The sequence below is a fragment of the Mauremys mutica genome, chromosome 10 (assembly GCF_020497125.1).
Source record: "Mauremys mutica isolate MM-2020 ecotype Southern chromosome 10, ASM2049712v1, whole genome shotgun sequence".
NCBI lineage: Eukaryota > Metazoa > Chordata > Testudines > Geoemydidae > Mauremys > Mauremys mutica.
Window position 1 is genome coordinate 74,586,531 of NC_059081.1, and position 61,005 is coordinate 74,647,535.

The 61,005-nt window shown below is 51.0% G+C and overlaps 1 protein-coding gene and 1 non-coding gene across 2 annotated transcripts; both read right to left on the minus strand.

Moving 5' to 3' along the window:
* Positions 1 to 28,059: 28,059 nt before the first annotated feature.
* TRNAL-CAA lies at positions 28,060 to 28,141 on the minus strand. The gene has a single exon. It is a non-coding gene; the product is annotated as a tRNA-Leu (tRNA).
* A 679-nt stretch (positions 28,142 to 28,820) lies between these two features.
* On the minus strand, positions 28,821 to 60,590 carry LOC123378760 (butyrophilin subfamily 2 member A2-like). The gene is made up of 9 exons (XM_045032890.1): positions 60,487 to 60,590; positions 58,381 to 58,401; positions 58,119 to 58,139; positions 56,359 to 56,379; positions 55,130 to 55,150; positions 54,391 to 54,411; positions 54,244 to 54,270; positions 51,243 to 51,435; positions 28,821 to 28,923 (listed from the first exon to the last, which is right to left on the minus strand). Exons 1-9 carry the CDS (start codon positions 60,488 to 60,490, stop codon positions 28,821 to 28,823), a joined length of 432 nt encoding a protein of 143 aa, XP_044888825.1. The 5' UTR covers positions 60,491 to 60,590.
* Positions 60,591 to 61,005: the final 415 nt, after the last annotated feature.

Sequence of the window (61,005 nt, forward strand, 5' to 3'; positions counted from 1 at the left end):
TTGCCAGCCAATCTGCTATCGGCTCCTGTGTCAGCCACCCTGTTATCCGCTCCTCTCCGCAAGCTAATCTGCTATCCGCTCCCCTGCGTCAGCCACCCTGCTATCCTCTCCTATCAGCCAGCCACCCTGCTATCCACTCCTCTCCGCCAGCCAATCTGCGATCCGCTCCTATCCGCCAGCCACCCAGCTATCCGCTCCTCTCCGCCAACCACCCTGCTATCCGCTCCTCTCCGCCTGCCAATCTGCTATAAGCTCCTATCAGCCTGCATATCTACTATCCGCTCCTCTCCGCCAGCCACCCTGCTATCCGCTCCTCTCCACTAGCCAATCTTCCATCCGCTCCTCTACGCAAGCCAATCTGCTATCCGCTCCTCTCCGCCACCCACCCTGCTATCCGCTCCTCTCCGCCACCCACCCTGCTATCCGCTCCTGTGTCAGCCAACCTGCTATCCGCTCCTCTCCGCCAGCCAATCTGCTATCCGCTCCTCTCCGCCAGCCACCCTGCTATCCGCTCCTCTCCGCAAGCCAATCTGCTATCGGCTCCTGTGTCAGCCACCCTGTTATCCGCTCCTCCCCGCCAGCCAATCTGCTATCCGCTCCTGTGTCAGCAACCCTGCTATCCGCTCCTCTCCGCCAGCCACCCTGCTATCAGCTCCTCTCCGCCAGCCACCCTGCTATACACTAATGTGTCAGCCACCCTGCTATCCGCTCCTCTCTGCCAGCCACCCTGCTATCCGCTCCTCTCCGCCAGCCACCCTGCAATCCGCTCGTCTCCGCAAGCCAATCTGCTATCCGCTCCTCTCCACCAGCCAATCTGATATCCGCTCCTCTCCGCCAGCCACCCTGCTATCCGCTCCTCTCCGTCAGCCACCCTACTATCCGCTCCTCTCCAACAGCCAATCTGCTATCCGCTCCTCTCCGTCAGCCACCCTGCTATCCGCTCCTGCGACAGCCGCCCTGCTATCCGCACCTGCGTCAGCCACCCTGCTATCCGCTCCTCTCCGCCAGCCAATCTGCTATCCGCTCATCTCCGCCAGCCAATCTGCTATCCGCTCTTCTCCGCCAGCCAATCTGCTATCCGCTCCTCTCCGTCAGCCAAACTGCTATCTGCTCCTCTCCGCCAGCCAATCTGCTATCCACTCTTCTCTGCCAGCCAATCTGCTATCCGCTCCTCTCTGCCAGCCAATCTGCTATCCGCTCCTCTCCGCCAACCACCCTGCTATCCGCTCCACTCCGCGAGCCACAATGCTATCCGCTCCTGTGTCAGCGACCCTGCTATCCGCCTCTCTCCGCCAGCCAATCTGCTATCCGCTCCTCTCCGCCAGCCACAATGCTATCCGCTCCTGTGTCAGCGACCCTGCTATCCTCTCCTCTCTGCCAGCTAATCTGCTATCCGCTCCCCTGCGTCAGCCACCCTGCTATCCTCTCCTCTCCGCCAGCCACCCTGCTATCCACTCCTCTCCGCCAGGCAATCTGCGATCCGCTCCTATCCGCCAGCCACCCTGCTATCCGCTCCTCTCCGCCAACCACCCTGCTATCCGCTCCTCTCCGCCTGGCAATCTGCTATAAGCTCCTATCAGCCTGCATATCTGCTATCCGCTCCTCTCCGCCAGCCACCCTGCTATCCGCTCCTCTCCACTAGCCAATCTTCCATCCGCTCCTCTACGCAAGACAATCTGCTATCCGCTCCTCTCCGCCACCCACCCTGCTATCCGCTCCTGTGTCAGCCACTCTGCTATCCGCTCCTCTCCGCCAGCCAATCTGCTATCCGCTCCTCTCCGCCAGCCAACGTGCTATCTGCTTCACTCCGCCAGCCACCCTGCTATCCGCTCCTCTCCGCCAGCCAATCTGCTATCGGCTCCTGTGTCAGCCACCCTGTTATCCGCTCCTCCCCGCCAGCCAATCTGCTATCCGCTCCTGTGTCAGCCACCCTGCTATCCGCTCCTCTCCGCCAGCCACCCTGCTATCAGCTCCTCTCCGCCAGCCACCGTGCTATACACTAATGTGTCAGCCACCCTGCTATCCGCTCCTCTCTGCCAGCCACCCTGCTATCCGCTCCTCTCCGCCAGCCACCCTGCTATCCGCCCCTCTTTTCCAGCCAATCTGCTATCCGCTCCTCTCCGCCAGCCACCCTGCAATCCGCTCGTCTCCGCAAGCCAATCTGCTATCCGCTCCTCTCCACCAGCCAATCTGATATCCGCTCCTCTCCGCCAGCCACCCTGCTATCCGCTCCTCTCCAACAGCCAATCTGCTATCCGCTCCTCTCCGCCAGCCAATCTGCTATCCGCTCCTCTCCGTCAGCCACCCTGCTATCCGCTCCTGCGACAGCCGCCCTGCTATCCGAACCTGCGTCAGCCACCCTGCTATCCGCTCCTCTCCGCCAGCCAATCTGCTATCCGCTCATCTCCTCCAGCCAATCTGCTATCCGCTCCTCTCCACCAGCCAATCTGCTATCCGCTCCTCTCCGTCAGCCAAACTGCTATCTGCTCCTCTCCGCCAGCCAATCTGCTATCCGCTCCTCTCCGCCAACCACCCTGCTATCCGCTCCACTCCGCGAGCCACAATGCTATCTGCTCCTGTGTCAGCGACCCTGCTATCCGCCCCTCTCCGCCAGCCAATCTGCTATCCGCTCCTCTCCGCCAGCCACAATGCTATCCGCTCCTGTGTCAGCGACCCTGCTATCCTCTCCTCTCCGCCAGCCAATCTTCTATCCGCTCCTCTCCGCCAGCCACCCTTCTATCCGCCTCTCTCCGCCAGCCACCCTGCTATCCGCTCCTCTCCGCTAGCCAATCTGCTATCCGCTCCTGTATCAGCCACCCTGCTATCCGCCCCGCTCCGCCAGCCAATCTGCTATCCTCTCCTGTGTCAGCCACCCTGCTATCCCCTCCTCTACGCCAGCCAATCAGCTATCCCCTCCTCTCCGCCAGCCAATCTGCTATCCCCTCCTCACCGCCAGCCAATCTGCTATCCCCTCCTCTCCGCCAGCCAATCTCCTATCCGCTCCTCTCCGCCAGCCAATCTGCTATCCGCTCCTCTCCGCCAACCACCCTGCTATCCGCTCCTCTCCATCAGCCACCCTGCTATCCGCTCCACACCGACAGCCGCCCTGCTATCCGCTCCTATGTGTCAGACACACTGCTATCCGCTCCTCTCTGTCAGCCACCCTGCTATCCGCTCCCCTGCGTCAGCCTCCCTGCTATCCTCTCCTCTCCGTGTGCCACCCTGAGATCCGCTCCTGCGACAGCCGCCCTGCTATCCTCACCTGCGTCAGCCACCCTGCTATCCGCTCCTCTCCGCCAGCCAAACTACTATCCGCTCATCTCCGCCAGCCAATCTGCAATCCGCTCCTCTCCGCCAGCCAATCTGCAATCCGCTCCTCTCTGTCAGCCAAACTGCTATCTGCTTATCTCCGCCAGCCAATCTGCTATCCGCTCTTCTCCGCCAGCCAATCTGCTATCCGCTCTTCTCCGCCAGCCAATCTGCTATCCGCTACTCTCCGACAGCTAATCTGCTACCCGCTCCTTGTCAGCCAACCTGCTATCAGCCTCTCTCCGCCTGCTAATCTGCTATCCTCCCATTTCCACGAGCCACCCTGCTATCCGCTCCTCTCTGCCATCCAATCTGCTATCCGCTCCTCTCCGCCAACCACCCTGCTATCCGCTCCACTCCGCGAGCCACAATGCTATCCGCTCCTGTGTCAGCGACCCTGCTATCCGCCCCTCTCCGCCAGCCAATCTGCTATCCGCTCCTCTCCGCCAGCCACAATGCTATCCGCTCCTGTGTCAGCGACCCTGCTATCCGCTCCTCTCTGCAAGCCAATCTTCTATCCGCTCCTCTCCGCCAGCCACCCTTCTATCCGCCTCTCTCCGCCAGCCACCCTGCTATCCGCTCCTCTCCGCCAGCCAATCTGCTATTCGCTCCTCTCCGCCAGCCAATCTGCTATCCGCTCCTTTATCAGCCACCCTGCTATCCGCCCCGCTCCGTCAGCCAATCTGCTATCCGCTCCTCCCCGCCAGCCTAGCTGCTATCCGCTCCTCTCCGCCAGCCAATCTGCTATCCGCTCCTGTGTCAGCCACCCTGCTATCCCCTCCTCTTCCCCAGCCAATCAGCTATCCCCTCCTCTCCGCCAGCCAATCTGCTATCCCCTCCTCACCGCCAGCCAATCTGCTATCCCCTCCTCTCCGCCAGCCAATCTCCTATCCGCTCCTCTCCGCCAGCCAATCTGCTATCCGCTCCTCTCCGCGTGCCACCCTGCTATCCGCTCCTCTCCGCCAGCCACCCTCCTATCTGCTCCTCTCCACTAGCCAATCTGCCATCCGCTCCTCTTTGCCAGCCAATCTGCTATCGTCTCCTGTGTCAGACACCCTGTTATCCGCTCCTCTCCGCCAGCCAATCTGCTATCCGCTCCTCTGCGTCAGCCACCCTGCTATCCTCTCCTCTCCGCCAGCCACCCTGCTATCCACTCCTCTCCGCCAGCCAATCTGCGATCCGCTCCTATCCGCCAGCCACCCTGCTATCCGCTCCTCTCCGCCAACCTCCCTGCTATCCGCTCCTCTCCGCCTGCCAATCTGCTATAAGCTCCTCTCAGCCTGCATATCTGCTATCCGCTCCTCTCCGCCAGCCACCCTGCTATCCGCTCCTCTCCACTAGCCAATCTTCCATCCGCTCCTCTACGCAAGCCAATCTGCTATCCGCTCCTCTCCGCCAGCCACCCTGCTATCCGCTCCTGTGTCAGCCACCCTGCTATCCGCTCCTCTCCGCCAGCCAATCTGCTATCCGCTCCTCTCCACCAGCCAACGTGCTATCCGTTTCACTCCGCCAGCCACCCTGCTATCTGCTCCTATGTGTCAGCCACACTGCTATCCGCTCCTCTCTGTCAGCCGCCCTGCTATACGCTCCCCTGCGTCAGCCTCCCTGCTATCCTCTCCTCTCCGCGTGCCACCCTGCTATCCTCTCCTCTCCGCCAGCCACCCTGCTATCTGCTCCTCTCCACTAGCCAATCTGCCATCCGCTCCTCTCCGCCAGCCAATCTTCTATCCGCTCCTCTCCACCAGCCAATTTGCTATCCGCTAATCTCCGCCAGCCACCCTGCTATCCACTCCTGTGTCAGCCACCCTGCTATCCGCTCTTCTCCGCCAGCACCCTGCTATCCGCTCCTCTCCGCCAGCCAACGTGCTATCCGCTTCACTCCGCCAGCCACCCTGCTATCCGCTCCTCTCCGCCAGCCAATGTGCTATCTGCTCCTCTTTGTCAGCCAATCTGCTATCGGCTCCTGTGTCAGCCAATCTGCTATCCGCTCCTGTATCAGCCACCCTGCTATCCGCTACTCTCCGCCAGCCACCCTGCTATCTGCTTCTCTCCGCCAGCCACCCTGCTATCCGCTCCTCTTTGCCAGCCACCCTGCGATCCGCTCCTCTCCGCCAGCCACCCTGCTATCCGCTCCTCTCCGCCAGACACCCTGCTATCCGCTCCTTTACGCCAGCCAATCTGCTATCCGCTCCTCTCCGCCAGCCAATCTGCTATCCGCTCCTCTCCGCAAGCCAATCTGCTATCCGCTCCTCTCCGCCAGCCAATCTGCTATCGGCCCCTCTCTACCATTCAATCTGCTACCCGCTCCTGTGTCAGCCACCCTGCTATCCGCTCCTCTCCGCCAGCCACCCTGCTATACGCTCCTCTCCGCCAGCCACCATGCTATCCGCTCCACTCCGTCAGCCACCCTGCTATCTGCTCCTCTCCGTCATCCACCCTGCTATCCGCTCCTCTACGTCAGCCACCCTGCTATCCGTTCCTCTACGTCAGCCACCCTGCTATCCTCTCCTGCATCAGCCAGTCTGCTATCCGCTCCCCTCCGCCAACCAATCTGCTATCCGCTCCTCTTCGCCAGCCACCCTGGTATCCTCAACTCTCCGCCAGCCAATCTGCTATCCGCTCCTGTGTCAGACACCCTGCTATCCGCTCCTCTCCGCCAGCCACCCTGCTATCCGCTCCTCGCCGCCAGCCAATCTGCTATCCGCTCCTGTGTCAGCCACTCTGCTATCCGCTCCTCTCCGCCGGCCACTCTGCTTTCCGCTCCTCTCCGCCAGCCACCCTGCTATCCGCTCCTCTACGCCAGCCACCCTGCTATCCGCTCCTCTCCACCAGCCACCCTCCTATCCGCTCCTCTCTGCCAGCCACCCTCCTATATGCTCCTCTCCGCCAGCCACCCTTCTATCCGCCTCTCTCCGCCAGCCACCCTGCATTCCGCTCCTCTCCGCCAGCTAATCTTCTATCCGCTCCTCTCCGCCAGTCAATCTGCTATCCGCTCCTCTCCGCCAGCCACCCTGCTATCCTCTCCTCTCCGCCAGCCAATCTGCTATCCGCTCCTGTGTCAGACAACCTGCTATCAGCTCCTCTCCACCTGCCACCCTGCTATCCGCTCCTCGCCGCCAGCCACTCTGCTATCCGCTCCTCTACGCCGGCCACTCTGCTATCCGCTCCTCTCCGCCAGCCACCCTGCTATCCGCTCCTCTCCGCCAGCCACCCTCCTACTGCTCCTCTCCGCCAGCCACCCTCCTATCTGCTCCTCTCCGCCAGCCACCCTTCTATCCGCCTCTCTCCGCCAGCCACCCTGCTATCCGCCCCTCTCCGTCAGCCACAGTGCTATCCACCCCTCTCCATCAGCCAATCTGCTATCTGCTCATCTCCACCAGCCAATCTGCTATCCGCTCCTCTCCGCCAGCCACCCTGCTATCCGCTCCTCTCCGCCAGCCAATCTGCTATCCGCTCCTCTCCACCAGCCAGTCTGCTATCCGCTCCTCTCCGCCAGCCAATCAGCTATCCGCTCCTCTTCGCCAGCCAATCTGCTATCCGCCCCTCTCCGCCAGCCAATCTGCTATCCGCCCCTCTCATCCAGCCAATGTGCTATCCGCTCCTCTTTGCCAGCCAATCTGCTATCCGCTCCTCTTTGCCAGCCAATCTGCTCTCCCCTCCTCTCCTCCAGCCAATCTCCTATCCGCTCCTCTCCGCCAGCCAATCTGCTATCCGCTCCTCTCCGCCAACCACTATTCTATCCGCTCCTCTCAGCCAGCCACCCTGCTATCCGCTCCTCTCCGCCAGCCACCCTGCTATCCGCTCCTCTCCGCCAGCCACCCTGCTATCCGCTCCTCTTCGTCAGCCACCCTGCTATACGCTCCTCTACGTCAGCCACCCTGCTATCCGTTCCTCTACGTCAGCCACCCTGCTATCCGCTCCTGCGTCAGCCAGTCTGCTATCCGCTCCCCTCCGCCAACCAATCTGCTATCCGCTCCTCTCCGCCAGCCACCCTGCTATCCTCTCCTCTCCGCCAGCCAATCTGCTATCCGCTCCTGTGTCAGACACCCTGCTATCCGCTCCTCTCCGCCAGCCACCCTGCTATCCGCACTTCGCCGCCAGCCAATCTGCTATCCGCTCCTGCGTCAGCCACTCTGCTATCCGCTCCTCTCCGCCGGCCACTCTGCTATCCGCTCCTCTCCGCCAGCCACCCTGCTATCCGCTCCTCTACGCCAGTCACCCTGCTATCCGCTCCTCTCCGCCAGCCACCCTCCTATCCGCTCCTCTCCGCCAGCCACCCTCCTATCCGCTCCTCTCTGCCAGCCACCCTTCTATCCGCCTCTCTCCGCCAGCCACCCTGCATTCCGCTCCTCTCCGCCAGCCACCCTGCTATCCGCTCCTCTGCGCCAGCCACCCTGCTATCCGCTCCTCTCCGCCAGCCAATCTGCTATCCGCTCCTCTCCGCCAGCCACCCTGCTATCCTCTCCTCTCCGCCAGCCAATCTGCTATCCGCTCCTGTGTCAGACACCCTGCTATCAGCTCCTCTCCGCCAGCCACCCTGCTATCCGCTCCTCGCCGCCAGCCAATCTGCTATCCGCTCCTGTGTCCGCCACTCTGCTATCCGCTCCTCTCCGCCGGCCACTCTGCTATCCGCTCCTCTCCGCCAGCCACCCTGCTATCCGCTCCTCTCCGTCAGCCAATCTGCTATCCGCTCCTCTCCGCCAGCCACCCTTCTATCCGTTCCTCTCCGCCAGCCACCCTGCTATCCGCTCCTCTCCGCCAGCCAATCTGGTATCCGCTCCTCTCCACCAGCCAGTCTGCTATCCGCTCCTCTCAGCCAGCCAATCAGCTATCCGCTCCTCTTCGCCAGCCAATCTGCTATCCGCCCCTCTCCGTCAGCCAATCTGCTATCTGCCCCTCTCCGCCAGCCAATCTGCTATCCGCCCCTCTCCTCCAGCCAATGTGCTATCCGCTCCTCTTTGCCAGCCAATCTGCTATCCGCTCCTCTTTGCCAGCCAATCTGCTCTCCCCTCCTCTCCTCCAGCCAATCTCCTATCCGCTCCTCTCCGCCAGCCAATCTGCTATCCGCTCCTCTCCGCCAACCACTATTCTATCCGCTCCTCTCCGCCAGCCACCCTGCTATCCGCTCCTCTCCGCCAGCCACCCTGCTATCCGCTCCTCTCCGCCAGCCACCCTGCTATCCGCTCCTCTTCGTCAGCCACCCTGCTATCCGCTCCTCTACGTCAGCCACCCTGCTATCCGTTCCTCTACGTCAGCCACCCTGCTATCCGCTCCTGCGTCAGCCAATCTGCTATCCGCTCCCCTCAGCCAACCAATCTGCTATCCGCTCCTCTCCGCCAGCCACCCTGCTATCCTCTCCTCTCCGCCAGCCAATCTGCTATCCGCTCCTGTGTCAGACACCCTGCTATCCGCTCCTCTCCGCCAGCCACCCTGCTATCCGCTCCTCGCCGCCAGCCAATCTGCTATCCGCTCCTGTGTCAGCCACTCTGCTATCCGCTCCTCTCCGCCGGCCACTCTGCTATCCGCTCCTCTCCGCCAGCCACCCTGCTATCCGCTCCTCTACGCCAGCCACCCTGCTATCCGCTCCTCTCCACCAGCCACCCTCCTATCCGCTCCTCTCCGCCAGCCACCCTCCTATCCGCTCCTCTCCGCCAGCCACCCTTCTATCCGCCTCTCTCCGCCAGCCACCCTGCATTCCGCTCCTCTCCGCCAGCCACCCTGCTATCCGCTCCTCTGCGCCAGCCACCCTGCTATCCGCTCCTCTCCGCCAGCCAATCTGCTATCCGCTCCTCTCCGCCAGCCACCCTGCTATCCTCTCCTCTCCGCCAGCCAATCTGCTATCCGCTCCTGTGTCAGACACCCTGCTATCAGTTCCTCTCCGCCAGCTACCCTGCTATCCGCTCCTCGCCGCCAGCCAATCTGCTATCCGCTCCTGTGTCCGCCACTCTGCTATCCGCTCCTCTCCGCCGGCCACTCTGCTATCCGCTCCTCTCCGCCAGCCACCCTGCTATCCGCTCCTCTCCGCCAGCCACCCTCCTATTGCTCCCTTCCGCCAGCCACCCTTCTATCTGCCTCTCTCCGCCAGCCACCCTGCTATCCGCCCCTCTCCGTCAGCCACAGTGCTATCCGCCCCTCTCCGTCAGCCACAGTGCTATCCACCCCTCTCCGTCAGCCAATCTGCTATCCGCTCATCTCCACCAGCCAATCAGCTATCCGCTCCTCTCCGATAGCTACCCTGCTATCCGCTCCTCTCCGCCAGCCACCCTGCTATCCGCTCCTCTCCGTCAGCCAATCTGCTATCCGCTCCTCTCCGTCAGCCAATCTGCTATCCGCTCCTCTCCGCCAGCCACCCTTCTATCCGTTCCTCTCCGCCAGCCACCCTTCTATCCGTTCCTCTCCGCCAGCCACCCTGCTATCCGCTCCTCTCCGCCAGCCAATCTGCTATCCGCTCCTCTCCACCAGCCAGTCTGCTATCCGCTCATCTCCGCCAGCCAATCAGCTATCCGCTCCTCTTCGCCAGCCAATCTGCTATCCGCCCCTCTCCGCCAGCCAATCTGCTATCCGCCCCTCTCCTCCAGCCAATGTGCTATCCGCTCCTCTTTGCCAGCCAATCTGCTCTCCCCTCCTCTCCTCCAGCCAATCTCCTATCCGCTCCTCTCCGCCAGCCAATCTGCTATCCGCTCCTCTCTGCCAACCACTCTTCTATCCGCTCGTCTCCATCAGCCACCCTGCTATCCGCTCCTCTCCGCCAGCCGCCCTCCTATCCGCTCCCCTGCGTCAGCCACCCTGCTATCCGCTCCCCTGCATCAGCCACCCTGCTATCCTCTCCTCTCCGCCTGCCACCCTGCTATCCTCTCTTCTCCGCCTGCCACTCTGCTATCCACTCCCCTGTGTCAGCCACTCTGCTATCCGCTCTCCTGTGTCAGCCACCCTGCTATCCGCTCCTGACCGCCAGCCACTCTGCTATCCGCTCCTCTCCGCCAGCCACCCTGCTATCTGCTCGTCTCCGCAAGCCAATCTGCTATCCGCTCCTCTCCACCAGTCATTCTGTTATCCGCTCCTCTCCGCCAGCCACCCTGCTATCCACTCCTTTCCGTCAGCCACCCTGCTATCCGCTCCTCTCCGCCAGCCGCCCTCCTATCCGCTCCCCTGCGTCAGCCACCCTGCTATCCGCTCCCCTGCATCAGCCACCCTGCTATCCTCTCCTCTCCGCCTGCCACCCTGCTATCCTCTCTTCTCCGCCTGCCACTCTGCTATCCACTCCCCTGTGTCAGCCACTCTGCTATCCGCTCTCCTGTGTCAGCCACCCTGCTATCCGCTCCTCTCCGCCAGCCGCCATCCTATCCTCTCCCCTGCGTCAGCCACCCTGCTATCCGCTCCCCTGCATCAGCCACCCTGCTATCCTCTCCTCTCCGCCTGCCACCCTGCTATCCTCTCTTCTCCGCCTGCCACTCTGCTATCCACTCCCCTGTGTCAGCCACTCTGCTATCCGCTCTCCTGTGTCAGCCACCCTGCTATCCGCTCCTGACCGCCAGCCACTCTGCTATCCGCTCCTCTCCGCCAGCCACCCTGCTATCTGCTCGTCTCCGCAAGCCAATCTGCTATCCGCTCCTCTCCACCAGTCATTCTGTTATCCGCTCCTCTCCGCCAGCCACCCTGCTATCCACTCCTTTCCGTCAGCCACCCTGCTATCCGCTCCTCTCCGCCAGCCGCCCTCCTATCCGCTCCCCTGCGTCAGCCACCCTGCTATCCGCTCCCCTGCATCAGCCACCCTGCTATCCTCTCCTCTCCGCCTGCCACCCTGCTATCCTCTCTTCTCCGCCTGCCACTCTGCTATCCACTCCCCTGTGTCAGCCACTCTGCTATCCGCTCTCCTGTGTCAGCCACCCTGCTATCCGCTCCTGACCGCCAGCCACTCTGCTATCCGCTCCTCTCCGCCAGCCACCCTGCTATCTGCTCGTCTCCGCAAGCCAATCTGCTATCCGCTCCTCTCCACCAGTCATTCTGTTATCCGCTCCTCTCCGCCAGCCACCCTGCTATCCACTCCTTTCCGTCAGCCACCCTTCTATCCGCTCCTCTCCGCCAACCAATCTGCTATCCGCTCCTCTCCGTCAGCCACCCTGCTATCCGCTCCTGCGACAGCCGCCCTGCTATCCGCTCCTGCGTCAGCCACCCTGCTATCCGCTCCTCTCCGCCAGCCAATCTGCTATCCGCTCCTCTCCGCCAGCCCATCTGCTAGCCGCTCCTCTCTATAGCCAACGTGGTCTCCGCCTCTCTCCGCCTGCTAATATGCTATCCGCCCCTATCCACCAGGCACACTGCTATCCGCCTCTCTCCGCCAGCCAATCTGATATCCGCTCCTCTCAGCCAACCACCCTGCTATCCGCCCCTCTCCGTCAGCCACCCTTCTATCCGCCTCTCTCCGCCAGCCAATCTGCTATCCGCCCCGCTCCGTCAGCCAATCTGCTATCCGCTCCTCCCCGCCAGCTTAGCTGCTATCCGCTCCTCTCCGCCAGCCAATCTGCTATCCGCTCCTCACCGCCAGCCAATCTGCTATCCCCTCCTCTCCGCCAGCCAATCTCCTATCCGCTCCTCTCCGCCAGCCAATCTGCTATCCGCTCCTCTCCATCAGCCACCCTGCTATCCGCTCCTCTCCGACAGCCACCCTGCTATCCGCTCCTCTCCGCCAGCCAATCTGCTATCCGCTCCTCTCCGCCAGCCAATCTGCTATCCGCTCCTGTGTCAGCCACCCTGCTATCCGCTCCTCTCCGCCAGCCACCCTGCTATCCGCTCCTCTCCGCCAGCCAATCTGCTATACGCTCCTCTCCGCCAGCCAATCTGCTATCCGCTCCTGTGTCAGCCACCCTGCTATCCGCTCCTCTCCACCAGCCACCCTGCTATCCGCTCCTCTTAGCCAGCCTGAAGTATTTCCTATTATCCTGTATACTGAGTATTAGAAAGGCATATTAGTCTTATAATTAATTTCTGCATTTGCAATTGTGTGTTTGCTGAAGAAATATCTTTATTTCTGTTTGCTGTTACTTTGATTATTCTGAGGAAGGAGGGGGGAAGTCTCTCCAGGTTTATAAGCTAGACCCTGTATATTTTTCATCCTGGTGCTACAGAGATAGTGTACTTTCTTTCTTTTAATAAAATCTTTTCTTTTTAGAACTTGATTGATTTCTTCCCTTGGTTGGATTTTCAGGGGAAGGGGAGCGGGGAAAAGTGAATTCCTCTTTGTTTGATTCAAGGAGTTTGAATCAAGGTATCTCTCTCAAGGACTAGGGGAAGAAGGTGGGGGGAATGGATTATTTCCCTTTGTGTTAAGATTCAAGGAGTTTGGATCTGTGTTCCCCAGTGAAAGTTTGGGGGAACAGGGAGTGTGCCAGACACTAAAAACCTGGCTGGTGGCAGCTTTACCAGATCTAAACTAGGATTTAAGTTTAGAGGAGTCCATGCAGGTCCCCATCTTGTGAACGCTAAAGTTCAAAGTGGGCAATAAACCTATGACAGAGTGCTACTTAGTTGAGGGCGAGCCCCTCCATCATACAATGCCAAGTTGTGACGTTATTGATATAAATTGGGACCATATAGAACATGGGTTGCAACCGAGGTCCTGTAGTGGCACCAAATCTTAGGTAAAGGGGGTCATATAAGGTGTCTAAGACCAGGTTATGGGTTGCTGGTATGATTATGCTGTCTGTGTGCATGTATCATTTTTAGTTGAAGTTATATATATTGGCTCTATACTGTCTGTATTTCAAGTTGGTGATGTGATTCTGGGTGATATCCCAGACAAGCTGGTGTTAGCTCTGCCTAGCCTGCTTGATGGCCCATTAAGGACCATCAGCTACACAATTGACCCATGGAGAGAAGGCAGACAGGCCTTGTGACTCAGCAAGGTATGCAGAGACTTGTCCATGTGACTGCAGACTCCATTTTGCTGTGATTTTCCACAGTTAGAACAAAGAGGTTCTTACACTTGGAAAAGCCTATATAAGGCTGATGCATCATTTCCATCTGGTCTTCAATCCTGCTTCTTACCTCTGGAGGGACTTTGCTACAACCTGAAGCTCTGCACAAGGGACTGAGGACCCATCCCAGCGGGGGATGTTCCAGAGATTTGATTTGAACCTGCAGTTTACTCCATCACTGCTGCAAGCCTGAACTAAGAACTTTGCCATTACTGCATGTCATTGATTCCATTTAACCAATTCTACCTCTCATCTCTACCTTTTTCCCTTTATGAATAAACCTTTAGATTTTAGATTCTAAAGGATTGACAACAGCGTGATTTGTGGGTAAGATCTGATGTGTATATTGACCTGGGTCTGGGGCTTGGTCTTTTGGGATCGAGAGAACCTTTTCCTTTTATTGGGGTGTTGGTTTACATAACCATTCATCCCCAGGACGAGTGCACTGGTGGTGATACTGGGAGACTGGAGTGCCTAAGGAAATTGGTTGTGTGACTTGTGGTTAGCCAGTGGGGTGAGACCGCAGTCCCTTTTGTCTGGCTGGTTTGGTTTGCCTTAGAGGTGGAAAAACCCCAGCCTAGGGCTGTGACTGCCCTGTTTGAGCAATTGGTCCTGATTTGGCACTCTCAGTTGGGTCCCGCCAGAACCGCTCCGTCACAGTGGCGTAGTCGTGCTTGGATCCACAGAACCAGGTCAGTTAAGCTTTGGGTCAGAACCCCACGCTATCCAAAATTTAAATTTGGGTTTGAGAGTTTGGTTGGTTAAAGATCAGTGACCATGAGACAGAAAGCATCGGGAAAAGCAAGGAAACTGCAAGCCTTGAGAGACAGCCTGCAGTTTGAATATGAGCAAAAACTGGCAGAAATTCGAATGGAAGAGAAGCAAGTCTTGGTCCAGCTGGAGAAAGAGGCGGCCGAGAGAAAGAAAGAGGCTGCTAAGAGAAAAGAAAAAGCCCGTGAGAGGCGTCTGGAGCTGCTGGCTGCTGAGGAGGAGACTCACAAGATGCAACAGGAGACTCACAAGATGCAACAAGAAACTGCTAGACTCCAGCTCCAAGTCAAAAAAGCAATGGAAGAACGGCAGAGACTGTATCCTCTGGAAAATTCAGTTTATAACTGTGTTAATATGTGGTATTACTCTGGGCAGTTTTCTGTGTTTAACCCGTTTTGCTATGGCTATGGAGAGGGGGATTCTAATCTGGTGGGAAATAGCTTTTTGTCTGTGCAAGAAAGCAGTGTGTCTGTAAATGAAGTTTCTAAATGTCTGTCTGATGTCTCAGAAGGAAGTCTGAAGTTAGATCGAGAGCAGAAAGATCTCATTGGTGAGGAAAATGTTTCTCAGGAGCAGATTAAAGTAAATGGTCAGGTGGAAGCCCTAACTGAGGAAGGAGAAGGTAGATTTGTGATGGGTGATGGATTGTTGGCTAGTGCAGCTTGTAAAAGTGAACCTGAAATGGGTAACTGTGATTTGCTGGAAGTAGCTCAGTGTAATGAAAAAAGCAGCAGATTATCTGTTGGGAGAGGCAATGTGCCTGGTAGGGAAAGTTTGGAGGAGCCTAGGCAGCCTTGTGAGCTGATGGCTTTGTTTAGTCAGCAGTTTGGGAAGACAGGGATAGTGGAAAATGAGTGTCCATATCCCTTACCCGTTTCCTGTGTGGAGAAATGTGACAGTAAAGGAAATGTGCCTGTGTCCAGGGGTATTGACTTGCCTGTGGAGGAAGCTACCCCAGTCTCCAAGCAGTTGTCTGTGAACAGCCCTGTGTGCTGGGACAAGGGAAATGAGATCCCACGCTGTGTGCCTGGTGAAGGAGAATGTGTCTCTGGCTCTTCTGTGTCTGTGGAGCAGACAGAAGGTGCCTTTCAGCCTGTGATGGTTGAGGGTGATTCAGTTGTCTCGGAGTTGGTTGTAAATACAGCTAAAGCCCAGGAGGGGAATGGTCCTAAGTTTGTGTCTGCTGGGGAGAATGGCACTGTAACTAGGTTGCATCCAGTTAGTGTCTTAGCAAGATCCCAAAGACCAGACTATTCTGGTGCTTGTAGTTTGCCAGTTGCTAATGTGTGGTTGGAAAAGGGTGTAGCAACTCTGTCTGATCAGGGTGATACCCTAGCCAGGGCACAAGGGGAGCAAAAAGGTGATTTAATTGTGTTACCTACTGACGGTTTGACAATTTGTAGCAAGAAGGAAAAGATTCCTGAACTTGTTCCAGGCCAGGGAAAGGAAATTGTTTCTAACCTGTTATCGAGAGAGTCTATAAGTTTGCCTGAAAGGGGATTGTGTAGAGATCTGCCTGATGGGCCTGAGGTGATTCTGAATGCAAGTAAGACCCAGAAAGAATCTGTGGTGGCTCAGGGAAGTGTTCCTTTAGAGCAAGCCCTGGGTGAAGCAGGAAAGGGCAGAATTTCTGTGAGGGGTGAAATGCTGCCCAGAAAAGCTCCTGGGGAAAGGAATCCTCATGGTAGCCTGTGCAAGCAGTTTACTGCAACTGAAGGGTGTAAAAGTGATTTAATCAAGGAAGTTTCAGTTCCTAACAGCCAGAAATTTTCTGTGAATGGATCCACTGACTTTCCTTTTGAGAGCTCCAGTGTGGGCAGCTTTGAAAAGGTCTCAGGTGGAGTAGAAGTTGTTAATAAAGTTGAACAGCCCTATAACCACGAGGCTGTGTGTGGCCAGCTTGTTGGAAAGACCATGGTGTTGGGACAGGAATGTCTCCATGCTGATTCTGTGAGGGAGCAGTCTGTGCTTCAGGATCTGAGGACAGATTCAGTTACTGCTGTTTCAGAGCAGAACAGTTTTATGGCTGAACGCTTAAGGATGCAGGGTAGAGCAAGCCAGCTCTCACCCTCAGACTATTTGGATTTGTGTGATATCTCTGTAAAACAAAGTCCAGCCTTGGAATGGGTAGCAGCTGAAAATCTAAAAGCTAGTGTCTGTGTTGATGCGAATTAGGCTTTGGCTACACTTGCACTTCAAAGCGCTGCCGCGGCAGCGCTTTGAAGCGCTAAGTGTAGTCAAAGCGCCAGCGCTGGGAGAAAGCTCTCCCAGCGCTGTCCGTACTCCACCTCCCTGTGGGGAATAACGTACAGCGCTGGGAGCCGCGCTCCCAGAGCTGGGGCTTTGACTACACTGGCGCTTTGCAGCGCCGCAATTTGCAGCGCTGGAGAGGGTGTGTTTTCACACCCTGCTGCAGCGCTGCAAATTTGTAAGTGTAGCCAAGGCCTTACTTGGCTGGCAGGGAGAAGAAAGACTTGCTAATAGCTGTTAGCAAAGAGAGCCCACCCCATCAGCCCGTAAATCCTGTTAAGCAAGAGAAATCAGGGTTTAATCCTGAAGAACAAGAAGGAAAGAGAAGACTGGATTTTGCAAAGGGAAGCCACAGGTTAACCCTAAAGTGCCCAAACCCCAATGGTATTGAGCCAAGGGTGTGGCATGACAAACATGATTGTAAATGGACACTTGCAATGCATATGTTGTTATTGCTAATGCTAATTTTTGTAACTAATGTGTTGCTATTGCCAAGAACTGTAAAAATGTACAATGTGCCTAATCTTTTGGAAAATCCCTTGAACATGTTGAAAGGAATACATGAAAACACACTTTATGTTAAAGGGCCTTGCAATACTGATGTTTCACAGTTAATGCCTGTAAACAGTGTTGGAACTTTTCACATGGGAAAATACATTCCAGACCTGATGTGCTGTATGAAAGGGAAAACTGAGGCACACGACCATATTGCTTTCATGGCTAAATGCCAAGATTCCTGTACTATGAACAACATCAATATCTACATTGGTGTAATGTTAATTGGGTTCCAAACATTGGCCAGAGCTGGTATGGATAAAGTAGCTGTTTTCTTTAGCTCGTGGCAAGGTCCCATGAAACATACAGGAACCATGCTGCAAAAGCTAACCAAGTTATACCTTGAGTTTGTAAAGAGATTCATTCATGTTATTGAACTATGACTTTGATAAACCATTTCTGTTATACACTGGTACGGCCTCTAGCCCAACACTAGCTGTAGTGAGACAGACCCAAGGAAAGGGGGCTCTTGGGATGCAGTCAGCGATGTTTTGTCATCCCTTCCTGCATCAATTTTGCGTTGGGGGTGTGACGTTTTTTATATAAATTGGGACCATATAGAACATGGGTTGCAACCAAGGTCCTGCAGTGGCACCAAATCTTAGATAAAGGGGGTCATCTAAGGTGTCTAAGACCAGATTATGGGTTGCTGGTTATAATTATGCTGTCTATATGTCTGTATCATTTTTAGTTGAAGTTATGTATATTGGCTCTATACTGTCTGTATTTCAAGTTGGTGATGTGATTCTGGGTGATATCCCAGACAAGCTGGTGTTAGCTCTGCTTAGCCTGCTTGATGGCCCATTAAGGACCATCAGCTACACAACTGACCCATGGAGAGAAGGCAAACACGCCTTGTGACTCAGCAAGGTCTGCAGAGACTTGTCCATGTGACTGCTGACTCCATTTTGCTGTGATTTTCCACAGTGAGAACAAAGAGATTCTTACACCTGGAAAAGCCTATATAAGGCTGATGCTTCATCTCCATCTTGTCTTCAATCCTGCTTCTTACCTCTGGAGGGACTTTGCTGCAAGCTGAAGCTCTACACAAGGGACTGAATGACCCATCCCAGTGGGGGATGTTCTCCAGAGACTTGATTTGAACCTGTAGTTTATGCCATCGCTGCTGCAAGCCTGAACTAAGAACTTTGCCATTATTGTATGTAATCGATTCCATTTAACCAATTCTACCTCTCATCTCTACCCAGGGCCGTCTCCAGGCACCAGCCTACCAAGCAGGTGCTTGGGGCGGCGCCTTGGGAGGGGGCGGCGATCTTGGCGGGGGTTAGGGCCGCCGGCCGCGCCGCTCGGGGGGGTGGGGGGAACCGGAGACTGGGGCGGGCCGCGCCGTTGGGGGGGGTGCGGGGGCTCGGGCGGCGGGCTGCGCCGCTCGGGGGGAGGGGGGCTCGGGCCGGGCCGCTCGGGAGGGGGGCGGGGGCTAGGGCGGCGCTCCGCGCCGCTCGGGAGGGGGGCGGGGGCTAGGGCCGCGCCGCTCGGGAGGGGACTAGGGCGGTGCTCCGCGCCACTCGGGGGGACGGGGGTTAGGGCCGCTCGGGGGGGGGGACGGGGTCTCGGGCCGCTCGGGAGGGGGGTGGGGGCTAAGGCCGCTCGGGGGCTCGGGCCGGGCCGGGCCGCTCGGGAGGGGGGCAGGGGCTAGGGCGGCGCTCTGCGCCGCTCGGGGGGGACGGGGGCTCGGGCCGCGCCGCGCCGCTCGGGGGGTGGGGGCTCGGGCCGGGGGGCTCGGGCCGTGCTGCTGGGGGGGGCTCGGGCCGCGGGCCGGGGCTTGGGGGGGGGCTAGGGCGGTGCTGCGCAGCTCGGGGGGCGGGGGCTGGGGGCCGCGGGCCGCGCCCCTGAGGGGGGCGGGGGCTCGGGCTGCACTCCGCGCCGCTGGGGGGCGGCGCTCTTCTTTTCTGCCTGGGGCAACAGAAATCCTAGAGCCGGCCCTGTCTCTACCTTTTTCCCTTTGTAAATAAACCTTTAGATTTTAGATTCTAAAGGATTGGCAACAGCGTGATTTGTGGGTAAGATCTGATGTGTATATTGACCTGGGTCTGGGGCTTGGTCCTTTGGGATCGAGAGAACCTTTTCCTTTTATTGGGGTGTTGGTTTTCATAACCATTTATCCCCAGGACGAGTGCACTGGTGGTGATACTGGGAGACTGGAGTGTCTAAGGAAATTGCTTGTGTGACTTGTGGTTAGCCAGTGGGGTGAGACCGAAGTCCTTTTTGTCTGGCTGGTTTGGTTTGCCTTAGAGGTGGAAAAACCCCAGCCTAGGGCTGTGACTGCCCTGTTTGAGCAATTGGTCCTGATTTGGCACTCTCAGTTGGGTCCCGCCAGAACTGCATCGTCACACCGCTCCGTCACACAAGTACAGTCCCATAGTTCTCCTGCAGGACGTCCCTGTAGAGGGCTCTCTGAGCGGGGTCCAGCAGAGCCCCCTGCCCCATGGGGAAATACACAGCCGCCTCCTCGAAGCTCACTGGCCCCTGAAATAACAGGTGCCCCCCCACTCAGTGCCTGGTGCTTCCGCCACAGCCCCACCATTCATGGGGGAAGCAGCACAGTAGGACGGGTCTGGGAGGGCCAGAGGAGCAGAATCCCACCCCACCCTGGCCAGGAGGCTGCAGGGAACAGAGAGAAGGGGAGAGCTCCTTGTCCCTCCCAGCAGGCGGAGGAGGGCAGGGTCTTCCCATTTCCCACCCACCTGCTAGGCACAGGCTGAGGTGGGAGGCAAAGCTCAGTGCAGGGAACAGGGACAGGAATCCCAGCACCTCCCCTTTGTATTTCATCGCAGTCTCTGCCTGGGGGGGTTCAGGCTCCAGTGCTCTGCTCTGTTTTCCCAGCCCCGCCCAAGGGGGTGTTTCCAGCTTCAGAAATGGGGGGGATGTTCACACACTCCCAATGGGTCTGTTCAAAACCAGGCCCTAGGCTGAGCATGTCCCAGCAGGTTTATCAGTCTCTGTCCCCCCCACCTCACCCTGAGTGTTTCCTGACCCTCCCCCTCAACAACAACCCTCCCCAGCAGTTCCCCCCACATCCCCTACCTCAGCTGGATCCACCAAAGCCATTTCCCTGGCCCGGCCCCTGGGAAGATGGGACGCTCTGGAGAAAAACAGGGTCGTTATTCTGCAGCCTGTCAGGGTGAGAAGGAAAATTCGGGAGGTTTCTGAATTAGTGTTAGTCCATTTCACACCCCGACCCCCCAGGCTCTGTCCCTCTAGACTCTGCCATGCTGGGAGAAGCCTCAGTGACGCTATTACAACACAGACCCGACCTCTCCCACCGGGACGAAACCCACCAGACGCTATTACACTCTCTGTGATGGAGCAAGGCCGGATGGCTACAGGAAAGTATTGAGGAGCAGGTATGTTAGCTCCAGGCTAAGCAAATCCCTAGTACCATGGGAACCAAAATGGCAGTTGCTCCAGGCTAATCAAGGCACCTGGGGCCAATTAAGAACTTTCTAGAAGGCACCGGAGAGAGCTACATTGATTGGAGCACCTGCAGCCAATCAGAACAGGCTAATCAAGGCACCTGGGATCAATTAAGAACTTTCTAGAAGGTACCGGAAAGAGCTACATTGATTGGAGCACCTGCAGCCAATCAGGACAGGCTAATCAAGGCACCTGGTATAAAAAGGGGAGCTCACTCCAGTCTAGGGGGGAGGAGCCAGAGGAAAGAAGTGTGCATGAGGAGCTGGGAGCAAGAGACACAAGGAACTAAGAACTGAGAGGGGGTACTACTGGAGGATTGAGGAAACACCATACAATCTAGCAGTATCAGACACCAGGAGGATCCTGTGGTGAGGATAAAGAAGGTGTTTGAAGGAGGCTATGGGGAAGTAGCCCAGGGAGCTGTAGCGGTCAAGCAGTGGTTAGAAGTAGCACTATAGAGACTGCTGCAAATCACAGGGCCCTGGGCTGGAACCCGGAGTAGAGGGCGGGCCCGGGTTCCCCCCTAGCCCCGCTACTCCTAATCAGACATAGGAGGAGTTGATCCAGACTATGGGTTTCATCGAAGGGGAAAACCACTGAGGGGAAGAAATCCACCAATAAGCGCAGGACCTACTAGAGGAGAGGAGGAACTTTGCCACATCTCCCAGGAACAGAGTTTCCGAGCCAAACGCCAGAAAAGAGCAGAATCAAAGGAGCCACTTTGGGGGATCCCCCGACACTGTCCCCCCAGCAGCACCTTTCCCCAGCAGTGCTGGCACCAGGCAGAGGCAGGACCTGGCTTTTCCTCTCCCTGCCCCTCCCCTCTCCCAGGCAAGTCAGTCTGCCCCCGGCGGGGGGGGGGGGGGGGATGGCGCTGCAGGGAATGGAGCTGGGCAAGGCTGGGTGCCCGGCACCTCCCTCCCCACTGATTGCTCCAGCTGCCCCTTCCAGGCTCCCCCTCTCCCTCCTGCATGAAGAGCCGCTCACTGTCCTGCAGTCCCGTGGGCGTGTCCTCCCCAGTAGCTACAGCCACTGCTAATGGGGGGGGGAGCCTGGGGGCGCTGGGGCAGCAGCTCTGGGCCGCGCAGACACTCAGGGGCAGAGCAGGAGCCATTGCTGCAGAGTCACTTTCCAGCCTGGCCCCAGCACTTGTTGAACTGGAGCGAGACTCTAGGCCAGGGGTCAGCAACCTACGGCACGCGAGCCAATTTTTGATGGCCCCTTGCCGCCACACTGGGGTTCCCGCTGCTGGCCCCTGCCGCAGCCCCACTCAGCACCCGCTGCTGGCCTGGGGGAAGGAACCTCAGGCTGGCAGGGGGCTGAGACCCCAGCTGGCAGGAGCCGGTGGCTGAAACCCCAGAGCGGGGGCGAGCTGAGCCCATCTCTGCCAGAACGGTTGAGAGACGCATAAGTGAGATGGCAGAAAACATTAAGGAAAAGCAGACGACTGCATTGAAAGACACAGCAGTGTTTAGTGTGGCAGTTGATGAGAGCGTGGATATAAACAACGTTCCACGTTTGGCAGTTGTGCTTCCTTTGAAATCCAAGAGGAACTTTGTTGCCTAAAACCTCTGTGTGGCACAACAAAGGGGAAAGATATACTGGAAAGTTCTGAAAGAACGAGGAGTTGACATCAGAAAAATATTTTGTGTGACAACAGATGGTGCCCCTGCCATGGTGGGAAAACAGAAGGGATTTGTAAAGTTACTTGAAGATCAATTTGGCCGTCGGACAGTCAAATTTCACTGTATCATCCATCAAGAAAACTGTGTGCTAAAATTTCTAATTCAGAACTTAATAATGTGATGAATACAGTGGTGCAAATTGTGAATTTCTTGTTGCTCGATCTGCTTTGACTCACAGACAATTTCAAGCACTGCTAGAAGAGATGGACAGTGCTTATAACAAAGTCCCACTTCCCAGCAACATTCGGTGGCTAAGTTGTGGCAAGGTTTTGGTGGGCTGTGTAAACTGTTTTGATGCAATCAAGGCCTTTTTGTCGGAAAAAGAACAAAACTACCCCGAACTGGATGACAAATGGCTGTGTAAGCTCATGTTTCTAACTGATATCACCGCTCACCTAAACGAAGCCAACCTCTGTCTCCAGGGTGCAGGGCAAACAATTCTGGATCTTTATGAAGCCTGGAAAGCATTTGTTGTGAAACTAGCAGTTTTTTCCAGGGATATTCAAACTTCTACTTTCCGCTACTTCCAACTCATAAAAGAGCTATTGACACGTTGCATTGTCAGTGTCAATGAGATTGGAAAGTACATGCAAGAATTGGAATCAGAATTTTCTGACCGATTTCAAGATTTCCAGCGATTTGGCCCAATGCTTTCTTTTCTAATTAAATCTGAAAAGTTCAACGAAAGCGACTTGGATTTGTCTGTATTTCAGTGGATGGGTGTTGAAGATTTCAAAATGCAGCTCATTCAGTTAAAAAGCTCAGAATTGTGGACATCAAAGTTTGTGGATCTGGGGAGTGCACTTGAAGCTACCGAGAGAGATGACGGGGCCTCTATTCTGACCTGCTGGACGTCACTGCCTGTGAAATTTATCTGTTTGAAGAAAATTGCGTTTGCAAGGCTTTCAGCATTTGGATCCACGTACCTGTGTGAACAAGTATTTTCACACATGAAATCTGTCCTCTGTCCCCCTCAGAGCCGGTTAACAATTGATCACTCAGAAGCCTGTGCGCAGCTTAAAGTATCCAAATCCGTGCCAGACATTGGAAAACTCAGCAAGGAAAAGCAAGGGCAAGGGTCACACTAAACTAATAAGATCTGCATTTTAATTTAATTTTAAATAAAGCTTCTGAAACATTTTGAAAACCTTGTTTACTTTACATATAACAGTAGTTTGGTTCTATATTACAGACTTACAGAGAGACCTTCTAAAACGTTAACATGTATTACCGGCACGCGAAGCCTTAAATTCGAGTGTCGACATGAAGACTCAGCACACCACTGCTGAGAGGTTGCCGACCCCTGTCCTAGGCAGTGAGGCAGCTCCTGGCAGCTGGGGTGAAACTCACCCACCCCAGCTACGGAGTAAAAGAACTAAGGCCTGGATCCACAAAGGAACCTCACAGCACCAAACTTTTAGGCAGCTAAAAGTCACTAGAATCCAAAGCCTGAGTTAGGCACCCAGGCTCCTGTACAATCAATGGGAAGAAGGAGGTGCCTGAAAGTAGGACCCACAAAACCCAGCATGCTGGGCATCTCCACCCCAATGGGAAATGCTGATGAGGGGTGTGTCCTGAGCCCCACCCCTCTCTGGAGCTTAGGCACCCAGGTCTGGCTTGGAGAGAGGGACCTTGGTCTGCTTGGGAGCCCCTCACCTGGAGTTAAGTGCTTAGGCCATTTGGTACAAAACAATCCACCAGAGCAGGAAGAGGTCACGGTGCTGCTGGCTCTCTTACAGCATTTAAAGTATTTGATCAGGACATGGGAGACCAGGGTTCAAATCCCCCTTTGCCACCCCCATTTCCCCCCCCCCCAAAAAATATTTCTGTAAGCTGCATAGCTCCATCTTTAGCACCACACAGGCAGGGGCCAGGGAGGGGCTCCTGCCTGTGCAGTTTCCCCCCCCCATCTCCGGCCTTACCTGGTTCCAGCCTGGCCCTGCCACGGGGGTGGGCCTGATATTGCCACCAGGGCCATCCCTAGTGGGGTGCGGCCCAGGTCCTATCCCACCCCCCTTCCCCCAAGGTCCTGCCTCCTTCTGCCCGTGCCCCACCCCTGAGCGATGCCAGGAGTCCGCAGAGCAGGGCTGGTAGTGCTGCCGCTGGTCCTGGGCTGCGCCACCATGGTCCTGTGCTGGGGCCTGGAGCCGGCAGCAGCGTTGCCACACACCGTCCATGTGCAGAATGAATTTTGTAACGTGCACCAATATACAGGTGATGTGTCACACCTCACCTCCATATTGGTGCGCACAACACAATTCATTCCGCACACGGACAACAAATTAGAGGAAACACTGCTCCTGACTTTCAACCTACCTGTCACATCTTGAATTTCATACATTGACTGATCAGAATAAAGTGCTCTCAAGTGAGCTACAGACCAACAGTGGTTCATAGTAATTATTCAGCAAGTATTTTAGAAAACTTAGACCATTAGAGGAAATTATGAACTGCCAAGAGACAATTAATGGAGAGAAGCAGCAAGATTAATCCCGTACATTGGATTGGTTGTGACTTCTTTGCCTGATCTGAAAAAAGACCAAAAGGACCTGAGTCTCCTCGCTGTCGATAGCCCCCTGCTCGGCCAATCAGCCCTGAGCCCCTCTGAGGGGCGGGAGGCTGAGGGGTCTCACCAGATGTGCCAAAGGACGGCCCAGGTCACCATCAGAGGGGATCACTCTCAGATCCAGCCCCACCTCTTGGTGAGGACCTCCCGCAATGAGAGCAACCCCCTCCCCTGCCCGCACTCCACACACCCCTCCTTGGTAGAGGGAGGGAAGCAGGGGAAAGGGAGAAAAGAAGCAGGAGAAGAGGCGAAAGGAGGGAGGAAAGAGGAAAAGGGAAACCAAAAAGGACAAACCCCAATGTCCCCAGGGATTCCAACCATCAAATCCTAGGTAGGAAATCAACTTCTGGCACCTGAAGCCAGTGTTTCCTGGGCCTAGAATGCTGCCTGCGCCAGGTGGATCAGACTGAACAGGTTCCAAACCTCTCTCAGCCTCTCACCTTGTCAAAGGGAAGTTTGTTTTCGGCACAGTCAGTGGCAGGAAAGGAGAAAACTCCACAGAGGTTCCTCCTCATGCTCACAGCTGTGAATCCTAATTCTCTCTCAGCCCTCGAGGAGAGACCTCGCGAAGGAGACTTGTGGCAGCAAAGCCGGGGGGGGGGTCTCAGAGACTGGCCTGGCCCTGCACCTCGGTCCTGCCCGGCTGATGTCGGGGTCTCTCTGTGAGGTCACCCCCTCCCCACCACCTTTGCCCAATAGGCCGAGTTCCTGCAAAAGGCCTTTGTGATGTCACTGCCTGTAGACGGGTCGGACTCACCCCTGCGGCGCCTCCTGCTGGTGACTCCGGGAATTAGCTCGTTCCAGTGCTGGGGCGCCCTCTGCAGGCTGGTGATCCACCTGTCCTCAGGCCCCCGTGTCCCTCCCTGGACCCGGTGCCCCTTTTCATGGGGTGCTGCCCCCGGCAGTAACCCCTTTCTCTCTGCGTCTCCCCTCCCCAGGGAACCCCCACCCTCTATCCCCACCTTGCCTCAGTATTGGCTACTGCCAGTCATTGTCTAGCCCCACACCTTGGGGCAGACTGCAGTATCAGCCACTCATCACTGGCAAGAAGGGTTTGGACCTGCTGCCTTGGCCTACCCCTGGGCTGCCCTCTGCAACCCCCCAGTACCTGTTGGCCCTTCGCTAGGCCGCAGCCTGGGGCTTTCTAGGCTGGAGCTCCCCAGCTCCTCAGACCTGCTTCACCCGAGGTACCTTGCCTATAGCCCCTGCAGCCAGGCCCTTCTTCCTCTTCAGGCCTCACCTGCAGCCACTTCCCCAATCAACCCAGCTTTTAGAGCAGCAGCTCTCAAGCCCTGCCAGGCCACTTTTAAACCCCTTCAAACCAGGAGCAGGGGTTTCACCCTGCTACACTGCCACACCCACCCCTCCCCTCAAAGCTGATGTCCTGCCCCTGGCCAGCCTCGTTGGGTGTTTGAGTTGTTTCCCCTGCATCACCGCACTCAATGACTGTTCAGTCTGTGGATGGAGCCGCTACACAATAAAACATCAGTTTTTCATAAATTAGTAGCCTTAAGGCCAGAAGGGACCATTAGAGCATCTAATCTGACTCCCTGCATATCCCAGCCCTTCTGTGTATCACAATAGCTTCTTTTTGACTAAAGCGCCTTCCCAAAGGCCTCTAGTCTTCATTGGAAGACATCAAGAGATGCAGAATCCATCACTTCTCTTGGCAGCTTGTTCCAGTGATGAATCACCCTCCCTCTTACAAATCTCTGCCTTGTTCCAATGAGAATTTTTCGGATTTCTGCTTTCAACCGTTGGTTCCTGTTATGCCTTTCTTTGCAAGACTAAAGAGCCTTTAAATACTTGGTGTTTTCTCTCGCGAAGGCACTTGCACACTGCAATCAGCTCACCTCTAAACAGCTTGAGCTTTTCAATGCCTCCTTATCAGACATCTTCTCCATCCCTCAAATATGGCTCTTTTCTGCCCCCTCTCCAGTTTTTAAAACGTTATTTTTGAAATGTGGACACCAGAACGGGATGCAGTGTTCCAGTATCAGTCTCACCACTGCTGAATCACCTCCCTTTCCAGCCTCTGTTTATCTATCCATGGATGGTGTCACTGCCTCCCAGGACTTGTGCAGTCTCTCAGCCCCGTACAGTCCTTGGAAGGAAGCCCCTTCAGTGTGACAGCCCTTCTTGGAGATTCACGCTCTCTCGAGGGTAAAGGCCCCTCTGCCTCCGTGAAAGGCACTTCTCTGAGACCTGAGCATGCCTGTCTGCCATGGGCCCCTCAGGGAGTCCCCTCCCTCTGGACCCTGGGGCCTCTACTCCCAGAGGAAGAATGCAACCCGGATGTCTAGACTGCAGTGATGCTCAGCCAGTGTAAGAGAGGGGTTTATTGAGCATCTGAACATAGCACAGGAAACTCTCAGGGCCTCAGGCCTAACCTCCCTCTGCACAGTCCAGTTAGGTCTCTCCTGCATCCATGTGGGCTCTGGCTGTTTTCTCTCCCCAGTCCAGACGCCCCTCTTTCCAGCCAAGCATCCAATCTCATCTTCCCACAAGCCTCTGTCTTCTGTCCCAGAGAAACTGGCTGCCTGGGTCTCCTCTCTCTCTTTAGCGCGAGGGGCGGGGGAGAGCTGAGATTTCAGGCTGCTGTGTTATGGCGGGATTGCTGCTATTATTTGACAGAACCTGAGAATTCAATGGCACAAACAGGGGAACGGGGCAGAGATACAGCGTCAGGGAGTGAACTGGAGAAAATACAGGACGAATTTCTAGCAAGGGCGACGTGTAACTAACCAGAATGAAGAATATTCTCTGCCCCCCTCGTCTAACTCTGGGCCTGACTCTCTCCCATGCTGAGGCCCCTTGCCCTGTCTCTGGCCGTGTCTGGGGGCTTCATGCCCTGGTAGAGCCCCGAAGGTGAAGGTGTGATGTAGCCTCAGCCCCAACAAGACTCAGGCCCATGTCACTTTCATCCTGGGTTTCAGATGAGTGACCCCTAGAAGTTGGGGGGCCACCGGTGCCTAGACCATGGCCCGGCCACAGAGGCCCCGCCCCTGCTCATCCTCGTCCCCTGAGGCCCCGCCCACTTGCTGTTCACTGCCCTCCGCCCCCTCCCCCAGACCTCCTACCTGCCCCTCACTCTTCCCCCAAGACGCCACTCACCTGCTGCTTGCTCCTCCCCTAAGGGGGGCTACCATGGTGCCATGGGGCCAAGCACCCATCACTTTTTCCTACCTTAGATGAGCGGGGGGAGGGTCCTTGGGGAAGGAGGCGGAGCAGGGGCAGGAAGAGGCAGAGAGAGGGAGGGGGCTCGGGGGAAAAGGCTGAGCGGGGGTGGGGCGCAGGCCTTGGGGGAAGAGGCGGAGGGGGGAGGGGAGGAGGCAGAGCAGGGCATTGGGTTAAGAGGCAGAGCGGAAAGGGGTGCAGGTTGAGCCCCCACTTCTCTGGAAAGATGACAATGGGCCCACAGAGGGGTGACTCGCCCCACATCCCCAGTGTTCCCCCCCCTGCATGGGCGGCCATTTGGGGGAGGCTCAGCCGCCCCTGGCTAAAACACAGGCCTCGCTGTGAGCAGGATTTGAACCTGTGCAGGGAAACCCTCTTGGATTTTGAGTCCAACGCCTTAGCCACGTGGCCATCACAGCTGTGAGCAAAGCAAGCCCCTAAGGCCAGAGAAACGCCCAGGCCTGACGTCATCTGAACTGCAGAATTCAAACAGCAAACCTGGCTCCCAAAGCACATGGGGGAATTTGGGGCTCTTGTTCCTTCGCCGTGTGGTTAAGCACCAAACCAGCACCCTCCTGTGGGGTCTGTCATTGTTCCTCTCCACACTGTAACGATCGAGACAGGGAGAGGTGACCTGACCTGACCAAGGTCAGACAGTGAGGTAGAATCCAGCTCTGCCCCCCACCAGCTCCCGGCTCTATCCGCCAATGGACTGACTTTCTCGCTGGATTAAACTGTTTGTATTGGACTCTTTTCTCTATGTATAAACAGGACTAAGCCACGACTGGACTGTCCGACAGGAGAATGGGCCACGGCTCCCTTCCCCGGACCCTGGATTTCTCACCACTTCAGAGAAACTTGTTAGTGGAAAAATGAATCACATTCAAATGACTGCAGATTATGAACCGTTTGCTGTTGCCTTGGAACTCGGCCCCACCCAGCCTTTTCCCCTGAGTCAGGAATGATAATTTATTGGTTCACTCTGATTTGTTTCAGTTTTATGTTAGCATCTATTGCCACTAATTGGTCAGAGCCCGTCACTTCCGGAAGTCCGAAACGTTTCCCCCCTAGCTCCCTTCTCGGTACCTTTGATTTTCCTCAGTCTCCTTCAGAGCACTGGTTTTCTTGGCACCAATAACCAAGACTAATTTCCAGATCAGGAGACGTGTCCTCCAGCTGCTGGAACTTCCCTGTTTCACACCTAGAAAGAAACAGGTTTTTCCCCATTAATCATTATCATATTTTATTGTCGTATTTTACTCTGAATTTCTTGCCCGTGACAAATGCTGAATTGAGGGACTGGAGAATGAGTCTCTGTGTATCCAGCCACAGACTAGCTGCAGCCCCAGAAATGGCTGTGCAAGCTTCCCCGAGGTGTCCCGTCAATGTGCTTCACCCCGATTTACCGAGACCAGCTCTGGGGACAGGATGAGTTCGGTCCCGTGGGCAATTCACTCCTCGGCCTCCATGCTTTGATGGCCAATAGATTCCAGTGTTCCTGCTGGTCATTGTTCTGTGGCCATCTGCCCACCTGCCACTGGACTGAGATCAGCTCCCCTCACACCAGCTCATTCCTCACCGGTCTGTGAATGGTCACCACATCATACAGACGTTTGTTCACTCCTGCCGGGGGCAGAAGAGAATCCAGTGCCCTGGAGGTGACAGGCCCGTACTGTGTCCCCAGTCAGGGCCATCGTCCCTGCCCTGAGGTGGTGGCTGCTCTGGGGAGCTCACGCTGGCACCGGTGCAGTGGCCCCGCCGTTAGCTCTCGAGTGTAGCCGCTGAGACTCCCCACCCCCAGCGAGAGCCGTAGCCATGTTGGCAGGAGAAGCTCTCCCAGTGACATAGCCCTGCCCACACCGGCGCTTGGGTCAGTGTAACTGTGTCACTCGGGGGTGGCTCATTCACACGCCTGAGCGACATACGTTCTACCGACACAAAGGGGTGTAGACGCAGCCTGAGCAGAGAAGCGATTTAGAAAACAGATTTAGTTTCGTAGGAAATGCAGAAACCCGGGTTTGTAATAAACCAAAGGAGATTCCGACCCACGTGTCACCTTCACCACATTGCAGTTGTGCCCTGGGACAGTTGTGTTGTCTCAGCCTGTGGCCAGACTAATGGCGTGTGCAGGGGGAGGAGCCACACCCCGTCTATGGGGCTTCTGACATCCTAGAGGGGAGAAAGGAGAAAAGACGCTCAGTCCCCCATGCCACTCACACAGGGGGCGGGAACTTCTGTGGTCATTTAAACAGGCTCAAGGGGCCCGAAAGGGTGAAAGGTGTTAACGTGCCCCTGTCACGGTCCAACACTGAACGGGTGAAACAAGGCTGGCGGTTTGGTAGAGAGAGACTTCAGCCCGCTTAGTCCCATGGCAAACACACCTCTCACATCCCTGCTAGTGTGTTACTGAAACACAGAGAGAAACAGAGACAGAGTTAAAGCAATGGAAATGTAAAGTAGTCAGTAAGGCTTGTCTTTAACAGCATCCCCTGTGCCCTTTCTCTTCAGCTGGGAGAGTTTTTAGAAGGAAAGTTCCTTATGTGACAGTCTCTTGGGTGGTTTTGAAGAAGGTAACAGCTGTCCTGGGGAAATCAGAGAGATCAGCTGAGATGGGCTGGAGCTGTCATTGTTGTGGTGTCTCTTGTTAAAGTCCAATCCCATTTCCTAGGTGGCAAGATAAGGCAAACGCACGCAAACGGGGAAAGAAGAGAACAGCAAAGATAGAAGATGTAGCTTCTGGCTCTGGCTCTGCTGTTGACTTTGCGGCTTCACTGTCATTAGCAGTAGGCAGAGGAGCAAAAGCCATCTCTCACTGTGCCTCAGTGGGTCACAACTGAGAATACTGTCGGGGACTCGAACCCCAACAATGAAGTTCGTTGTCTGACCGCAGAGAGACAGGCAACACCAGCAAGGTCCGATCAAAAGTTCTTTATTGACAAGTGCATGTGTCAGTAAAAGAACAGCTCGTATCCGAAGAGAACCAGCCAGCCCCTTTACAGCTTAGTATAGCTTATATAGACAGTTTTATTACGTCATAAATCATTTACTTAAGCAATCCACCCCCTTTGTCTAACAACTAGAAATTAGACACCTTTTAATATATACGCATGCCTAGTCTCTACAGCATTATATTGTTAATATCTCAACAAGCGCCAAAGGTTAGGAATGTGAGGGAGTTAAAAACACACCGAACACTAAACCAGGGAGTTAGTCAGAACTGTGAGATGCTTGTATGTCTTATCAGCTCCTCAGACAGTTTGTTTCTCAATATAACACAGCTGGTCCCAGTCCCTTCACTGATCTCACTGTTTTCCCAGGGCTTTGTGAGACAATGCTGCTTTTCAGTATCTCACTCTGGGTTTACCCAGAAACCTCTGCTAGCCTGATTTTAGTCAGGTTGGCAAAACTGGTTTTGTGCTACATCTTTATTCAGGCCTAACAATCCCCCCTTTGTCCCTAGAGGACCAACGGGACTCTTGGGACAACAAATTACTGCTTGGCAGGTCACAACCGGGTTACGGTTTCCTCAGTTGCAGACGAAGCTTTAAATCACCTTCAGGGGTAACAGTTCATTGGTCTGGGGCACTGACTATAAATCAGTTAGGTATACCAAGTGGTCTAATGTCCCAGATGTTTCGGTAAATAATTCAGTCCCACACGCCTCCTCCCCATGGACCCAGCAGGATTCGGTATGTGGAAGCTACACCCACCCTAACTGGTCCATATGCTTGGAAGGAGCACTGTGAATGTCCACACTTCCATCCAGAAAGTGTCCAAGAATGTCTTCATGACCACAGATCAGATGGTACTCCTGTGTGTCTGTAAGGGCAGTGGGCCAAGTCCAGTGCTCAGGATCAATTTAAACATACTAGATCCCACTGCAATGCCTTTCCAGCCTCAGTGATATTTAGTACCATCTCTGTCAGTAACTTCTGGGTCACAGAACCAAGGGTGGAAATGACATGTAACTCACCAACTCCAGCCTGTACTTAAGATAGCTGAGCTTCAAAAGTAAGTCTAGTGGCCTTTTCTAGTTGGCCCAATTTCTCATCATTTTCTTGGCTTTTAGGTCTCTCTGTGTTCCAGAGGAAGTAGCCCAGGCTCTCTGTTATACTAATCTAATGACAGCCCCTTGTGAGCAATCTGGGTATGTAAAAGCAATCTGAAAACTGGATAAGGACAATGTTATTCAAAATGCAATGAGGGAGGGCAATACATGCTGAAGGATTTATCCAAAACACAGGGCGCAGCCTGTAGAATAAACCCCAAAATCCAATTAATACCACAGTTCCAAACATAAGTCCCACAAATGTCTTCCTGCCAGTGTGTAATTGTTTGTTTCTTCACCAGGGTCAGTTCTTAATGTTCTTTTTAGTCAGGAATTCCTGGACTTTGGCAATGTCAGTGGAGTGAGTGTTTTTTCTTCTTTCCCAAAACAGATGTAGTTTAGCATTCTACAGGGAAGAGATTATGAGTACATCACCCTGTAATGGTTTTGCTTCTTTTAGAAAAATTCAAAGGCACAATAGATTTGTCCGTGGACAAGGGAGAGGTTCAACTAGCACGTCACCTTGTCCTTTTTCCCTGCTGTTCAGAAGCACAATAATACTAGAAAAAGGAATAGGCTAATCATCAGTAGGAGAATTCTTCTGAGGTGGAGGGGTCTTTGTGCAGTGAGAATCCTGGGTCCAGGCAGTCAGTCTTTGGCACTTCACAGCGGTGTTGGTGGTTAACAGGACTTGGAAAGGGCCTTTCCAGCGTGGAGCCAAGGCAGTCTTTCGTTGATGGATCTTTATGTAGACCCAGTCTCCTGGTTCCAAGGAGTGGGAGGGCTGCTAGGATCTTTGGGTTGTTTCTTCTTTACCTGTGAGAAAAGAAACCTAACACATTGCATTAGTGTCTTTGCAGATGTTACAAATTTTATAGCTGCATGGGCAAATTTAAGTCCCCCCCTTGTTCCTTTTGGGAGTTAGCCAAGTCTTAGCTCTCAGTCAACTCGTTTTTTTTCTTTTTTTTTTTCCGCTTCCCTTCTCGGCTTTTTTTTTTTTTTTTTTTTTTTAACCTACAAAAAAAAACTTCCACGTTTTACTTATACACCATTTGTTAACAATGAACACATACACATTGCTGTTATACAGTACATTAGTCTTATCTAATATATGCCACATATACCATTTTACAAAAATAATGTTATTACAGAGCTTGAGAACAACAAACCAAGACAAGCACACCCACTTCGATGAGTTCATTTAATACAAACTGTAGTCCAATAGCTTTCCACCATCCCCAGCCCTCTGGCTAGAAGTCTGAGGTAGCCAGAAGGATCCCATGTACAATATGGGGAATGGGTTAACTTTCCATGTCCTTGCTTTCAAAGACTGTTAGTATGCAAAGTTCAATAACAATTGTCAATTAAAAGTTTTGGCCAATGTAGTTTCTTTGTGTTACTTAAGAAAATGTATAAGACTTTAGTATATCACATTTTTCTGATGTATCCAAACACTTTGTATTCTAAGTTGAACAAAACAAATATCTGCATTTCAATCCAACACTGCTGCTTGATTTTAAATCAGACCATCCCATAAAAATATTAAACACATCAATATGGCCACAAGACAAACACCACAAGACAGAACATAGAACACAAAACTTAATTTTTTACTCCATCAGTAAATGCATGGTATGTTGAATGCTGTTCAGCTGGCATTAATTTTCTTTGATTATCTGAAAGACAAAAGAGAGGTCTACCCCTTCTGGGCAGTCAATCATTACTTAAAATACACAAATATTCTTGCTGATTTTAGGCAAAACAAGAGAATTACCCCATATTTTCTTGTATGTGTTTTATAGGCAACCCCTTCTTTTTAGTGGGTCCTACCTTATTAGTTAGATAATTTGCATTAATACAGATGCTTGCTGGCTCACTTCTTACTTGTAACTCCTGCTTGTAAACACTGAAAGAAAACATCATCACTCACAGTGCTCATAGAGCCTAATACAATTTTAATTACATAGCACTGTATACATTCTTCAGCTAATTTAACAAAATTGTTCATAGCCAAATGATTGCAATCTAATAATTTCTTTGCCTGAATTTATTTACAAACATTTCAAAGACACCAAGAACTTTTTACTTTAGTACGTTTACAAAGTTCAACTGCTGTTCCCTCCAGCAACTATAGAGTTAACTTTTCACTATGCCTTAAATCACTTGCTTGTCCTTTCAACAGCCACTTACCAACTCAGATCACCATTCCAAATATTCTTCTGAGTATTTGAAATCACCATGTTCATACCTATTTACTGCTTTCTTCCACTAGACCCTCAAAAGTTTCCAACCTGTTTCCCAATCTCTCCGTCTGTTACCTGTCCGCCTGGGCCCGATCCTGCCTTTCTTGCTGAACCGTGCTTTCCATGGGTACCAACGTATTCCACGACCAGTTAGCTAGGAGGGTGGGCTTTTTAAGTAGCCCCCACCCTTCTGGTCCTTTCCCTAAAACATTTTTACTCACAAAACTACTCGAGTCCTCCCCTGTGAGGCTTGCCACCTGGGCAAAACACATGGCCCACTGGCGTTGAACTATTCAATTTCCTCTTGTAGCAAACACACTGCTGTTACGACATATGCTGAGCACAAATGGTTAAATTTTAACAAGTCCCTGAAGGACTGGTACTTGCTTAGCCAGGGCTTCCTTTACTAACTGGAAGTCCTGTCTCAAAGCCTGCAACTTGCCCTGGCGCAGGTTTGAGTTGCCGCCTGGTTCATGATCCATGCTCTTAATTGCTCAATTCTAGTTATCAAGTACACATCTCGGCCCTTTTCTCCAACTACTCTATTGCCCAGTCCTGCTACGACTGGGGGCAGATCCACCTGCCACCCCTCCGGTCAACCAGGGTGGAGAGAAAAATGCCAAACCCCTCTCCAGTTCTGAGACCCACTGCAGCTGAGAGTAGGCTCACCTTTAATCATGCAATCCTCAACATACAACACCAACAGTACCAAACAAAAGAAACACAAAATAACAAAGGTAAAACAGATAGATGGTGTAAATTCTATAGGGCTCCCCTATTCTCAATTGCTCACCAAACTGTGACAAATTTGTTACCAATTTATGTACTGCAGGACGTTGGGGGAACACACCATATAATCAAATTTTAAAGCTTAATTAAAAATAATAAAACAACAATAAAGAGTGTTGGGAACGCTCCCACATTACTCAGGAAGAACATGAATACTTCAACCCTTAAGCCACTTTAATACTCACACATGTCCAAACTGGCCACGTCTGTATAACGTTCAGAGAAGGGGAATAGGCAGACGGGAGATTATCCTATATACAGCTTGTCCAGAATTTCCAACATGCTTCCGCTCTTGGGAGAGCTGTTCTTTACACCCTGGAATCTCCTGCAGTGTCTCTTTCAGAGATTCCAGTTCAGATTCCAGCCTGTGGCTTCTCCAGTTTCACCAAGTCAAGCTGAATTTCAAATTAACCCGTTCCTAGACAAATTGCTCACACTGTGTCAGAGGCTTTTCTTTGGTAATTAAAAGCTCCTTTGAGATATATGATCTTATCTAGATTGAAGGTACCTTCTAATGGGCATTGTTTAGATAGATTTTCACGCGTGTAAAGATTCCAATTCTCTAAATACCTGCAGGTTTTAGGACCATAATGTACGTACATGTAACATGCTGGGGTACCCTTAGGGGGTGAGGTGGAATATTTAGACTGTCTTTCCCCCATTTTCCACACACACACACACACACACACACACACACACACACACACACACACACACACACACACACACACCAAGGCCATTATTTCCTATTACCGCGATGCACCTTATCTTGCTGCACAGTCAATAAAATTCAGATGGCGTGAGCCCAAGAGAGACAGACGTCCCCACGGACAGTCTTCCTCCCAGTGTGGCTCTGGGGTATATGCTGGGGGATTTTTACAAGAGCTCTCCATACAGCTTTAAACATACAGCTCCAAAAGCTACCCGGTTCCAGAAATCTTCTTTCAATCTTTAAGTATTAGAGACAATGGGGCGTCCCCCAGACACTTACTGCCAACTTGTCCCATTTTGTAAGGGGACTCTAACCCCCACCTCCCGCGTCGAGCGCTCACTTACCTCTCCAGGGGACTCGAACACCTGGACCGGGTCGCAAACCCAGGCTGGGACTGTAACCCAGACTACTTGGATCCTGTGCAAACCTGGACTGGGACTCTAACCCAGACCTGGACTGGGACTCTAACCCAGACCTAAGTTGTCAGGGACTCGAACCCCGACAATCTGCACTGGGACTCAAACCCAGGCAACCTTAACCCTACTCAACGGGTAGATGGATGTTGCTGGATTTCTACGAGCTTCAGCTGGTTCACAGAACTCGCCTTATCGCCGACGCAGAGATCAGATTACCAGGCAAGGCTCCTCTAAATCAGAGGATGCGCGCTGCGTTGCCTCAGAGTCTGATCCCCCACCGGAGAGTCAGACAAAGTCCCGGCGGAGTCGCCAAAGATGTCGGGGACTCGAACCCCAACAGCGAAGTTCGTTGTCTGACCGCAGAGAGACAGGCAACACCAGCAAGGTCCGATCAAAAGTTCTTTATTGACAAGTGCACGTGTCAGTAAAAGAACAGCTCGTATCCGAAGAGAACCAGCCAGCCCCTTTACAGCTTAGTATAGCTTATATAGACAGTTTTATTACGTCATAAATCATTTACTTAAGCAATCCACCCCCTTTGTCTAACAACTAGAAATTAGACACCTTTTAATATATACGCATGCCTAGTCTCTACAGCATTATATTGTTAATATCTCAACAAGCGCCAAAGGTTAGGAATGTGAGGGAGTTAAAAACACACCGAACACTAAACCAGGGAGTTAGTCAGAACTGTGAGATGCTTGTATGTCTTATCAGCTCCTCAGACAGTTTGTTTCTCAATATAACACAGCTGGTCCCAGTCCCTTCACTGATCTCACTGTTTTCCCAGGGCTTTGTGAGACAATGCTGCTTTTCAGTATCTCACTCTGGGTTTACCCAGAAACCTCTGCTAGCCTGATTTTAGTCAGGTTGGCAAAACTGGTTTTGTGCTACATCTTTATTCAGGCCTAACAATACCAAATTCAAGCCAAAGTGCTGAGAAATGGGGCAGACATACCCCCAAAATGGTGATTTTGCTCCGATAAGATAAATCAAACCAGCAACAAAAGTTAACTTCTGTTTCACCACACTGGCTACCAAGAAGTCAGAAAAGCAGCCTCCTTAGTCATTCCAGGCTTTATATCGCCACCAAAACCACTGAAATTACTGATGAGTGGTTATTGGAACCCACTTTCATCAACCGAAAGGGTTCTTCTGATCTTAAAGGACCAGCCACATACCCAGGTCAATAATATACAACTCAGATCTGAGCCCAGTAATCATGCTGTTGCCAGCCCATTAGTATCTAAAATATAAAGGTTTATTTCTGGAAAGGAAGGAAGGTGAGCAGGGGCGGCGAGTTATATGGGCCCGTGGGGCCCAGGCCCCACCAATAATCCAGGAGCTGGGCTCAGCCCCACCAATGTTGGGGCCCCACGCCCTGTGCTGGGGGTCCCCGCGTTACAACACCCGGTGCTCTCACTCACTCACTGCAGCAGCAGCGGCGGCAGCTCCCGGGAGGGGCCTCAGGAGCGACTGGACTCCCAGCCCATTGGCTGGGAACCCCAGCCAATGGGAGCTGCCGGGGGCGGTGCCGGAGCTGCCTGGCCGCGCCTCCACAGCAGGGAGGGGGAGCGAGCCACAGGCAGCGGCTGAGCCCTGGGCAGCCATTGTGAGCAGCAGCCAGACACACACACACACACACACACACACAGCCGGGGAGGGGGGGTTGGTGGGGACAAACACACACAGCCAGGGGGTTGTGGGACAGACACACACGGGGGGGGGGGTCGGACAGACAGACAGACACAGACGGTGAGCTGTGGGCAGCCAGACACACACACACACAGCCGGGGAGGGGGGGTTGGTGGGGACAAACACACACAGCCAGGGGGTTGTGGGACAGACACACACGGGGGGGGTCGGACAGACAGACAGACACAGCCTGTGAGCTGTGGGGGCAGCCAGACATACACACACACACAGCCGGGGAGGGGGGTTGGTGGGGACAAACACACACAGCCAGGGGGTTGTGGGACAGACACACACGGGGGGGGGGGACGGACAGACAGACAGACACAGCCTGTGAGCTGTGGGGGCAGCCAGACACACACACACAGCTGGGGAGGGGGGGTTGGTGGGGACAAACACACACAGCCAGGGGGTTGTGGGACAGACACACACGGGGGGGGGGACGGACAGACAGACACACACAGCCTGTGAGTTGTGGGGGCAGCCAGACACACACACACACACAGCCGGGGAGGGGGGGTTGGTGGGGACAAACACACACAGCCAGGGGGTTGTGGGACAGACACACACAGAGGGGGGGGATGGACAGACAGACAGACACACACAGCCTGTGAGCTGTGGGGGCAGCCAGACACACACACACAGCCGGGGGGGGGGGGTTGTGGGACAGACACACACAGCGGGGAGCAGACAGACAGACAGACACAGCCAGAGGGGGGTTGGTGGGGACAAACAGACACAGCCAGGGGGTTGTGGGTTGTGGGACAGACACACACAGTGGGGGGCAGCCAGACAGACAGACACAGCCTGGGGTTGTGGGACAGACAGACACAAGGACACAGCCAGGGGGTTGTGGGACAGACACACACAGCGGGGGGGAAGGGGGACAGACACACACAGCCGGGGGTGGTGGGGGCAGCCAGACACACACAGCCGGGGGTTGTGGGACAGACCGACACAAGGACACAGCCAGGGGGTTGTGGGACAGACAGACGGACACAGCCGGGGGAGTTGTGGGGACAGACAGATGGAGCCGTGGGTGGGGAAAGGAGCCGCAATGGGCACCCCGGGGCTGGTATAAAATACACAGGATGGGGGGGGGCTTCCTGAGGGGACTATAGCAACACCCCCCGCAGAGCAGACCCAGGTTGCAGCTGGCTCCGCCCATCACAGCCCCCTGCCCCACAGAGACCCACACAACCCTCTGCCCCCTCGAGAGACTCCCAATGACCCCTGTGCCCCTGTCACTCCTCTCCAAAGAGCCCTCCCCTTTGTGCCAGCCCACTCCCCTCCCCCACTGCCTCCCCTCCTCCAAAGCTCCCTACAATCTCCCCCTTTGCCTTCCGCCCCCCAGCCAAGCCCATTCCATTGGCCGGGAGGCTCCCAGTCTAGTAGCTAGCAGGGCCCATGGGAGCTGCACCTGAGGCAGGGTGCCTGCCTGCAGATGCAGACCTGCCTGGCTGTGCCTCCACAGCACAGGGAGGGGGAGCCACAGGTGAGCAAGCCCTGGTCATCATCATCATCACAGGCCCAGTAATTCTCTGGATATTTAATTTCACTGAGGCAAAATGTGTGCAATTTTATGGGTTGAATGATTGAATGACATAATACCCACCTGCCTGCATTGTCCGTCACTAAGTCCAGTAATTTTGTCAAGTGTTTGTTGCACAACATGGTGGTGCCTACCCCTACCTTGTGCTTCAGGGGGTGATGGGGTCAGGGCAGCCTGTTATAGAACTACCTGATTAGTAATTGGATATGTTGGCTGGCATCTTTTTTAGTAATTGGATATGTTTGCTCCCCCTGATGTTAGAACCTGGCTACACCACTGGGGAGGGGAGCTTCCTAGACCTGTGCAGCTGGGGCTTGGGTGAATTTTGTGATACTGTGCCCCTCCCCAGCTACCACCCTGCAGTTCCCACTCCTGCACCATGCTGGGCAAGGGGCAGCCCCATCCCCAGTGAGGCTATGGTGAGGGGTGGCAGCAGGGGAGGCCACACGTGATGGCAACCTCCCCCCTCGGTACCCACCATAGGGGAGCCGAGTGGGCCTTCTGGACCTGAGAGGGACCCTAGGAGCATGTGCAGTGAACTGCGGGGGAGAGGAGGGGTCCCTCCCCTGGAGCTTGCTGCTGCCAGGGAGGGTGGAGGGGAGTCCTCTTTGGCCCTAGCCCTGGGGCAGCCTGTCTGCACCCCAAGTTCCTTATCCCCAGCCCTGCCCCAGAGTCCTCACCTGACGGGAAAAACACACAACTTAAATTTGGTGATCAGTTTAGAGTATCATAGAATATCAGAGTTGGAAGGGGCCTCAGTTGGTCATAAGGTCCAACCTCATGCTCAAAGCAGGACCAATTCCCAACTAAATCATCCCAGCCAGGGCTTTGTCAAGCCGGGCCTTAAAAACCTCTAAGGAAGGAGATTCCACCACCTCCCTAGGTAACCCATTCCAGTGTTTCACCACCCTCCTAGTGTTGGAAAATCATAGTGCTAATGAAGCCTTTCCGTATTAGGCCTGAGTAAACCAAAGTTATGTTATGCTTGTCCAAACTGTGTTGGAAAGCTTACAGAACTCATTAGACTGAAGGCCGTGTATCTACCTAAGTCAGCTATTTCGCTTATCAGTTTTGTTTGGCTCCCCAAGTATATGTTGGCTCCCCAAGTGTATGCAGCTGCGTTCACATGTATGCATCCAAAGTATCTAGTACAAAGGGTCAACGGATGTATCTTGTGTCCCCTTCAGAATGACAAATGTATCCTCAACAGATGTATCTTGTAGCCCCCACAAAATGATATATGTATCCTGCATATCCAATTATCCCCTAACAGATGCATGTACAGGTTCTACAGGTCAACCAAATGACGTAGACAAACGTAGGCTAAGTTGTTTGTTTCGGGGTATAAAGGTAAGCCCATCTGGCCATGTAAGGTGTCTCTTTCTCTGGCACTAGCCGAGAGGAACACCCGCTCAGCTGACCGATCAATAAAGGGTGTGGTACTTGTCTTCCTGTCTCCGTGCCTCCTTGGTGTAATTAGGTAAGCTCCAGGGGGAAACGAGCCCTTTTGGCTAACAAATGGCGACTCCGCCGGGACTTCTCTCCCTGTTGGGGGCGCTGACCGGCGGCCGAGGACGGCTCAGGAGAGTGGCCACCTTGAGCTATTGGTTTGCTCAAGCTCCGGGTCGCCGCAATCGGCCGGGACGGCTACGCCCCCTCCATAGAGAACTCCAAACGACACGGAGGCAAGACAGTACCAGAAGAGGGGAGTCCACCTGCCAGACGTGGCCACTCCGGGCGTGGTAAGTGCGTTACCTCCTGGGTTTGAGGATTAACGCCCCCGAAGAGTGAGGGTTGGGACCTTGGGCCCCTAATGGTAAAGGAACCCACAAATAGGAAGGTGTGTGTGGGTAAAAGCTTTCTGGTTAAGGTACCTAGGTTCAGACACAGCTAATGAATAATTCCATTAACTCCACGAGTCCGTGGGCCGTGCTGAACAATTACTGGGACTTAGAGCAGCCCCAGGGCTCGCTTTTCTTTTTGGTAGGGGTACTTTTGTTTCTTGTTCTATTGGTATGCTGGAAGCCAAAACTGTAACCGGATCTAGGAGCGTGTGAACCCATCTTCTCTCCCCCCCCCTTCTTTTCCGTGTGGGTAAGGGACAGTCTAAACATTCCACCTCACCCCCTAAGGGTACCCCAGCATATTATATGTATGTACATTATGGTTCTAAAACCTGCAGGTATTTAGAGAATTGGAATCTTTATACGCGTGAAGATCCATCTAAACAATGCCCATTAAAAGGTACCTTTAATCTAGATAAGATCATATATCTCAGAGGAGCTTTTAATCACCAAAGAAAAGCCTCTGACACAGTGTGAGCAATTTGTCTAGAAACGGGTTAATTTAAAACTCAGCTTCGCCCAGAGATAAAAAGAGAAAGTTGTTTTATGCTCAAGGTCAAGCAAACCAAAGGCAGTACAAGTTACAGAACTGAGATTACATTTGCAAAGCTTAACTGTTTGGTGAGATCCAACAGTCTGACTTTGTGACGGATGCCGGTGCTGGTGTGGCTTGGTGACACTGGAGAAGCCAGAGGTAGCTGACCTGGACTAGAATCTCTGAAAGAGACACCGCAGGAGATTCCAGGGTGTAAAAGAACAGCCTTCCCAAGAGCGGAAGCATGTTGGAAATTCTGAACAAGCTATATACAGGATAATCTCCCGTCCACCTATTCCCCTTTTCTGAATGTTGTATACAGACGTGGCCAGTCTGGATATGTGTAAGTATGGGGCATTCGTATTTTTTTTGAGTGATGTGGAAGCGTTCCCAACACTCTCCATTGTTGTTTTATCATTTTAATTAAGCTTTAAAATTTGGTTATATGGTGTATTTTCTCTATCCTCCTGCAACGTCCTGCAGTGTCAGTTTGATCACCTGACATGAGGGATAATTGGTAACAGAAATTTGTCACAGTTTGGTGAGCAATAGAGAATGGGGGAACCCTGTAGAATTTACACCATCTATTTGTTTTACCCTTGTTGTTTTATGTTTGTTTTATTTGGTTCTGTTGGTGTTATATGTTGAGGATTGCATAATTAAAGGTGTGCCCATTCTCAGCTGCAGTAAGTCTGAGAACTGGAGAAGGGTTTAGCATTCCTCTCTCCACCCTGGTTGACCAGGAAGGGTGGCAGGTGAATCTACCCCCAGTCGTAGCAGGACTGGGCAATAGAGTAGTTGGAGAAAAGGAAAAAAATGTGTATTTGATAACTAGAATTAAGCAATTAAGAGCATAGATCATGAACCAGGCAGCAACTCAAACCTGCACCAGGCCAAGTTGCAGGCCTTGAGACAGGACTTCCAGTTATAAAAGGAAGCCCTGGCTAAGCAAGTACCAGTCCTTCAGGGACTTGTTAAAATTTAACCATTTGTGCTCAGCATACGCCGTAACAGCAGTGTGTTTGCTACAAGAGGCAATTAAATAGTTAACGCCAGTGGGCCATGCGTTTTGCCCAGGTGGCAAGCCTCACGAGGGAGGACTCGGGTCGTCTTGTGAATAAAATGTTTTAGGAAAAAAACCAGAAGGGTGGGGGCAGAAGCCCATGAAAGAAACGGTTCAGCGCCAAAAAAAAAAAAAGGATCGGGCCCAGGCGGGCAGGCAACAGACAGAGAGCTTGGAGAACAGGTTGGAAACTTTTGAGGGTCTCGTGGAAGGAAGAAGTAAGTGAGTATAAGCATGGGGATTTCAAATACTCAGGAGGATATTTGGAATGGCGATTTGAATTGGTAAGTGGCTGTTGAAAGACAAAGCAAGTGATATAAGGAAAGAGCAAGTGATTTGAAGGAGAGTGAAGAGTTAACTCTGTAGTTGCTGGAGGGAATAGTAGTTGAACTTTGTAAAAATGCTAAAGAGAAAAGTTCTTGGGTTTTTTTTTTAAATGTTTGTAAATAAATTCAGGCAAAGAAATTATTAGATTGCAATCATTTGGCTATGAACAATTTTGTTGAATTAGCTAAAGAATGTATACAGTGCTATGTAAATGAAAATTTATTAGGCTCTAAGGCACTATAAGTGGTGATGTTTTCTTTCAGTGTTTAAAAGCAGGAGTTAAAAGTAAAAAACAAACCAGAAAGCATCTGTATTAATGCAAATTATCTAACTGATAAGGTAGAGGCCACTGAAATCTGGGCTGTCTATGAAACACATATAAGACAATATGGGGTAATTCCCTTGTTTTGCCTGAAATCAACAAGGGTATTTGTATATTTTAAGCAATAATTGACTGCCCAGAAGGGGTAGACCTCTGTTTTTGTCTTTCAGATAATCAAAGAAAACTAATGCCAGCTAAACAGCATACAACATACCATGATTTACTGGCAGAGTAAAAATTATGTTTTGTGTTCTATGTTCTGTCTTGTGGTGTCTGTCTCGTGGTCAGAATTGTTGTGTTTAATATTTTCATGGGATGGTCTGGTTTGAAATAAAGCAGAAGGCTTGAATTGAAATGCAGATATTTGTTTTGTTCAACTTAAAATACAAAGTGTTTGGATACATCAGAAAAATGTGATATACTAAAGTCTTATGTATTTTCTTAAGTAAAAGAAAAAAACTGCATTGGCCAAACTGCATACTAACAGTCTTTGGAAGCAAGGACATAAAAAGTTAACCCACTCCCCATATTGTACATGGGATCCTTCTGGCTACCTCAGATTTCTAGCCAGAGGGCTGGGGATGGTGGGAAGCTATTGAACTAGAGCTTGTATTAAATGAACTCATCAAAGTGGGTGTGCTTGTCCTGGCTTGTTGTTCCAAAGCTCTGTAATAAGGTTATTTTAGTAGAAGGGTATATGTGGCATACATTAAATAATAAGACTAATGTACTGTATAACACCAATGTGTATGTGTTCATTGTTAACAAAAGGTGTATAAGTAAAAAGTAAAAGTTTCCTTTGTAGGTTAAAAAAGAAGCCAAAAAGGGGAAAAGGAAAAAGAACGGGTTAACTGAGAAAAACTTTAATTAGCAAGCTCAGTCCAAAAAAAAAAAAAAAAAAAAAAAAAAAGAGATACACTGACTTCGTTCAAGGACACTGTTCACAGTTAGCCAAGTTTTAACAACCAGAAAAGGGGGGCTTGAATATACCCAAGCAGATGTAAAATCTGCACAGACACTAATGCAATGTGTTAGGTTTCTTTTCTCACAGGTAAAGAAACACTATCCGAAGACCCTAGCAGCCCCGCTACTCCATGGAACTTGGAGACCGGATCAATGTACAGGTCCACCAACGAAAGACTGCTTTGGCTCCACACTGGAAAGGCCCTTATTGAGTCCTGCTGATTACCAACACCGCTGTGAAGTGCCAAAGACTGATTGCTTGGACCCATGATTCTCACTGCAAAAAGACCCGTCCACATCAGGAGAACTCTCCTATATGATTAGCCTATTCCTTCTTCTAGCTCCACTGTGCCTTCTGGACAGCAGGGAAAAAGGACAAGGTGATGTGCTAGCTAACCTCTCCCTTGTCCGCTGACAGACCTACTGTGCCTTTGAACTTTTCTAGAAGAAACACTCACTCCACTGACACTGCCAAAGTCCAGGAATTCCTGACTAAAAAGGACATTGAGAACTGACCCTGGTAAAGAAACAAAAATTCTACACTGGCAGGAAGAAACTTGTGGGATCCTGTTTGGAAATGTGGTATTAATTGAATTTTGGGGTTTATTCTACAGGCTGCGCCCTGTGTTTTGGATAAATCCTTTAGTATGTATTGCCCTCCCTAATTGGATTTTAAATGACATTGCCTTTATCCAGTTTTCAGATCACTTTTACATACCCAGATTGCTCACAAGGGGCTGCCATTAGATTAGCACAACAAAGAGCCTGGGTTATTTCCTCTGGAGAAAGGGGAATTGACCAGATCCCTGTGGGCTGGGGCCAATAGTGTTGCAGTCATCTGAATTATTTTTCAAAGCCAAGAATATGCTAAGAAATTGGGCCAACTAGAAAAGGCCACTAGCCTTATTTTTGAAGCTCAGCTATCTTAAGTATAGGCTGGAGTTGGTAAGTTACATGTCATTTCCACCCTTAGTTCTATGACCCAGAAGTTACTGACAGAAATGGTGTTAAATATCACTAAGACTGGGAAGGCATTGCAGTGGGATCTAGTATGTTTAGAAATCCAGGATTTCCTGAATGACCAGCTGATGGCCATTTGGAGTAATCTTGAGCACCAGACTTGGCCCACTGCCCTTACAGACACATCTGAAGTACCATCTGATCTGTGGTCATGGAAACATATTTGGACACTTTCTGGATGGAAGTGTGAACATTTACAGTGCTCCTTCCAAGCATATGAACCGGTTAGGGTGGGTGTGGCTACCACATACCGAATCCTGCCGGGTCCATGGGGAGGATGCATATGGGACTAAATTATTCACTGAGACATCTGGGAAATTAAACCATTAGGTATACCTACCTGAGTTATAGTCAGTGCCCCAATCCCTTAGTTGTTCAATGAACAAGGTTCCACTCTTTTGTCCATGCATTCATTCCTGGGTTGGGGGTGACTAAGCTTAAAAGAGCAGTTGTAAATATTTCTGCAGAGCTTCATTGCTTTTTGGCCTCAAAGTGTGAGAAAACTCAGCCAAAAGGTTTGGTGAGTATTCTCAAAGGGGGGAGTTGTTGGAAAATCATAGTGCTAATGAAGCCTTTCCGTATTAGGCCTGAGTAAACCAAAGTTATGTTATGCTTGTCCAAACTGTGTTGGAAAGCTTACAGAACTCATTAGACTGAAGGCCGTGTATCTACCTAAGTCAGCTATTTCGCTTATCAGTTTTGTTTGGCTCCCCAAGTATATGTTGGCTCCCCAAGTGTATGCAGCTGCGTTCACATGTATGCATCCAAAGTATCTAGTACAAAGGGTCAACGGATGTATCTTGTGTCCCCTTCAGAATGACAAATGTATCCTCAACAGATGTATCTTGTAGCCCCCACAAAATGATATATGTATCCTGCATATCCAATTATCCCCTAACAGATGCATGTACAGGTTCTACAGGTCAACCAAATGACGTAGACAAACGTAGGCTAAGTTGTTTGTTTCGGGGTATAAAGGTAAGCCCATCTGGCCATGTAAGGTGTCTCTTTCTCTGGCACTAGCCGAGAGGAACACCCGCTCAGCTGACCGATCAATAAAGGGTGTGGTACTTGTCTTCCTGTCTCCGTGCCTCCTTGGTGTAATTAGGTAAGCTCCAGGGGGAAACGAGCCCTTTTGGCTAACACTAGTGAAAAAGTTTCTCTTAATATCCAACCTAAACCTCCCCCACTGCAACTTGAGATCATTACTCCTTGTTCTGTCCTCTGCTACCACTGAGAACAGTCTAGATCCATCCTCTTTGTAACCCCCTATCAGGTAGTTGAAAGCAGCTATCAAATCCTCCCTTATTCTTCTCTTCTGCAGACTAAACCATCCCAGTTCCCTCAGCCTCTCCTCAGAAGTCATGTGCTCCAGCCCCCTAATCATTTTTGTTGCCCTCCACTGGATTTTCCAATTTTTCCACATCCTTCTTGCAATGTGGGGCCCAAAACTGCACGTAGTACTCTAGATGAGGCCTCACCAATGTTGAATAGAGGAGAATGATCATGTCCCTCGATCTGCTGGCAATGCCCCTACTTATACAGCCCAAAATGCTGTTAGCCTTCTTGACAAAGGCCAGAGGAGGGAGTGTTAGTGCCTGTGTGGACTTCTGAGAAGTGCATGGGGTGGAAGGAGATGCTGGGATGCTCTGGAACCACTCCTTCAAAGCCAGTCAGGACTCTGGGGGAGCCTCCTCTCTGAGCAGACTGTCTCCAGGGCAAGAAGCTAACACCTTCCTGGGTCTGACCTCAGAGCATTCAGCATGCCCTTCCACACCATGCACTTTCCGCAGTGAGTCCGCCCAGGCGGGGTCCTGGGGCAGCCAGAGGTCCCTGCACCCCAACTCGGCAGTCAGATGTGACTCTCAGCCAGACTGTAAAACAGAAGGTTTATTAGATGATGGGAACACAGTTTAAACAGAGCTTGTTGGTACAGAAAACAGAACCCCTCGGTCAGGTCCATCTTGCGGGGTGGGGAGCCCAGAACCAAGTTCTGAGTCTCTCCCCATTTCCCCAGCCAGCTCCAAACTGACACTCCCTCCTCTGGCCTCTGTGTCTCTTCCGGACAAGGAGGCCACCTGATCTCTTTGTCCCCAACACCTTCAGTTGGCATCTTGCAGGGGAAACTGAGGCACCCACACAGTATTCAGAGAAAATATTAAGAACATTCCCACTTCATCACAACAGGTACAACAAAATATAATACTGTATATTGAAGTAGGCAAGTGCTGCTTCTGACTTTCCACTTTTAATTGACCCTTGTAATCTTGTGGCGCTGACGCGTTGTAGCTTCATTTTATATCGGCTTACAGGGCGGGAGCGGGGGGGCACCACCATTTTGGGCCCCACCAAAAATTATACAAACCTGCCGCCTATGAAGGTGAGAGTTAAAATTGGTTGAAGGAATCAAATACATACAAGAATTGCAAAGTTCTTGGATCACGCTTGTAGCAGTGATGGAATAAACTGTTGGCTTTTTAAGTCTCTGGTTGCTTCTGAATCATTGGACGGTCCTCAGTCCTTTGGTTAGAACGCTCCCATTAGTATAAGGTCATCATCAAGAGGTCTGAGCAGGAAAGAGGCCAAATGGAGATGTGTCCAGGGCCTTTTATAGCTTGTGGATGGAAACCCCCATTGTTTCAAACAAAGCCCTCAGCGGAGAGAGTGGAAAATTACAGGTAACAAGATGGTGTTTAGAGTCACATGGGCAAGTCCCACGTCCATGCCTGATTTCGCTTAGTCACAGCAGAAGCCATGACCTAGACTCCAGATGGAACGTTCCCAGGCAAGTCCATTGAGAGCAGATAGGGGTGTGACCTTATCTAATTGAACTATGACCATATAGACCATTATTGCAACCACTGTCATATAGTTGCAACAAATCTTGTACAAAGATGGTGAAGTGAGGTGTCTATGAAAAGGTTGTCATTTGCTGGTTATGCTTATGCTGTCGGTATGTGTGTATCATTCTTGTATTTGAAGTTATAAATATTGGCTCTGTACTTGTATTTCACTGTTTGCTTCTGAGTTGTATCAGTGAAGCATTTGGCCAGCTTATTGAGAAAGGATTAAGCTTTTCACTTCAGAGAAAAAAAATGTATGAAGACAGTTTTATAAACAAGTAGGTAAAGACACAAACCAAACCAACACCGACTGTGACACCCCCCACCCACCCAAGAAATAGAAACACAAACACTAAATGCTGAGAACCTGCACTGATGGGCTCAGCGTGCAGCTTCCCCCTGGGTTTATATCTGGTGCCTCCCTCCTCTCACTCCCCTCTGCACAACGTCAGGTTCCTCCTCGCTCACCCTCCAAGGCGCAGCCCCAGCAGGGGAGGGGGGAGAGAGGCAGTTTCTGCAGCCCTCACAGCAGGTCCCAGCAGCCGGGAGAGGAGCTGCCAGGGCATCTCTGCTGGGTCCCAGGCACTCAGGGCAGAGGAGCAGCTCCCCAGGCTGGCGTTGTAAATCAGAGACCAGGTGCTCTCATCTCTGTGACCCTTTTCCTCTCCAGACCATAGGCGCCAACTTCCCCCAGTGCCGGTGGGTGCTCGCGCCCCCGGGCCCCACCCCGACTTCACCCTTTCCCCACCCCCACCCCACCCCCATTCCAACCCCTTCCCCAAAGTCTCAGCCCCCTCCCTGCCCCATTGAACCCCTTCTCCAAATCCCCGTCCCGGCCCCACCCCTTCCCCGAGCGTGCTGCCTTCCCCCTCCTGCCCCCTCCCTCCTGGCCGAGCGAAACAGGTGCAAGTGATGGGAGCTGGGGGGGAAGCAGGCACGCGGTGCGCTCAGGGGAGGAGGCGGAGCGGAGGTGGAGGTGAGCTGGGCGGGGGGTGGTGGAGAGCCACCCAATTTTTCGGAGCACCCACGGAGTCGGCCCCTATGCTCCAGCCTCTGCCATCTGAGCTACAGCCAGCTGGGGAGCAGGGGGCTGCAGCCTCTGTCACCAAATGTGAATGTACAAAAGTGGGTCCCATTGCCCAGGCTGAGAGCTGCAGTGACGTCTCTGCTCGGTGTCAGGCGCCCAGGGCAGAGGCAGCTCCCTGGGATCCAGGCCTGTCCCAGCCAGACCAGGGCTGCTGGGGAGTGTGAGAAATGGTCCCCGCCTCCCCCAGGGCTGAGCTCTGCCCCTCACGCTCTGATTCTCTCTGTCCCCAGTGACGGTGACTCTGGATCCAGACACGGCTCATCCCCAGCTCACCCTGTCTGAGGATCGGAAATATGTGAGATGGGGACACGCCCGGCAGGATCTGCCCGACAACCCTGAGCGATTTGACACTGAGCTCTGTGTGCTGGGCTGTGAGGGATTCACCCTGGGGAGACATTGCTGGGAGATGGAGGTGGGGGATGGGGAACGCTGGGCTGTGGGGGTGGCCAGAGAGTCTGTGAGGGGGAAAGGCTGGATCAGTCATAACCCTGAGGGGGGGCAGGGGGGGCAGGTTTGTAGAAATGTTGGTGGTGCCCAGAACCCGCTCCGCCCAAACTCTGCCAACGGCTCTGGGAGGGAGTTTGGGTGAGGGAGGAGGTCTGGGGTGCAGGCTCTGGGAGAGAGTTTGGGGGTGGGAAGGGGTACGGAGGGAGGGGTGCAGGGCATGGCAGACTCACACTGGCCTATGCTGCTCAGTAGAACTGGCAGAGCTGCTGGTATTCCCTAGGTAGACTGGCACAGGGCCACAAGCACAGACTGGTGAGATCCCATCAGCCTGCAGACCTGGGATGCCCAGCACACAGTCCGGAGCTCATGCAGGAAAAAAAGGTGCTGCTCCTTTAAAAACCAAACAGCTTGAAAGAAAGAGAGAGAAAAGAAAATACCGAGCAGAAAGAACAGCCTTTCAAATACATGCTATATTTGCAGTCCGGCAATGTGAGAACTCCAACCAATTCAATGATAGTGTAATAATCAGAACACAGAGAAGAGAGTGTCCAAAATCTGCAAGAATAATTTAAGGCCTCAAACTAGTTTTTTTCATGAACAAAGGGACTGATTTAAGTGATTGTGTTTTCTTTCCATAATATTGAACAGTTTTATTCCTTCTCTCTCTACTTTCCTTACCCCCTTTCCCTGTCTTTCACCCTCCATTTCCTTCCAGCATCTCCCTCCCCAGAAAAGCCTCACGTTCCCTTTCCAGTCTTCAGCTTCTCCTCTCCCTACCATAGGCACCACCTTCTACTGGCGCCAGTGGGTGCTCAACCCCCCTCGGCCCCGGCCCCACCCCAACTCCACCCCTGCCCCTCGTCCAACTCCTTCCCCAAATCTCCGCCCCCGCCCCGCCCCTGCCTCTTCCCCCCTCCCTCCCAGAGCTTGCTACAGCTGTGTGGCGGCGGGAAGCACTGGGAGGTAGGCGGAGGAGTGGGGACGCGGCGTGCTCAGGGCAGGAGGAGGAGGTGAGTTGGGTGGGGGGTGAAGGGAGCTTGGCTTCCGGTGGGTGAAGAGCACCCGCTAATTTTTCCCTGTGGGTGCTCAAGTCCTGCGGCACCCACAGAGTCGGTGCCTATGCTCCCTACAACCCCCCATGACATCTTCTCTGTCTCCTCAATCCCCCTCTCTAGAACCACGGCGGTTTGTTTTAAACCATCTGAGCTGTCCCCAGGACAACAACTAGTTCAGTCCATTTCTGGTCCACAACCAGAGTGAACCCCAGTGGGATATTGCTACCTCCCCATCTCCAGGCCTCAGGGGCAGACTCTGAGCAGGACTCCAATCCCCACCCAGAAGAAGGGAAGGATTGTCTCCCCCGTGAAAGACGCTGACATGAAAGTAAAGATCAGGGTCTCATTACCAGTATCATAAAATGCCACCCACTCCGCTTCATAGTCCAGATAAACCCCAATCTTCCTAGGTCTCTCACTCAGGGGCATGGGAGTTTCCGGGGAGGTGAGAGCCCGGTACTGATCCCCACACCACTCTACAGCCCAGATCCCCTGCTCAGGGTTAAATCTGATCCCTCCCTTCCTCCTCATAGACTCTCTGGCAACACCCCCAGCCCAAGACCCTCCATCTTCCACCTCCACCTCCCAGTAATGTCTCCCTGAGGTGAACCTCTCACAGCCCAGCAAACAGAAAGAATGGAATCGCTCTGGATTGTCCGGCACCTCCTGCCGTGCAATTCCATGCCTCACGCTTTTCCGATCCTCAGACACGATGAGCTGGGCATTTGCTGTGTTTGGATCCAGGGTCACATTCGCTGCAGTGGAAAGAGAGAATCATGATGCTAAAGGCAGAGCCAGAGGTGCAGGAATGAGGGACTGGCCCTCCCACTCCCCACGGGCCTTGCCCCCTGCCCCTTCTGCTCCCCCAAAGGCCCAGAAGCTGGAGCCTGACCAGGGAACCTGTGCAGCTGTGGGGAGCCGTGGGGGGAGGTGGGGGGCGAGAGCAGCCCCTGGCCCATGTCCCTGCCCCCCAGATGCCCCCCCACCCAGGGCTGATGGAGGGTCTGTGGCTCTCCACAGCAGCTGCCCGGGTGTCTCTTTCCATGGCCTGGTTGCAGCTCTTTGGCCCCCGAGGCCCTGTCCCCAGGCCAGGCTGGAAGCTGGATCTGGGTCAGGGTAAGAGCCATGTGGGCAGCCGTGGGGAGCTGGAGACCCTCCACCTGCCCTGGTGGGAACCCAGGGGATGAGGACATGGGCCAGGGGTAGGGTGACCAGATGTCCTGATTTTATAGTGACAGTCTCAATTTTTGGGTCTTTTTCTTTACCAGGCTCCTATTACCCTCCACCCCCGTCCCGATTTTTCACATTTGCTGTCTGGTCACCCTAGCCAGGGGCTGCGCTCAACCCTCCTTCTGGAGCCGGCCCTGATCCCATCATACCATCCCCTCCATAAACTTATCAAGCTTAGCCTTGAAGCCAGATATGTCTTTTGCCCCCACTACTCCCCTTGGAAGGCTGTTCCAGAACTTCACTCCTCTGATGGTTAGAAACCTTCGTCTAATTTCAAGTCTAAACTTCCTAGTGTCCAGTTTATATCCATTTGTTCTTGTGTCCACATTGGTACTAAGCTTAAATAATTCTTCTCCTTCTCTGATATTTATCCCTCTGATCTATTTATAAAGAGCAATCATATCTCCCCTCAGCAGAGTGCAGGACAGAGTCACAAACCCGAGCAGGAACAGGTCAGTAACACAAGCGAAAGGTCATCTGAGCCAGGTCTGAGATGCAGAATCTTTCCTCTCCTGCAGATGCCTCTCCCCAGAGAGGGGATCAGAGACCCAGGAACGCTGGGGAGCCCCAGCAGATTTTATTCCCATTTCTTTTTCATGAACAGAACCCCTGCTGTGCTCCTCTTTCCTAATATTTAGAGTCAGGTCACACCATAGCATGGTTTGATATACCCCTAATTTCAGTTCCATGGGGAATAATGAAGGCCAGGTAGAAAGGGCTACCAGCCAAGAGGCCATCTCTCTAGAGTGAGGCGAGCCACCAGGAAAGGGCGTTAGGACAGTCTGAAGAAGCAGAGAGAGATTTTAGCACAAACAGTGGTTAAAGTGGAATAAAACACAATGGGTCGCTCTCACAACTAGAGTTGGTGACATTGTTAGGCCAAAATTTTTGTTGGTGAAAAATGCAGATTCAACAACACAAACATTTTCCAAATCCATGTCAATTTTGCCAAATTATTTGTTTAAGACAAATAAAAATATTCAAAAAAAATCAGAATATTTTGTTTTGACATTTTAAAAATGAAATATTTTGATTTTTTTGGTTGGGAACAATTTTTCATTTCAAAATTTCCCTTAATTTTATTTTTAAAAAAGCAAAAAAAAGAAGTTTATAATGCTCAAAATAAAACATTTTGTTTAAATCATATTTTTAACTTTTTAAAAATTTTCGTTTCTGGCCTGACCCAAAACAAATTTGTCTTCATTTTTTTGAAATTGCCAATGAACTGAAATATCCATTTTTCACCCAGGTCTCCTCACGACATTATCTAAGGAGGAAGGAGAAGATCATCACCTGTTTTCAGCAGAGGAGAGGAAACTGCTATAGAATCAAACTTTAACAAAAACTGACAAAGTAGTCTTTTCCTCTGAAGACAAAACTCCCAGTATAGCCTGATCACTAGGATAGCTGACAATAAAAATTCCTATCAAATCGTACATCAGGAATAAGGAGGTCTGTGTGGGGAAGGGGATGTGTTCACTGCTTAAATTTGTGCCAGGGCATGCCAGCATTGCGCCCCGGCATCTCTAGGCTTGGCAGTTTGTAGACCTGGTACCTCTGGGCTTGCTTCATCAATTATGAATGTAGGAAAAACGCTTGAGCCCTGGAACCTCTTTCATTACACATTAAGCACTGGATGTATATAAGAGCAGACCCATAGAGCAGCAGGTGAAATCGGTGTGGGAAGTTTTGTGCATCTTTGGCTTCTTCTCCCAGAACTGTGCAAATAACTGAGTTTTAGGTTTACACCAAAAATAAATAAAAAAATAATAATAATCTTAAAATGTGTTTGTTTTGGGTTGTTTTGGGTTGAATGGCATGTATTGTTTGACCCAGTATCCTGTTTTCTGACAACGCCAGGTGCCCCAGAGGGAATGAACAGAACGGGCAATCATCAAGTGACCCATCCTCTGTCACCCATTCCCAGCTTCTGGCAAAAAAGAAACTAAGTGATTTGCCCAATGTCACACAGGAGAAGGGATCTGAACTGAGGCCTTCAGAATTCTAGGCTAACACGCTAGCCACTGGGCTGTCCTTCCCCTATGAATGTGCACAGAATAACATCAGGACAGCATCCCATTCAAGTACTACCTTAGCATGTATTATCCAGAAAAATATTAATTCACTCCTCTCCGTGTTCCCAAAGGAAGATTCCCCAGCAATACAGCTCACTTGGGGAGCCACCTTCACCATTCAAATTTCAACCAGAGAAACTATTGCATTATTTCCTATTTGTGTTTTGTGTTGTTTTAAACTATTTCTGCAAAGAAAGGGAGCAAGGATCTCTCCAGAAAGTGAAATTTGGACATTAACTAAATACAAACTTTACTTACTTGGACAAACTAGGGCTTTTCTCCATTCTGAAACCAAGCAAATCATATAAAGGTGAGCACTCATGTGAATAAGTTCATTGTTAAGATGAATCTGATTAATAAAAAAGGATGCATTACAGAAAAAGGGAGGGGGAGGGAAACACTTACCAAGTTCTCTTTGAAGTCCACCTAAATAATAATAATAGTAATAATAATTTAAAAAATCAGAAATAAAGATGTTATGGAAGAGCTTTTCTCCCAAGATTAAATTAAGCCCAACCCCTTCATCAAAACCATCTCATGCCAAGACTTTTTAAGCAGTCTTTGGGGAACGATTCCCTTCCAAACCATGGATAAGGCACCTCTGAAATCTTCCAGTATCAATTATTCTAGCCCTACGTGGGGTTAAAGGCCACATCCTATACACAACCACTACACAGGGTGGGACGGGGTTGTAGGCAGTGAATTTATGTAATGTGATGATCACTGTAGACGAACTCCTTACCAACTTATCTTACTGTTAAATTGTTGTTTTGTATGTTACTATATTGTTGTATCTGATCTGGGACCCTAGTACAAAGTCAAGCCCTGCGTGTGTGTCTTGGAGTTGTTATTCGCAGTGTTCCAATACATTTCTGTGATTCCATAGGAAGTACTACAATACTCCAGACTAGAGCTTGTCAAAACTCAGAACGTCTGTCACACTGTTTCATTAGATGGCTGAGAATGTGGACCAGCATATCTATTCAATACTCTCAGTTTTAATCACTATCTCACAATCTTTCTTGGTGACAAATCATTTGTTGTGTGTTTGAATTCAGCCTGCAGTTCCTGTCTGGGGAGAAAAGTAGATGGACAATGTCATGAGAAGATGCAATCCACACAGAAATGAGAAAATATAACTTACTAATTTTTTCATTCAGTTCACCTTAAATAAAAAGAAAAGGAAAAGGCAATTAAAAATTCTCTTAGCATATATGGAAATGTATAGATCACTTTTCATTATAGTCATTCAGCTCACGTACATAGGCCTTGATTTATTTCAGTGGAAGTAATCACATACTTAAAGTTAACCATATGCAAGTGTGATGGCCGCCATCTTGGCTGATTCACCAGGGATTTAAGTGGGGACTTCCAGAGCTAAAAAAAAAGACCAAATTGCTGTAGATTTAGCAAGGGTCTGTAGCAGACTCATATTGTATGTAGAGCAGTATGCAGGCAGGCCTGTAACACATTCACCAGTGGGTTGTATAATGCAGAAGGATCATGGCTATTCATTACTATTAACGTGTACCTTCCTGGTGGTATTCTAAAGGCCTGAATCTACACTGAAATCAGTGGGGCTGAATTCAACAGTTCACTCACATGGCTCCAAACTCAGGATCAGGAGCTAAGATTACAGGTCAAAAATGCATTATAAACACCCAATCTGACCAACACTCAGGCCCATGAATAAAGTTACTCATGCATGTAAACACTTGCAGGCTTGGACTCAAAGGCACTGGTGACACAAAGAGTGATGCTCGTACGCAATGTTAAGCATGCGAGTACTCCCACTGACTTCAGCAAGACCATCTGTGTGCTGAAAATGAAGCATAAGTTTAAGAATGTGTCGGCTCAGGGCTCCAATATAATTTTTTTAAGATTTACAGTTTTGCAGCACAAGGTGTCTTTAGGTCTGATTATTAATTGTTAGAGCTGGTGAGAAAATAGTTTGTGTTTGGGGGGGGGAGGGCATGTGACAATTTGGTTGACATTTTCCCTGCCCCTTTTTGGTCATTGGAAATAAAAATGATGATGATGAAAAATCAAAATTCAGAATACTTTGATTACTGTTCCTCCCAGCCCATCACCCTTTGATTGTACTGGGAGTGGCATGTGTGCAAGGAATGAAAGGACAGACCGTAACATTATTATCAAAGTCTGTTTTTATTCTGACGTACCATTTTATAGACAACGATTTATTACAAAGACCCCAATCCTGCAAATGACTGAGCTGCTGTGCCGTCTGAATAGCGGCCAAAGTTCATGCATTTGATTTTCAAATTGACATTATTCCTTTAATTAAAAACAACAACAATTTAACTGTGTACAACTTCAACTGAGAGGTTAGATTGGGATAAAAATTGAACTTACTAATATTTTCAAGATGTGCCCCTAAAATAAAGCAAACAGAAATAAATACAAACTATTTAAGAGTTTTTTCAGTGAACAAAGATTTATATTCTCCATTTTATATTGTCTAGATAATCTTTAATTACATTTCTGTCCATATTGTAGATTTTCTGGCTACAAGTGAAAATAAAAATTCTAAGGTTTACAGGTTTGAACTGTTTCTAGAAGTGGGGCCCCGTTCTGCTTCTGGGAGTCTGAGGTGTGCAGAGATTGCAAGAGTAGGCCCTAGAATGGTAACCACTAACACCACTTGAACAGTTAATATTCATTCGGGTCTATAACTCAGTCTTTAGCCTTTCTACTTTCCTTATCCTTAATATGGATTGGTTTAACTTTCTTCTAAACTGGGACATCTCTCCATTATACCCTTTCCCCTCCTTCTGGCTCCAGTGTTGCCTCTCTCTCTTCCAAGTTGTAGCCACTTCTGCTACCACTGACAACAGCCGAGCTCCATCCTCTTTGGAACCCTGCTTCCGGTACTTGAAGGCTGCTATCAAATCCCACCTCACTCTTCTCTTCTGCAGACTAAACAAGCCCAGTTCCCTCAGCATCTCCTCATAGATCATGTGCCCCAGCTCTTGATCATTTTTGTTGCCCTCCACTGGACTCTCTCCAATTTGTCCACATCCTTTCTATAGTGGGTCAGGGCAAAACTGGACACAGTACTCCAAATAACAATATCATAGCATCTGGAGGCTAATGCTGATATGGCTGAGGTAGGGGAGACATTTGTCATGCAATCTAGAGCCTTCATGTCATGTGAGTTGTTCAAAAGGGCCAGGAAGCAGCTGACGTCTTCCCCAGCACAGGCAAGTCTCTAGCAGGATTTGAACTAGCATAGCCAGCTTCTGCACAACCACTCTGCAGCCCACCGCAATGGGACCATGCAACAAATAAGGAGTGGGTGTGGCTAGAAAGCAGTGCCTGCTGGTAACCTCTGGCTGGTGGACAAGATTTATATTAGCTGCAGCCAGCTGGTATGGATTAGAATAGCCCATAGGTTGCTGTAATCTAAAGCTGGGTGAATAACATGTTTTTCAGATCTCAGCAATTCCAAATAATTGGCGGGGAGTGGTGCATTTCAGGTTGAACCACAAAGATTTTTTATTTAGTTAATCTCAGTAAATAAAAAGCTCAGTAAAAAATTAGTTCCAGGTTGACCAAAATATTTTGTCTGACCTGAAATGAAATGTCTTGTTCTGATTTCAAGCATCTTCTTAAAAAAATAAAGGCATTTTCAAAACAAAAAGTCACTTTGAATCAAAAACTCAATGTTTCATTTTGAAAATGTGAAACCAAAACGTTTCAATTTACTTCAGATTTTTTACACCCAAACAATTTGGAAAATTCAACATGAATTCTCAAAACATTTTAATGTCACTGAATTTCCTTTCCCCCCCCCCCAAAAAATAAATTTGGTTGACAAATTCCACCCCTCTACTCTACTCTACAGTAAGACTGGGGTCTGTGTAGAACTGGCCAGGGAGCCATTACTGACTTCTCTGCCCAGGTGCTGCTGCAACTCTCAGTCAGCATTCTGAGTCTGTACCCCTGACTTCTAGTCACTTAAACATTTTCTCACATTGCTTCTTTACATCAAATCATTCACTGTATGTCTAATCTAAAGCTGCAGGAGTTTTCAGGGTAGAAAAATAAAATGATGTTATAATGGAAAGTAACACCCTCCAAAAAAAGTTTCGACTGGGGGAAATATAACTTACTAATTTCTTCATGGAGTTCACCTAAAAAGAGAGAGAAAGAAATCCACATAAATAATTAGACGCTTGTAATATTTTATCCGAGTGCATCCAGATTTAGGCCTGATCCTGCAAGCACTTATTCATGTGTAGTAGTCCCACTGAATTGCGTAAAGTTACATATTGGCTTAAGTCTTTGCAATATCTGGGTTCAATTGTTATTACATGGGATTTTTCTTTACTGCCTAAAACTTAGATGTTTCATTAGAAGAAAAATAAAACTTACTGATATTGTCAAGGTGTTTCCCTAAAATAAAACAAAAACAAATACAAATTATATCATTCATTTAATATTTTCATTTAAATTATTTAAGAACTTTAAGTGAATAAAAATTTCAAGGATTTTTTTTTTCATTTTTAAATTAATTCCCAGTATCAAGATCATCAGTACTAACATTTTCTTTCGTGTTGCATTACCCTTATGGATTCACTACACATACAGATCAATCCTTTCAAAGGATTACAGTTCTGAATTATTTGTAGGATTCAGGCCAATCCTGCTTCACAGACCCTAATCTCCTGTTGGCTTCACTGGTAATCGAGAGTACAAAGACAGCAGGATCAAATCCTAAAATGCGAATAGTTTGTTGGTATGACTTGAGCCTTCAATATTTATTTGCTTTTCTAGCTAGGGAGGGTGTGAAATCTCCATCACTGGAGGTTTTTAAGAACAGGTCAGACAAACACTGTCAGGGACGGTCTAGGTATGCTTCACCCACATGTACCAAGGCAGGATGGGGGGAAATGGCAGGACTAGAAGACCTCTTGAGGTCCCTTCCAGTTCTGCATTTCTACAATTCTCTGGGTCTTTATCAGTACTGTTGCTTTTACTATAAAGATTGATGGCAGTATTTTCCTAGCTCTGTTCCCATTGAAGTTAGTGGGAGTTTCACCACTGACTTCAGTAAGAGCAAATTTAGGCCAGTCCCAGGTGCTTTTGATAATGCCAATCTAATAGGTTTAGACTGTCCCTTGTATGCCACAACTCAATTACGTTATGGCCCAATTCAGGAAAGCACTTACATAAGAACATAAGAACGGCCGTACTGGGTCAGACCAAAGGTCCATCTAGCCCAGTATCCTGTCTACCGACAGTGGCCAATGCCAGGTGTCCCAGAGGGAGTGAACCTAAGAGGAAATGATCAAGTGATCTCTCTCCTGCCATCCATCTCCATCCTCTGACGAACAGAGGCTAGGGACACCATTCCTTACCCATCCTGGCTAATAACCATTAATGGACTTAACCTCTATGAATTTATCCAGTTCTCTCTTAAACCCTGTTATAGTCCTAGCCTTCACAACCTCCTCAGGTAAGGAGTTCCACAGGTTGACTGTGCGCTGCGTGAAGAAGAACTTCCTTTTATTTGTTTTAAACCTGCTGCCTATTAATTTCATTTGGTGACCCCTAGTTCTTGTATTATAGGAATAAGTAAATAACTTTTCCTTATCCACTTTCTCCACACCACTCATGATTTTATATACCTCTATCATATCCCCCCTTAGTCTCCTCTTTTCCAAGCTGAAGAGTCCTAGCCTCTTTAATCTTTCCTCATATGGGACCCTCGCCAAACCCCTAATCATTTTAGTTGCCCTTTTCTGAACCTTTTCTAGCGCTAGAATATCTTTTTTGAGATGAGATGACCACATCTGTACACAGTATTCGAGATGTGGGTGTACCATGGATTTATATAAGGGCAATAATATATTCTCAGTCTTATTCTCTATCCCCTTTTTAATGATTCCTAACATCCTGTTTGCTTTTTTGACCACCTCCGCACACTGCGTGGACATCCTCAGAGAACTGTCCCACGATGACTCCAAGATCTTTTTCCTGACTCGTTGTAGCTAAATTAGCCCCCATCATATTGTATGTATAGTTGGGGTTATTTTTTCCAATGTGCATTACTTTACATTTATCCACATTAAATTTCATTTGCCACTTTGTTGCCCAATCACTTAGTTTTTGTGAGATCTTTTGGAAGTTCTTCACAGTCTGCTGCTTTGGTCTTAACTGTCTTGAGCAGTTTGGTAAGCTTAAACACACTTCAGCATGTGTTTTCAAGACTAAAGTTTAAACACTTGCTTAGGTGCTATGCTGAATTGGGGCCCGGCCTATAATCACTTGGATGCTACAGCGAACAATAAAACAGCATCAGAGTTTCTGTTGGAAACTTTATTTCTGTTCCCTTTCATGTTTCTTCCATTGCCTTTTGGTGACCTTAGTGCATAGTGAACCTTGGGGAGGAGGGGGACTGCGCTGGAGAACAGAGTTAAAATCCTTAATGTGAGATGACTATTTACAGAAGGGAAAATGAGGAAAAAGCTAACTTACCCATTTCTGCCTGCAATCTCCCTACGGAAAGAAGAAAAAGCAAAACAGATACAAATTGCTATAATGCCCTGCTCCTGTCCAGGTGCCTACAGATACAGTTTTCATTATAAGCACAAAATTATTCACGCGTATTATTGTATATGTTTCCCCTAAGCTTACATGTCAGAAATGTGTTAGATATGCCCAATTTTGCAAATCTTTATGCACAGGAAGAGTATTATTCACATGTGTAATCCTGTGTAGGATCGGGCTCTTAACATTATTTTAAAAGCATTACTATTTTGATGGGTGGAATATGTTTTTGTCTACTCACTTGTTACTTACTTTTTTTCATTTTTTTTGTGCATTCCAAACTCCTAACAACTACTCTGGGAGTTATACATGTGGAAAGAATGAAAAACTAGACCTTAAAATCACTCATACTTTACTAACAATTTGAGGATATGGCTTGTTTTTCTATTTTTCTTGTTAACAGAATAAGAGCTGTTAGCAGCTGTGTAGCTCAGTGAATTGTTGACT

Excerpts from the sequence above, each read along its gene's own strand:
- LOC123378760 (XM_045032890.1), bottom strand. Across the intron at positions 58,140-58,380 it reads GAAACACCTTGACAATATCA|GTGAACTCCATGAAGAAATT; the intron begins GTAAGTTTTATT and ends CTCTCTTTTTAG. Across the intron at positions 28,924-51,242 it reads GTGGAGGTGGAAGATGGAGG|GTGTGAAACAGGGAAGTTCC; the intron begins GTCTTGGGCTGG and ends GTTTCTTTCTAG.